We start from the raw sequence: 72,089 nt of genomic DNA on the forward strand, positions 1-72,089 counted from the left end.
TGATAGAGGACCGGGTGGTCCTTAAGTGGTTAAGGGAACAGGTTTGGTTTTTTTAGTGTAGCACCCTCTAATTACAGGTAGGTGCTAGATTAGTATTTTTTTAGCTGTAGGGCTCAGATACAGGTAAATTTGTGTTTGATTTCAGTCCTGGTTGTTTTGATCTGGGAGTGGGTGTGTCAGTGTAGAGGAGGGTGTGGCCACCTACACTTTGGCTCAAAGATGCCTTCTCTGCTTCTAGAGGACTTGTTCTGGAAGAGAGGCTGGACTTGAGACCTGAGTGGCAGGCAGCTCATGTGAGGAGCACTGACCAATGATTAACTTGCATTGGCAGGGGGCAGGCCTCTCATATAGGCTGAGGTCACATGCTTCGGGGGTCGGGGAGTTCCTGTGTACAGGAAGGACAGCATGGAGTAAGGGAGGTGTCGCCCTGGGCATCCCCATGCGGGGATGCGCCATGCAAGGAGGAGGGATGGAGGAGCCATCTGGGAGGAAACTAAAGATAAAGATCTTCAGCTCTGCTGAGTGCATCGGGCTGCTGTGACCGGGAAACACAGGGCTTGGATGTGAAGAAGATCAAGCAAAGAAAGTAGAAGTAAAGTGGCGGAAGTAGATCAGCATATCAGATTTCTGTGACCGGGGAACACAGGACTTTGATACAAAGGAGCAGGTCAGAGCAGTGTAGAATGCTGTGTGGCTGGGGAGCACAGCATGATTGAGAATGGACTGACTGAAAGTAGTAGTCCGTTTATTGCCATGTATCAGGTATTGGGGAGAGATGCCGTGTCATCTCTGGCCTGGTTAGCACATTGGTAATAACTTCCAGAGACTGAGTGATTGTCCGATTCATAGAACCTGCAGAAGGAAGCTGTGTTCACCTTTGGTTCTTTGGGTCAGAGAGACATTATCATTCTTGTCTACATGTAGGGACTATTCAGAGTGGTTCCTCTTGTTCTATTGGAAGTGAAGCTAGCAACTCAGTAACTATGCAGTAAAGGATTTGCGCAATGCAAAGAAGATAATTCAGGGAAAACTCAAGATACAAGGCCAAGGCCACAAGAAATCTTAAGAAAACTCTATATCAGGGGCATCTCATATTTTCCCTCATTTCCATCCAAGTTTATCCAGCAAATAAAAAGCCATGAAAATGGATCAAAGTGACTGTTTATTGCCTATAGAATGGTGCATGGGAGGTTGGCAGAAGGGTGATTGGCGGATCGCTATAACCAACTCAGCAGCCCCTTGGGGGTTACCACTACATTAGGTTAACAAACTCTTTAAAGAAAAATGTTTTTGTTCTTCTCTTCATTATATAGCAAATATTTTATTTTCGCTACTCTTTTCCACTCTAGGTACTGGTGGCCGATTGTAGTGGAGGATACTAAGATCAGATGCATTTCCAAATATTGTAGTAATAGAATAAACAATAATAGGTTACACTACAAACAGTGGGGTCTATTTACTAAAGGCAAATCCACTTTCCACTACAAGTGCACTTGGAAGTGCAGTCACTGTAGATCTAAGGGGAACATGCAAGGAAAATAAAAAAACAGAATGTTTGCTTGTACATGATTGGATGAGAAAATCAGCAGAGCTTACCCTCATTTCAGATTTTCTCCTCAGATTTACAGTGACTGTACTTCTGGGGAAGACATCCCCTCCAGCTGTTTGTATTAACAGACAAACGGCTGCTTAGCCACATCGGTTGTTATTACAAGAAAGCCGACTATCAGCTCTAAAAAAACGGTACCGGGGTGATGTCTGCCGCTGCAAGCATCACCCCAGTACAACATCTTGAAGCACTATATTGGTAAGTTTGTCAACGATAACGACGATTATTACAAAAAAGTGACCACCAATAATCGGTCGACCCCTAGTTTGAGGTGTGTTTGTATGAACTTAAAAATGGATGGTTGTTAAATAGCTTTTTATGTGTTTTGTAATGCCTGTGTGTAAAGTGTGGATAATGATGGTGCCTCGTGTCCTGTTTCTTTATATTGGCAGCTTGTGTACTCTACTTACGTAGAGGAGTAATGGGCCGCTGCTTCCTGACAGAAGCTGACGCTGGAGGGTCCGGGATATGGCTCAGGCTTTCTGTTAAAGATAGAATAAAAGAGACCAAGCCTATTTCTGACAGTTATTGTTTACAATTTAAAATCATTATTTTTTGCTGGAAAATTACTCAGAACCACAAACATTATATATATATATATATATGTATTTGCGCAGAGGTCTTTCAAAAGCAATTTTTGGGGAAAAATTAACTGAATTAAAAAATAAAATTTACAGTAAATTTATTTAGCCCAATTTTTTTGGATATTGTGAAAGACGATGTTACTCCAAGTAAATAGATACCGAACATGTTACAGTTTAAAATTGCAAACGCTTGTGGAATGGCGAGAAACTACGGTACTTAAGAATCACTATAGATGAGCATGGAAATTTTTTTACCGACCTCCACAAGTCAATTGCCTCATTTAAAGTCCCACATTCCCCTCTCTTTTTACGTACTCATACCCGGGATGGAGGTACATATAATGTGCCTCATTTAAAGTCCCAAACTCCCCCCTCTCGATTATTTTTTTAACGAATACCAGTTTAGAGTTACAGAGGAGATCTTTTGCTATAATTATTTCTCTTGCTGTGACGATCGCTGCGATAGCTCGCAAGTGTGATTTGAACACCGTTTACATTTGCGGGCGCCACGTATGTATTTTCTTTTGGTCAGCAAGCAATGCATGCGGGGCACTTTCAAATTTTTTTTTTTTTGTTCTTATTTATTTTTTCCAATGCCACTTTATAAAAAATCCCAATCCCCAAATCCCTCCTTTGCACGTACAAGTCAAAAAGTAAACATCTGCATATATGAATACTGTGTTTTTTTTCATATCGGCACCATTGGCAGCCAAGTAAACGAGTATGTAACTTCCGAGTTACTACATTGGAGACTCGATTGAAGCCGATTCCGGCTTTGTTTGCAACTCTTGCCGGCTGGTCGCTCTGGTCTCCCGGTGAGACTGGAGACCCGGGCGAAGCGGTGGAAGGAGGCGGGTGGGGGGGGGGGTGTCGCGTCGTGCCCGCTCCTTATGATGACAGCTGAGCAGCTTCTGAGCCACATTGGTTGTTATCATAACAAAGCCGACCACCAGATCTAAAAAGCGGTACCGGGAGGCTGCAGCTGCTTATCACCCAGGTACAACCACTTCCTCAAAGCGCTGTACAGATACGTCGTTTTGCGGGAAGTGGTATGCTACAGGACTTATTTGAGCTTTAATTAATATTTAATTAATATTTATTTTTTCCTTGCACAGTGTGCCATTTATTGAGAACAATCAGCTAATTTCTCAGCCAGAGAATGGACAGCAGGATTGTCATCCGGCTTCGGCAGCACAGCAAAAGTCAGATGTCGTAAATCTGACTTCATAACAAAAAAGGATCCTAGCAACTCCCAGGTAAGAGGACAAATCGTTGCCAAATGGTTTATGCTTTGACAGCCCCCTCTCTTTTATTTCTCAATCCCATTCTTACATCAATTTCCTCAGTCCACCTGCATATCACAATCCCCCTTCACATCACAGTTTACAGTAGTGTTCTGAACCCCTGTTCACAATGGTATCTTAATCTTCTCCCTCACCTTCACAGCACCTCCCCACAGCTTTGTCCTCTGCCCTCCTTCACATCACAGCCCCCTGCATCTCTGGGCCCCTTCACATTACACAGCACCCTGCATCTCTGCCATTTTCCTATCTTAACCCCCCAGCTCTGCCCTCGTCACAATACAGCCTCCACAGCTCTGCCCCTTGCTACCTTATTTGGGCTCACAGAGCTGGAGACACAGTGGGAGACACAGCAGCACTAAATAGTGGGCAGGAGCAGGAGGTGCTGAAGTTAACCAGCAGGTGATTGGTTGCTAGGGCTGCCTAGCAACCAATCACCTGCTGGTTAACTTGGAAAGTTATCTTCAGAAGCTCCGTTCTTGCCCAATATTCAGAGCTGCTGTGTCTCTGGCTCTGTGTGCAGAACGGTTCTGCCTCCTGCTCTCTGCTCCAATGTGATAGTGACAGGGAGACAGAACCGGCACCTAAATGGCTGGACTGTGGCTGTCCGGATGGCACAGTGTCTCGGTCTGCATTTAGCCCACAGTCCGCTATTTAGTGATGTCTGCTTTAAATGTTAAATAGATGTTTGTTATTATGTTTATTATTATGTTTGCTTTGTGTTTATGTTAGGTACTCACCACTGCCAGAATATTGGATGCCGGAACTTGGAGCTGATCCCTCCACAAATGACATTGCTTGATCTGAAAAACATGAATGTAAAGCAAAACATAAGTCTCACGTGTGTAGTTATAAAAAAAATAGTGAGCTGGAAACAACCATATAACTGCAATATATAATGATATACTTTATTTTACTCACCAGCTCTCTGATGCTCGGCTGGACCCTTGCTGCTGACTCCAGGGACATCCTCATCTGCAAGCAGGCCATCTTTCAGCTCTGCCTCCCACTGTCTGAAGACAACAGCCTTTCCTCCAGTAGACTGGGCCAGGAGATGCTTCTCTACCTTTTTATTAACTGATGCCTGACAATCATAAAATCTGCAAATGAAAAAAAGATACAGTATAGTTAATACACCTTACAACAATATTATTTTTATTTTACATGTTACTTTTCTGTATGTGTCTGTGCCAAATAAATATTTGTGTTACGTTTAACTCAGTTTATTGAGTAGACTACTATACTATGTATCTTTCACATATATGTGGTGTGTTCTAAGAGTGATATAATATTTGAATAATTAGCTGTGCCTGACACCAGTGGTGGCCCTGCGAACCTTGGAGACTGCATTCACTGAGTCCCGGACTTGTTCCCAGGCTGCTCTCTTCGCAGAGGTTGAGACATTTAGGCTGAAGAGTCTCACTTTGTCTCTGTTCACTGCAGCAACCAATGCAGAATTCTCCTCTGAGGTAAATACGGGCCCCCTTGGTCTTCTCTGTCTCTTTGTTTTCTGGTGTTGCTGCAGGTCTGCGTCAGCAATTTCTTCTGATGTAGGGGGGACACATGCCTCCTTTTTTGGCCATGCTCCCGCTCCACTCCACCTCCATGGGCACGCTCTCCTCCATGCTTTGGCTCCACTCCATGCCTCCGTTCATCTCCACTCCTCCTCTCCCCTCTACGCCTCTCCTCTACACCTCCTTTCCTCTCCATGCCTCTCCTCCCCTCCACGCCTCCTCTCCCCTCCACGCCTCTCCTCCCCTCCACGCCTCCTCTCCCCTCCACGCCTCTCCTCCCCTCCACGCTTCCTCTTCCCTCCTCTCCCTTCCACACCTCCTCTTCTCTCCTCAACCCCCCCTCCTCCTCTCCCCTCCACTCCTCTCCCCTCCATGCCTCCTCTCCCCTCCAAGCCCCTCCTCTTCTACACTCCTCCTCTCCCCTCCATGCCTCTCCTCCCCTACACTCCTCCTCTCCCCTGAGTCCCCTCCTCTGCTCCCCTCCACCCCTCCGCTCCCCTTCACTTCTCCACTCCCCTCCACTCTCACTCACACCAACAACTCTCATACCAACACCAACATTCTCACTCACAAGACTCACACCTCCATTCTCACTCCCAGACATTCTAATTTCACCAAAAGCACCAAACCACACAAAAACAACCACAAATCCAACAATACCACTCTCTGTTCTGCTCTCTGCTCCTCCCTCACCACACCACTATACTCCCTCTCAAAATGGCATACAGGGGCAGAGGCTATAGCCACATGTCAAAAATGAAAGTAAAAATTGAGATTTTGAATCGTTACGAATAACCACGATGTATTAGAAAAGTATGAATCCATTTGAAGCACGTTAGGCAGCGCCACAGCGCCATTGTGAGACATGTAAAATTACGAATCAACGAACAAAAAAAAGTTACGAATGTACAAATCCATTCTAAGCACATTAGGCAGCGCCATTGTGAGAGAGACACATACAAATACGAATCAACAAACAAACAAAAAGTTACGAATGTACGAATCCATTCGAAGCACGTTAGGCAGCGCCATTGTAAGAGAGGCACGGAAAATTACCAATCAACAAACAAAAAAAAAGTTAAGAAAGTAGGAGTTGTGTCCAGAATCAACAAAAAACAATGTACTCTACCGAAAGTACGAATTATAAATCAACTAAAAATAAGGCTTTCAGAAATACGAATCATTCTGATTCAACAGAAAATGTCGCTTGCGAAAATAAGAATTAGTCCGAACACGAAATCCCGTTTTACGAAATTAGGAATGATTACGAATCAACGGCACCGAAAAGAAACAAAACTAATCTAAATGAATTTTTTAGTTGTGCACAAGTCTAGTACAATGCCTTTAATTGCTGTAATTTTGTGTTAATTGCAACTAAAATGATTTTGGCAACAAACTCAATATACAGTGTACAGTATCTCACAAAAGTGAGTACACTCCTCACATTTTTGTAGATATTTTTTTATATATTTTCATGTGACAACAGTGAAGAAATGATACTTTGCTACAATGTAAAGTAGTGAGTGTACAGCTTGTATAACAGTGTAAATTTGTCGCCCCCTCAAAATAACTCAACACAGCCTTTAATTAAAGCAGGATTCCGGCCAGCTAATTTTTTTTTTTAAGTCAGCAGCTACAAACACTGTAGCTGCTGACTTTAAATAAGTAGACTTACCTGTCCTGGGTGCCCGCGATGTCTTTTTACGCTAAGTTACTATACTATATTGTCAAGAGTATTGAGATGCCTGCCTTCACACACACATGAAATTTAATGGTATCCCAGTCTTAGTCCGTAGAGTTCAATATTGAATTGGCCCACTCTTTGCAGCTATAATAGCTTCAACTCTTCTGGGAAGCCTGTCCACAAGGTTTAGGAGTGTGTCTATAGGGAAAGTTTGACCATTCTCCCAGAAGCACATTTGTGAGATCAAGCACTGATGTGGACGAGAAGGCTTGGCTCACAGTCTCTGCTCTAATTCATTCCAAATGTGTTCTATTGGGTTGAGAACAGGACTCTGTGCAGCCCAGTCAGGTTCCTCCACCCCAAACTCGCTCATTCAGGTCTCTATGGACCTTGCTTTGTGCACTGGTCCAAATCATTTGGTAGAGGGGGGATTATAGTGTGGGGTTGTTTTTTAGGGGTTGGGCTTGGCTCCTTAGTTCCATTGAAGGTAACACCTAAGGCATCAGCATACCAAAATATTTTTTGGACAATTTCATGCTTCCAACTTTGTGGGAACAGTTTGGGGATGGCCCCTTCCTGTTCCAACATGACTGCGCACCAGTGCACAAAGCAAGGTCCATAAAGACATGGATGAGTGATTTTGGGTTGGAGGAACTTGACTGACCTCACAAATGTGCTTCTGGAAGAATGGTCAAACATAGACACACTCCTAAACCTTGTGGACAGCCTTCCCAGAAGAGTTGAAGCAGGTATAGCTGCAAAGGGTGGGACAACTTAATATTGAACCCTACGGACTAAGACTGGGATGCCATTAAAGTTCATGTGCATGTAAAGGCAGATGTACCAATACTTTTGACAATATAGTGTATGTTCAGACTGCACCACCACTCAATCTACCTTTTTTGTTCACCAAGCATTACACAAACTACCAAGCCAAGCTATTTCTTTGACACATTTCTTTCTATCAGGGGCTTGATCATAAAGATAACACAGGGGCCATACACACGGGCCGAATATCGGGCAGCATCGGCCGGTTACATTGAAATTGTCAGACAATCTGCTCATGTGTATGGCTGCCAGTTCGACAGGAGCCGGTGGTTCAGTTGGCTTCTGTCTAAAGGGCATGACTGAAAAAAGGTCTGCTGATTAGCATCCGATCAGCGCTCTCAGCCAATGCCTAAGAGCACTGACCAGAGTGTTCTGGTAAGGGGTGTTCCCTTGTTAGAACGCAATAGCTCAGAGGGAGAGATCACTATACTGACATCGGATAGTAAGTACAGCGGCTCCTCCTGAGCTCTTCAGTTTTATTTTCATTCAGCCCGCTGGGTTGAACGAAAAATTTGTTATGCCCTGTACACACGGTCGGATTTTCCGGCGGAAAAAGTGCGATCGGATTGTGTTGTCGGAAATTCCGATCATGTGTGGGCTTCGTCTGACTTTTTCCGTCGGAATTTCCGACACACAAAGTTTGACAGCAGGCTATAACATTTTCCGACAACAAAATCCGATCGGTTAAATTCCGATCGTGTGTACACAAATCCGAAGCGCAAAGTGCCACGCATGCTCAGAATAAATTAAGAGAAGAAAGCTATTGGCTACTACCCCGTTTATAGTCCTGACGTACGTGTTTTACTTCACCGCGTTCAGAATGATCGGATTTTCCGACAACTTTGTGTGACCGTGTGTATGCAAGACAAGTTTGAGCCAACATCCGTCAGAAAAAATCCATGGATTTTGTTGTCGGAATGTCCAATCAATGTCCGACCGTGTGTACAAGGCATTAGTGTGTACCAGGCTTCATATTTTCTCTGTTCCAATCCTCCTGTGGATCCTTCTCTCCTTAGTTCTATGTTGAAAAGTAGGTGTAATCCTCATTTGTCCAGTCCTCCAAAAGGGATCCCCAAGGTGGTATAGGCTGTGCACAGTCATCCACAATGTTACACTGCTCCACAGTGGCCTCCTCTTTCATCTTACTTTGTGCTCTAAACAATGCAGTCTATGCATTCTTAGTGGTCCTGTTTTACCACTTCTTAGTCATGGATTTTTTTTTGACCAAGCAAAAGCTTCACAGCAGCAAAACCTACAAAAAGAAATCTAAAGCTAAGACAAATATCATAATGGACAGCACATGGTCTGAGGCACTTATATGTGACCCACAGTTTCATCAGTTTCCTCTCTAACACCAATTTAGATCTGCATATTTCTTAATATTTAGCACTGTGCTGCTGAAATAATTCTATGCCATATCTGCTGCCTGGACCTTTTCTTAACTTTTTCTCTGGTCATTCTCCTTAACATTCATCCATGCCCACCCTCTCTCTTCTATGATCATTCTTCTTCACTTCCACCTACGCTCACTCTCCTCTTTTGTCCTTTGTCTTTAATTTCTACCCATTTTTTTGTTTCATGATTTATCCATCCTTTAGTCAATTCCCTTTACTTCTTTAATCATTATCTTCTATTCCCATCCATGCAAGCTCCCTCTCTGGTCATTTTCCTCCTCATTTATCCATGCCTACTCAATTTCTCAAGGCTTAACCTCTTTTACTACCAGTCATGTATTTTCTGGAAATTCTATTTTAGTTTCACCTGTGTTAATTCTCTGGGCATATTCCTTCATGCCAACTTGACTTACTTTAAGATTATCATCCTCCATTTTTATCAATACCAGCACTACTCTCTGGTCATTCCTCTTCACATGCACCAATGCCAAATCTGCTGTTCTCTGAAATCGATTGTACGTCTAGCCATACCAATTCTAATCTCTGGCCATTTTCTTTTGGTTTTAGTGATGCCAACTTCCCTTACTATTGTGATTATCATCTTCAAGTACCATCCAAGTTCACTGTTTTCTCTTGACATTCTCTTCCTCTTCCATCTATACCTGCTCTCCTTTCATAATCCTTCATATTTATTGGATATAAATACATAATGAACTGACAAATATTTCACCTAAACAGGAACTTGTCAAAATGTTTCCTCCAGAAAAAAAGTTTAGTATGTATAAAAAAGAGAGGAATATGTACTGTAAATGGTAAAAGCATACATAAAATGAATTACATGCATAGCTTGTGTGTGTACTAGCAGTACTATTGTACTCTTAATTGTCTTTCAAAAATCTTTTTTGTGCTGCACGCACATGTATTCATGGAAAGCAAATTCAGTACTTCTTCCCAGCTATTGTATATCAGTTTGACAGCATGTATTGTTGTGGTGCTGTTAGATTTTCTCTAAGTTTGTACATATCTAGATTATCTCTATGGTGCTAACAAAACTAGTATCTCAGTGCAGTCATTCAGCTTAGCAGGTACACATTATCTGCAGAGAAGTTAAATTATGAAAAAGAATCAGGCAGTTTCAGAAAAGCAGCAGCTGGATGTTATAAAAATTTTGATTTATTATCAGTTGGTGATTACTTTATGGCAATATGGTTCCCCATTCTTCATCTGGAGGCATGGGTGTCACTAGTAATGACCCTGACATGCACTGCACAGTAATTTACTAAGTAAACATCCTATATGCGTAATTAAAGAGATATCATTTGTTTGGGAAAAAGAGTGTCTTGTCTTTCCCCCCTATAAAAAAAAACTTGGGGAAATTGACTAAAGTAAGTATTTAGTGATATTAAGATTTTATCCATATTGGTAAAAACTATCTATAAGGAAATGACTGTAATGATATTTAATGGCTAATTCTGTCTCTAGTAAATGAATTACTATTAGCTGTAAATCTAACTGTACAAACCTTTCTTCAAACAAAAATGTTCATTTTTTTTTTTTAAATACATGTGCTAACATAAATATACACAGATTTAAAAAAAAGTCATGCAAATATATGATGAATTGCAAAGAAAAGTAACCTATATAATTCCACTTTTCATCAATCGGAATGAAAGATGCTGACCAGTAGATTACTGCACTACATCTTTTTTTTACTCTCAAAGACTGGGAAACTGAAATGTAAAGCAAATATTGGACTTTCCTGTAAAAGTCAAGCTTGGATCTGCCCAATCCCACTTCCTAAGTCTCCCTGTTAAATCTTGATATAATGGGCATCCATAATCAGGGGTAGACTGGGACTCATGTCCACAGGAAAAAGGGAGAAGAGGGACAACTGCATGGCACGCTTTGTGAATATCGCTCATAGTTATGAAGCACTGCATCTTTTTTTAAATACATTTTTAAGCAAAAAAAACACAGCAAAATACAAGATTACTTTCAGAATCCGCATTGGTTTAATCTCTATAAAAGCTCAAAGTATCATTTAACTTTACCCATAACAACTTGATAAAAAAAAGTTCTTTAGCAGAAAACATACATTCCACATTAATAATTATGCTACCAAAATGAGTGTGTGCCAAAAATTGCCTCCAGCATTGTACCTGTTTCTTCTTGCTGGAGGCTGCCATTTTGCTGAAGCCCAGAGCTCCTGGACAGCAGCAATTCTTTAGGCTGTCAGCAGATCAGCCTCTACAAATTCAGCACAGTGCCTAAAAATTAGGAACAACTGAGTATGTGCAGACCAGTGTGAGACAGTGTACTAGTGGATTTTAAAAAGGACTACTGTAGCAGTACTGTATTACTAACGGGACTTATTTTTCTGACTGAAGTTCCACTTTAAGTATGTATACCAGTTGGGTTTTTTCTGCAGAAATTTACCAAGCTTCTTACCTTTGCTGAAAATCTCTTATCTGCATGTTGGCAGGCAGGCGTACGTGGAGGTTTCCCAAACACAGAATGCCGGTGTCTTTCTCAGATGTCAGGGAGGTGGGTGGGCCAGGCTTTGTAATTGGCAGCAGAGAGAGCTGTCAATGACAGCCAAACCATTCACTTCCCACACATTGACAGGTCCACTCTCCCGCTACATACCATTTGACTGCACACCACTGCTGTCTCCTAGTGACTAGGATGGGGCTGAGTCATTTAAATACAGTACACTTCATACAGCTCCACCTCCTAGTTGCTAGCACAAGACCCCCCCTCACCCTCAGGTTCTCTTTAATCCATTCTTGCTTAATATTGTTTGGGCCTACAGGGTGGTTTCCCTTATGGGGTGTACACACGGTCAGACTTTTCAGCTACAAAAGTCCGACGGACGCCGCCGGACCAAATCCGGAGGACAATCCGACCGTGTGTGGTCTGCATCAGACTTCCAACGGACCGTTTCGGTCGGAAATCCGACGTACTTTAGATTTAAAGCCTGCTTCAAATCTTTACGTCATTCCTGACGGAAAGCCCGTTTGTCTGTATGCTGGTCCGACGGACCAGATACGACAGAGGGGCAGGGTACTGCATCTCGCGCTCGCTGCAATAGGAAAAACAAATTTTCCTATTGCGGCGAGCGCGGGGCATCCCAGGCCCTTAGGTCTAGTATGGATTTTAAGGGGAACCCCCTACGCCGAAAAAACGGCGTAGGGTCCCCCCCAAAATCCATACCAAACCCGATCCAAGCACGCAGCCCAGCCGGTCAGGAAAGGGAGTGGGGACGAGCGAGCGCCCCACCCTCCTGAATCGTACCGGGCCGCATGCCCTCAACATGGGGGGGTGGATGCTTTGGGGGAGGGGGGCGTTCTGCGGGGCCCCCCCACCACAAAGAACCTTGTCCCCATGTTGATGAGGACAAGGGCCTCTTCCCGACAACCCTGGCCATTGGTTGTCGGGGTCTGCGGGCGGGGGGCTTATTGGGATTCTGGGAGCCCCCTTTAATAAGAGGGATCCCAGATCCCGGCCCCCCACCCTATGTGAATGAGTATGGGTTACATGGTACCCCTACCCATTTACCTAGGGAAAAAGTGTCAATAATAAAACACACTACACAGGTTTTTAAAGTAATTTATTAGACAGCTCGGGGAGGTCTTCTTCCGGCTTCGGGGGTCTTCTTCCGACTTCGGGGGTCCCTCTGGTTCCTCTTTTCCCGGCGTCCAGTTGGTTCTTCTCCACTCTGTCTGGCCTCTTCTCCCGGTGTTTGACCTCTGCTCCCGGTATTCCAGTTCTTCTGCCGGCTCCTCCGCTAACTTCATGCCGCTCTTTTGCTAGCGGAGGCCCGGACTTCTGGCTTCTGGCTTCTTGGCTTCTTCCCTCTTCTCTTCTTCCGATGTTGACACGACGGTCTCTCTGGCTGGAATGCTCTCTGAGCGCTCCAATGTGACTTATATAGGCGGAGACCCCGCCCCCTTATGCCGTCACAGTCCCTGGGCATGCTGGGACTGTGACGTTTTAGGGGGCGGGGTCTCCGCCTATATAAGTCACAGAGAGCATTCGCATACGCTCAGAGAGCATTCCAGCCGGAGAGACCGTCGTGTCAACATCGGAAGAAGAGATGTTGAGATGCTTCATGCCACCAGTTTTCATGCTCTACCACTTAAGACATCCATTCCTTATAGGCAGTATCTACGCCTGCGTCGCACCTGCTCCAGCGACACCCTTTTCCGTGAAGAAGCCGTCAAACTCCAAAGTCGATTATTACTACGGGGTTATAGTCGATCGTGTTTAAGAAGAGCATATAACACAACCATTAAAAAATCTCGACGTAACCTACTTTTTAAACAAAAATCCCACTGTAATTCTGATTCAGATCTCACCCGCATCATTACGCAGTTTTCACGTCAACATGTACTTATTAAAAACATACTGCAGGGACATTGGACAATCCTAACAGATGATCCCAAATTAAAACCTTTCATCCTCTTGTATCCAGCCATAACTTACAAACGAGCAGTGTCTATCAAAGACAAGCTCATTCAAAGCGAGTTTAAAAATGCACATAAAAGATTTAAAGTTGCTCCATTTTGGAATCCTTCCCATGTGGACATTGTTCACATTGTCCATTAATAAGAAAAATATTCTGCCTTCCAAATGGGGAGATCTTTAAACCCTCGCACTTTGTGAACTGCCAGACCCGCGGTGTGGTATATCTCATGGAGTGCGAGTGTGGTGCCTATTACATAGGCAAAACCAAACAGGAATTTTGGCGACGCATAGCCAAGCAATCATACAGCATGCAGATCGGTTATCGATATCTCCCGATTGGGAGACATGCTGTTCTTGAACATGGCTATACAGTCCCGAAGGTAACCTTTACGGCACTTTATCGAATTCAAATACCAGCCCGAGGGGGGGACTGGAACAAGATCCTGCTTCAAAAAGAACAAAAATGGATCTTTCGTTTACAAGCCACTCAGTTCCCCAGCTTGAACAAAACAATTTCTTTTGTTCCGTTCTTACGAGGTTTCTCCTCAGGAAAAACACAATAGAATTTATTGGACATTTTTTATATTTCATTTTTCAAACAAGAGATCGCAATAGACCTAGAACATATACACTTGGGCCAACACTGGTAGCTCATAGTCCAAAAAGATGTTTTGGATATAAATAATACTAATTTGATGATATCAATATCCAATACCTATTTTGATTATATCCTATTGACGGTTTTATGTGTCATATATAAAATATAATACAGTTTTTTATGTATTTTATATGTATTTCTGTACGGTTTCCTCTGTATATCTAGGTCCCCCCACTGATTCTCATGCCGCCGGCCCTCCTATGACTGTTGGGATCCCATTGCGGCCTGTCTTCCTGGCAGGGTGGGGGAGCATAGGGCCCTATGCTCCCCTTCTATTTCCACTAGGTGGCAGAATAGCTTTCTGGCCGCCTGGTGGCTAATTCTTCCTGCCAGCGGTGTTTCGAAGCTCCTTCCGGACTGTCTGCGCGTCACGCAATTGCAACGGAGGAGACGGCGGGCGCCGAGACTCCTGTTGGTCGGAAGGCTGAGGAAGCCACGCGTGGAGCGCCGCCATTGCGGCGATATCTCCACCAGAGTACAGGGCAGTGCCACCACACCTGCAGATCATTGAGGAGATAACCATAATTACTATGGGAATGCTTGGAGATTGTGAGATGATTCCCTGCCTTCCACCAGGATGGTCATATGCTTGTGAGCTACCCGCCTTTCAGGTAAATCATTACTTATTGGTGGTCATTTAGAGCGAAGTCCCGCTATCATATAGTGGGTCCCCTAAAACTAACTAGTGATTTATTGTAAATATGGTTGTATTATAGACAGATCGGGCCCCCCAGGCCAGCAGTCTCAATTTCGAATTCCTTCCATCATGTATTGAGTGATCTTATCATTAACTTATCCCCACCTGATGCAAACTAACTTGTTCTGCAGATATTTCAGGTAACTTTACATTTCACTTCATTATTCACTATATATATATCTCATTCACTTTCCTTTCACCCTATCACTCCCTTTTTTTTGTTTTCACTTTATCTTCCATTTTCACCCATATCTGTACTCGCCTTTAGCACTGTCTCACTTTCACTATGATATTACATTATTCCTTCACATTTTCACTTTCCTTCCTTTTTTCCCCCTTCCCCCTTCTACGATGATTTTATTGGTATCACTTTAGTTTTGTTGATTTACCTTCACCTTTTTTTTGCCTCAGTGTCACACATGCCTGTCCTTATCTCACTGTCCTCCGTCCATGCCCAACCTCCCCTTTTTCTCACGTTTCTGCACATTTACTTTATATTTATATTTATATACTGGTTCTATATCCTATTTCCATTTTCTGTCCATTTCAGAATATGTTCCAATTTGACAAATTTAGAATAATTTAATTTCACAATTTTTTTGTTGATTTATATTAAAAAATCCCATATGGATGTTAGACATGCTAAAATATTATCATTAATTCAATCATCCTATCTTATATTACAACCTTTACCTATACTCCACCAATGTGGTCTCACCACAAGCAACGACCTCCTCCCCTAATCTAGAATTTTTTATTTATTAGTCTTTCTAACTTCTTTAATAATTACCCAAAAATACCCTGATTGTTAAAATTGCATGCAGATTGCCCACATGGGTTCAATAGGATGTAATTTATGGTGCTGTTCCCTAATGATCAAGTGCAGGTGCTGGCTTGTTGCTGTCGTGTCTTGCCTAAGTGTGGGGATTTTCTCTGTTAATGTGACTCCTTGTAAGACATGCCTACGATGAGAGCCCTCTTCTGGAGCGTCAAGGTATTGAGTTCTTCCGTGGGATCAAGCGAAAAGATTTTTAGAGGATCTCTGGTTAAGAGTAATTCTACAATACATTGCTATTGTTAATTATAAATTAAAGATGTGTTGCTAATACTATTTAGTTTTTACAGTACAAACAATAAATGTAACAAATTTTGTCATATATACTGAAACTAATTGACATGTGATCGCTGTTTCCTAAATTGCCCCGTATTTCCACATTCGTGATCAGGTCGGTATTATTGGTAATCAGGAGGTCTAGTAACGCTTTGTTTCTAGTTGGTGCATTTACCATCTGACCCATGAAATTGTCCTGCAAGACATTTAGGAACTGGCGAGCCTTAGATGTATGTGTGGTTCCTTCCACCCAGTCTATGTCTGGATTATTAAAATCCACCATTATAATGACACTTCCCATCCTTGCTGCAAATCCAGATTGTGATAGGAGGTCCACCTCTGCCTCCTCCCTCTGGTTAGGGGGCCTATAGCATACTCCCAGTATTACTTTCCCCTTAGTTTCCTCCCTTTGTAGCTCTACCCATAAGGATTCCACCTCCTCCCTTTCTCCATTAGTAATGTCGTCTCTCACATTCACTTGTACATCATTTTTGATATACAGGCATACCCCTCCCCCTTTTTTACCCTCTCTATCCCTACGATATAGGGAATACCCTTGAATGGTTGCCAGCCAATCAAGAAAGCTGTTGAACTAAGTCTCTGAAATTCCTATAAAATCGAAATCCTCCTCGTACAACAGTAGCTCTAGTTCTCCCATCTTGTCCGCCAGAATCCTGGCATTGGTGAGCATGCCATGGAGTCCCTTCTATAGAGCTGGTAACCAATTGAGAAGTTGGCCCAGCTTTCCAGGAACCCAAACCCCTCCTTTCTACACCAGCTCCTCAGCCACTTGTTTAATTCCCTAATCTCCCTTTGCCTTTCTGATGTGGCTCGAAGTACTGTTATTTCCTTGGAGGTCCTTTTCCTCAATTTAGCTCCTAAGTCCCTAAAATCATTTTTTAGGACACGCCATCTACCTCTGACTTTGTCACTGGTGCCAACGTGCACCATGACAGCCGGGTCTTCCCCAGCCCCTCCCAGTAATCTGTCCACCAGATCCGTGATGTACCGAACCCAAGTATTTGACCCCTTCACAAAACATGACTTAGTACTTTGTGGCAAAACCCTGACAAAGGTCAGACGTTTCTCGTAGTTGGCCACCAGGTTTGCACACATTTCAGGAGGGATTTTGTCCCACTCCTCTTTGCAGATCCTCTCCATCATTAGTCATTAAAGTCATTAAAGTTTCAAAGCTGACATTTGGTAACTCGAACCTTCATCTCCCTCCACATATTTTCTATGGGATTAGGTCTGGAGACCAGCTAGGTCACTCCAGGACCCTAATGTGCTTCTTCTTGAGCCACTCCTTTGTTACCTTAGCCATATGAGTCATTGTCATGCTGGAATACCCACCCACGACCCATTTTCAATGCCCTGGCTGAGGGAAGGAAGTTCTTACCCAAGATTTGACAGTCCATCGTCCCTTGTATGCAATTAAGTTGTCCTGTTCCCTTAGCAGAAAAACACACCCAAAGCATAATGTTTCCACCTCCATGTTTGACGTTGGGGATGGTGTTCATGGGGTCATAGGCAGCATTCCTTCTCTTCCAAACACAGCGAGTTGAGTTGATGCCAAAGAGCTCAATTTTGGTCTCATCTGACCACAACACTTTCACCCAGTTCTCCTCTGAATCATACAGATGTTCATTAGCAAACTTCAGACGGGCCTGTACATGTGCTTTCTTGAGCAGAGGGATCTTGTGGGCGCTGCAGGATTTCAGTCCTTCACAGCGTAGTGTGTTACCGATTGTTTTCTTGGTGACTATTGTCCCAACTGCCTTGCGATCGTTGACAAGATTCTCGTTCTCATGATCATTGAAACTCCACGAGGTGAGATCTTGCATGGAGCCCCAGACCGATGGAGATTGACAGTTATTTTGTGTTTCTTCCATTTGCGAATAATCGCATCAACTGTTGTCACCCTCTCACCAAGCTGCTTGGCGATGGTCTTGTAGCCCATTCCAGCCTTGTTTAGGTCTACAATCGTGTCCCTGACATCCTTGGATAGCTGTTTGGTCTTGGCCATGGTGGAGAGATTGGAATCTGATTGATTGCTTCTGTGGACAGGTGTCTTTTAGCCCTGGTTCACATTGGTACGTTTTGATATGCAATTTGACATGTCAAATCGCACGTCAAATCTGCGGCAATGGCACCGCCCTAATTGGTGCAACGCTGCATTTGCAGCGCCGCACCCATTTCAAAGAGTAGTTTCCCTTTAAGAGAGTGCTTCTAATCTCAGCTTGTTACCTGTATAGAAGACACCTGGAAGCCAGAAATCTTGCTGATTGATAGGGGATCACATACTTATTTCACTCATTAAATGAAAATCAATGTATAACTTTTTTGAAATGCGTTTTTCTAGATATTTTGTTGTTATTCTGTCTCTTGCTGTTAAAATAAACCTACCATTAAAATTATATACTGATCTTTTTTTTTGTCAGTGGGCAAATGTACATAATCAGCAGGGCATCAAATACTTTTTTCCCTCACTGTACATATCAACATTGCTCCAGGGGTACATGTCCCTTCTGTCCCCACGCCCCCGCCTTAACCCCTTGTCTCAGCTCTGCTTTTGACTGTCAGGCAGTAAAATAAAAACATGCATAACATCAAGTATGTCATCTGTCATCTAAAAGCCATGTAATGAGGCAGCAGGAATAAGATACTGCCCTCAATTTTCTCTGACCAATGTTCAGAAGTGATTTTTCAGTATAATATCCATAACACACAAATGAACCAGGAAAGTCAAGGACGGGGGGAAAAATACATTGTAGCAACACACAAAATCCCATTGTTCATTCTGAGCTTGTCTATGTACCTGTGAACAAAAAGCTGGTCTTAGCTGTTGAAATGACCAAGCATTAGCAGACCACAACTTTTTTTGAAGTGATGCTTACATAGATAATCCTGGATATTTTTGCGATGAGAAAGACACCTCTGACCCTGGTCATATATGACCCAGAAACAGTTACCATTGCCTAGAAAATCCATTGACAAGTTTATCTGCTCAAATCTGAATGCACCATACACATTAGAGTTATCTTCTGATTTTTCTTCTGATGATCTAATGTCTATTGATACCTCAAAGCAAAACTGAATTTTTCCATGCTAGCTATTTCAGTGGCAGCAAAAGCAGACTGGATTTACCTTCCCCACCTATACCTGCTAGGTCCAAACCACCTCTTGACATACCAAATTCCTGTGAAAATGTTACGTTTCCTAAAGCCAAAGCTTACACAGGATTATGCAAGCTCTCCTGAACACAAGGAGGAAAGTATTAAAGGAAATCTGTACTAAAGGAATATGTTGGTTCTTATTGCTGACATTTCCCTCTAAAAATGCTATTTAGTTTCTTTGCTGGTCTGGTACTTTTACAGCTTGTTTACACTAGTAGCTGTGCTAACTGCACTACCGCTGGTGTGCGCTGGGAGGAAGCAGTGCTAAAGCACTGATCCTGGCACATAGCACTGTTTACATTTATTTTTGTTAGAACTTTATTGAAATGTGACACTCCATTAAGTTCTATTCACACATAAGTGTTGCAATTCAGTAGATTGCTCACAACCCACTGTATGCAGAACATTTTTTCAGGACACACCACTGTAGCGCAGTGGTGTGAACTGGCGCCATAGGAAACAAGCCAAATTACCTTGTACTTGCATTGGGACAGTGCTGGGCAAGGCTGCTCAGTGTATCCCAATGCAAGTGGCGTGAAAAAGCCCTGAAGCCACCTACCTGGAACAAATATGCAAATCATAGGTTCAGACTTTGCTTTGACATCACTTACTAAATGCTTAAAAAAGGTCAGTGAATCAAAGTATTGAAACCAAAGCCATATGGGTAGCTGTCATTCTTTAGAAGCAGATTAGCAATGACAGCCTACATAATCCTCTCAATAAAGGTTTACTTTAATGTGGACCTTGCACCAAAAGCAAGGTCTACGTATTACATACAGCCTGCTCCCCCCCAATGTAAAATTCCTGTATTATATCTGTAATAAAAACAGCGGGAAAAAAGCAAAAAATATACTTTTCTTACGTTTTTTTTTTCATGGTGCCTAGATTAAAATGATATCACAATCTTTCCAGCAAGGTCCTGGGAATGCTAAGTATCACAAGAGTTAGGAGAAGATGTTCAAGTACAATGGAAGAACATTATCTTGACAGATTTGGTAGACACTGAAGCACCCCTTTTTTGGTGCTCATGGGAACTTAAGCAATAGCATTCAATGTACATGGAGGAAAACAGCTTATATTAGTTTTACAATAGCTTTATCAATAAAACATAGCTTTAAACCATGAGTCACACATAGAAATTAACAGTCATTTTACATAAATGATTCATTTTGAATCGGATGCATGCACACAAGCTGCCACATAGCTTTGAAATGCTATGAAAACTGTCAGTTGGATGTATTGAATTTAACACAGTTATTAAAAGACATCAACTTTTAATACTCTTTTCTTTGATATATGAATAAAGCTCAGGGGCATCCTATTACATCATACAAACCCGATCCACAGCTTTCTGAGTAATTGCTAGCTAAATAGATACTCTATTTCTACAGTCCTAGGACTCAGATTCGCTTCTAGCAACTCATTCAGTGTTCATAAAGTTCAAGATTAACAATAACATTATATGATTACGGCATTCATTTTATTAAAGTAGAACTCAAGTCTAACTATCCATGTATGGACTATAGTGAGTGAGCTGTTGATATACAATTGGCCGATTCATTCTTTTGGAATTTCAGCTTTGGGAGAGCTGGTAAAACTGTATGTGTATTAGCAGCCCTCTAACATTATTCAATAACATAAATACAGGGGTCTAAAATAATGTACTCACTGAGTATGTTCGAAGAAGAATTAAAAAAAAAAAAAAACAGATATCAGACAAATGGACATTCCAGCAGTATGAAGAAGATCAACATTGTTAGTGATAGATCTTTTAAGTGAATGAATGCAGAGAAGGAGAGTATGGGGGTTGCAGTGACATCTGTGCAAAGTTGGTGGCCCAAAGATTTGGAACCATGAACAATGTAGGGGGAAATTGTTCAATTTTGGAACAGGTCTGGTACAGGTTCAGGTATGCGTGCTGTAGAATGGCCTGATAAGTTTTCACAGTGCTAGTTTGGGGTTCTGAGAGTGAATTTAATTCTTATATGTAGGAGAGACTAGACACTTGCATTTTAGTTTTGCAGCTAGTATATAATGTTTAAATCACTTACAACCCTACTTTTCGGTTGGATTCACATTATCACATTGTGGTAAAATTGGTTCCTTTTCACAAATGTCGCATACAGTTTCCCAACTGAAGCTGAGCAGTACAGCACAACACACTTGCTCTGTGGAGCAACACAACACAAAGATGTGACCCATCTGTATGTTGTGGTGTGCTGCCTCAAAAAATTTTGCATAAATACTGCTTGCAGTAGGTTAGGATGCATTATGGCAGCTTGTTCATTGAAAATGTGTGTTACTATTTATCATAGTGTGAATAGAGCTTAAGAAATAAGTAGGCCTAGACTTAAAGTAGTATCAAATGCTTAATTGTTTTTAAAATGAATACATTATAACATCTAAGTAAACATTACCCTGTACAAAAATAGCTTGATATGTGTGTACAAATACTGAGCTATCTGCTCACTCCTGCTGACTCCAGATCTCAGAGAGCCACTTCCCTGGACTTCCAGGTTGGGGAGCGCATGCCCTGCTTTATCCTACTTGGATCCTACTTGGATACTTAAATGTATCCTTTAAAGTATTGTCTATAGTCAAAGTGTTTCAATTCTTTCTAGTCTAATCCTATTTTACTCTATTAATACTCTGGACAATCTTGAGGTGTGTAAACTTACTTTGTTAAGAATTTGAAACATTTCAAACATGTTTACATCCTGTCCTTCAGTGACACATATTCACTTTGCCCAGTGAATAGGCACTGCTGTCACACATTTCACAGGGCCTGCCTTCTGAATGTGCAGAGGTGTTGTAAGGAGTTTCAAGAGCTGGAGTCAGTGCAGGAGTCATAGCTTGCGGGCAGAAATGTGTCATGGGATATGTAGTCCTTAAATAGCAGACAGGAAGCTACAAAGCATGCAGGGAATCCAGGAAGTTGTGAAAAGATATGACCAGCAGACAGGCAGGTGAATATGAAAGCAGATTTTTTAAGTAAGCCTATTTTGCATTGTCAAATATAACTATTGTTTGTAATGTTATTACAATGCTGATTTCATAACATGAACAAAGTACAGGGGTGTATATGAAGAAGACCTGATCCAATTTTTGCCAACCAGACGGTGACCAGAAGAGGTTGGTGCTGTTTTCAAAAGATGGGAATACAGCTTTTCACAGCACTCACCAGGGGTGGATGATAGAACGTCTATAGGTCTTGCATGGAATCTTGTGATAGTGTAGCAGAAAAAATGTTGAGTCCCAAGGGATCTCATAGTCTGAATTTTTTGGATGATCTGACAAACATCTGTCCAAAAGATTTATAGCTTACTGAAGGACCAGAAAATATGTAACATATATGCCCACCTCTTCTCCTCATCTCCAGCAAGTCTCTGCTCATTGTGGGAACATTTTATGAATCCTGTATGGAGTATAGTAACATCTGGTCAGGATTTTGATTCTTGTTATCTGGATGTTTGAATACGTGAAGAGAAAAATCCTGTCAATTTGCTTGTCAGAGAAAGAGGTGCTGAGGGCCCTTTCCTATTTAACAATATATGGTGGCTTAAAACCTACCTGGGGGGAGTTTATAAGGTAGTATGTCTGAGAGACTGTAGGATGCAAAGGCGTCTGTTCATCATACATCTGTTCAAGACCATGAGTTTAGGAGTGAAAGATGATGCTGAGGGAAGGGCAGCCAGGAAGTGAGAGAGTTGTATTTGGTGTCCAAAATGTCAGGTAGGAGAAGACCGGGTCCGTGGCTATTTGTGCCCAAGAAGGCCAGTGTCCAGAACTTAAGCAGTATCTACCTTGAAACCACCCATGCTGCCAAAGAGCCTTAAAGTTCAGTTCTGCCAATCCCATCCTAAATGATGTGTTCCCTATGATGTGGAAGAGAGGGGTCAGGTGTGAGGAAACCCCTTTACTGTGGAAAACTTTAAAATAAATGTCATACCAATAGTTGGTTGCTGATTAAGGCCTATGGGAATCCCAGTCATGTATCATGGGAGACTTGAAAGTGGAATATCAGATATATCTTGTTTACTCACCACCCGTTGCTTATAAAGAGCCATGCTGGCACCAGTGGATATGCATACTTAAATGACAGGCAGCTTGGTTTAAAGTTATATCTGGGAGGGCCATGCCCCCCTGTAGTTTTTAGAGACGCAAATTAGACTGGGCTAAGCATAGTGGTTTACTCTCCCAGAAGAACTGTCCTATTAACTGCCCTCAAATAAGAGCTTGGAATATGAACAAGTTAGGCCTGCAGAAGATACACCAGACAAGGCATTATGTCTATTTTAATAATATTGCATCTGCTAAACCAGGAGAACTTGCCTCTGTGCCAGGCGGAAAGGTCCTGTTCATCTTAAATGTATCACCAGAATTCTTGGGGAGATTTATATCCAGATAATGGATGTTGTCTTTCATCTATTTAAACTGTTCAATGTTCAATGCCTCCGACCTCTGAAAGTTAGAAAGTGTGCCATATTTATCCAGCTCAAACAAAGCAAAATAAATGTGCAAAACAATAGCGCCCCAAATAAAGTGCATAATTACAGTAAACGATATTGCTTAACATGTGAATAAACAATGTCAAAAATATAAAGTCCAATAATCAAAAAAGAAGGAATCCCAAAGTCTATATTCATTGAAGACAGATACTGTGTATAACAACACCAGTGTTCATATAGATGTTCCTCAGGAGGTGCTTCAGTAACCAGCCTCCAACATTGAGTGAATTTGGCTACCATTACAGCAGCATATGCACCCAAACCAGCATAAGGATCTCACAGGAACCACTGCGGCATGTATACTCCCATGGCATCTCCTCTTATACTCCCAACTAAGGGTAAATAAAGCTCACCAAGAGCCAGGAGAAAATAGTTTAATAAAAACCATATAACAGCAAAGGTACATCTAAGGACAGTGAATCTCGTAAAACTCACATAAGGAGTCGCTGTAGGCCCGAGATCGCGTAGAGGTGTGACGTCAGCACCAGAATCTCCTTCTAACACGTTTCTTACAATGGGACATTATCAAGGGGGGATCTGACTCTGACGTACATGCAAATATATAACTGTGCTAGTACTCAAAAGCAGCTGTATGTAATTACGAGCTAATAGTCACCGCCGGAAATGCCGGAATGGCCATCTTGCCGAGTCCCGGATGTTGTTCGATAGCCATATTTGAATAGAGCCGGAAACGGTGTAGCGGCCATATCTGAGTGGAACCGAAAGTTATATGAAGGCCATATTCTTATGGACACCAGAAACTACAAAATGGCCATATACATTCTATCCGGAGAAACAAATATAATAATAATTATATAACTGATCAAACCTGATGTTTAAAAACCATACATAACAAGGTCACCTGCAGACCTAGTCATGAATGGCAAAAGGTTAATGTTGTAAAACAAGGATAAAAAATAAGGTAAAAAAAATAGAAAAATTAAATACAGCTGTGGATGGGTAAACCAAAAAGGAAAAATCTAAAAACAAAACATACAAATAGTATTGGTTAACATATTTTGCATAGCAAATGTATGATATAATCATCAAGACCTGGTATTAAAAAAATATACAGAGATAAAATTGAGTTTTAAAAAGACTACGGGCTAAATTTGTGAGTTAATGTAATGTTATGATCATTATCATTCAGGAGATCAATAAAAGCCTGCAAAGAAGGAATGTCTCTATTCCAGATAAAAATGACATCATCAATATATCTTTTGTAAAAACAGAGCCAGCCACTCTCTACCATAAATTGCATCATGCTTCCAACTTGCCATAAAAAAATTTGCAAGGTTAGTTGCAAATTTAGCGCCCATTGCCACAACCCTAGTTTGTAAATAAAGCTGTTGGTCAAACCAAAAATCTTTGCGTGACATAGCGAAATCGATTAAATCCAAAATAAATTGTTTCTTTAATTGTGAAATATAGTCCACCTGTAGGAAAAAAAACTACCGCCAGTAAAAACAAGTGGCTGAAGAAAGAAATCTACAAACTTACCTATTCTAGATAATGAAGAATTTATTTATTAGAAATTATCGGTCTGCCAAGGGGTTTCATTAATTTTTTGTGTATCTTGGGCAGATGGTATATTACTGGGATTCTTGGGGAACTTGGAATTAGATATACCCTCTCCTTTTTATTGAGTATCCATTGTTTAAATCCCCATCTGATCTTTTCTGTGAATGCTTTTTTCTTGTACAAAGGGTTTTTTATTGGACATATAAATCAACATAATGATACATATAGACAATGAAGGACACATCATGTGTACATGTTTGCGTAGATTATAAAATTTCAAAGAATAATAGTCTGAAATAGTAAGATTTGCACTAGATCCCAAAATTACACTAGGAATCTTATAAGATCAACACATACTAGTAGTATAGCGAAATGCTAAGTTCCACTATTTTGCAGATATAGTTGCAGAACTTTATATAACAGTTGTGGTAAGAAAAGAAACAAAAAGATAAATGTAAAACATAACTCATCAATGTGGAATTAGAGAAGGGCAAGATATGTTCGTAAGTTGTTTCTCATCATGTGTCCGAGCCCAGCAGGACCTAGCCTGTGGGCTAGAGAGGCATAGAAAGGAGAAGGTAAAAGGAAGGAATAAGAGGAGAGAGGACCAGAAGAAGGGTGAAATAGGTGTGTAGGATAAAGAACAGAGGGAGTAATCAGGGAAAGGAAAAGGAGGAGAGAGGGGAGTCCACGGGGTGGGAGGGGTGGAGACATACTAGAGAGAGAGTAGTTGTGAGCTATCACAACTGGGTTAGAACGGCACATAGCTGTAGTTCTAATCCCGGAGCATCGGATGACCGAACCATCAGATGTTGCGATCTGCAATCTGATTCTATAGCAGCAGAAGAGTGTCGGGAGAGTGGAACCGAGCGAGCAAGGGGCTCATTACAGTAGTGCTGAATTAAAACTGGAAGGATAGGAATACGCCACCCATGGTTGCCAGGTCTGAAGAAATTTATCATGCGTATCTGATAACACGGCCGTCAGGTTCTCATTAACCATGATCTAGTTTACGCGGTTTTTAACTGCCTCAAAGCTGAGAGCCGGAGTTTTCCAAACCTTTGCTATGGTTACTTTAGTTGCAGTAAAAATATGAGATGCCAATTGGCGTTCTGGTCTTAGTAATTCTGTGATCGGTTTCCCCAGAAAGGCTTCAAAGGGGTCCCTCTTTATATTGGTGTTGAAGATGTTACTAAGCAGTGCATAGACTCTAACCCATAATCTGCATAACCTGGGGCACTGCCACCAAATGTGTGCCATCGTACCCTCCCGAGAACACCCACGAAAACATAGGGGGGAATATGTTGGGATAAAACTAGCTAATCTGGCCAGGGTGTAATACCATCTATAAAGCACTTTATAGGCATTTTCCAAGAAAAGAACATTCTTGGAGCATTTGGACAATGCGATAGTCATGACCTGCCAATCCTCTGGGTCCAATCGCTTCCCCAGTTCCGCCTCCCACTGCAGATGGTATGATCTCAAGGGTGGTCTTTTGGAGCTTATTATAGCTGTATATATTAAAGAAATCAAACCCGAGGATTGGGGTCGTGATCTACAAAGGCTTTCGAAGGGGGTTAACGTATATGGGGTTGGTTAAATTTTTATAAGGGTTTGGAGGAAATGTTGGATTTGTATATAGCTGTAGTGCTCCCTAAGGGGGATGTTATGGGAGGAACGTAAGACTGCAAATGGGATGATCTTGGTAGGGGTAAACATAGAGTGGACATCCATAAAGCCATTCTCGGTCCACCACGTAAATTGCAGTGGGTTATCGCATCCAGGTGGAAATAGTGGACACTGGAGAAGGCGAAGTAGGGGGAGGTGGGGAGAGATTAAGCCCGCCGATTATTTGACCGTGTCCCATAACCGGAGAGAGTGGGCCAAGCATGGACCAATAATGGTTGGGCGATGGGCTCGAGGGAGCCAAGGAAGGGAGGCTAATGGTATCGGGTGCGAGTCCATCAGATCAATAGTGGCCCATAGCGGCATTTGTTGCTTCTCATGAAGGTGAGATAGTGGGGCAATAGCTGCTGCTGTTTAGTAAGCGTGTAGGTTGGGAACCAAAAAGGCCACCATTGATCCTTCGGGCGTACAACACCTTCCGTTTGAGCCTAGGTTTTATAGAGCCCCATATAAATTGCATAATTTTGCGTTGGTGTATGCGTAGAACATAAGAAGGGACCTGGACCGGTAGGACCCGAAAATAATATAGCGACTTTGGGAGATAGGTCATACGGATGGTTGCAATCCTTCCGAACCAGGACAATGGAAGGGTGGACCAGGAGGAGAGCATAGCCGTCAGCTTTCAAAACAATAAAGGAAAGTTGGCTTGATAAAGGCCTGAGTATTTTGGGGTAAGCCGAATCCCAAGATAGGGTAATGATTCTTACCATTGGAAGGGAAATGCGGATTGCAGGGCTCCCAACTCAGAGGGAGAGAGGTTGATTGACATTGCTTTGGATTTGGCGGGGTTGACTGATAGGCCCGAAAAGGTGGCAAAAGTATCCAAAAGTGAAAGCAGATTCGGGAGGGAGATTCTAGGTTTAGTGATGGTCAACAGGATATCATCTGCGAATAATGATAACTTATGCGGAGTACCCGCTACTTCTACCCCGCTATATCCGGATGAGATCGGATGGCCTCCGCCAAGAGTTCCAATACCAGGATAAATAAAAGTGGGGAAAGTGGGCAACCTTGATGGGTACCCCTTTTAATAGGGAAGATAGGTGACTCAAATCCGCAGTATTTCACTTTGGCCTGGGGGGAATCGTAGATAACAGAAACCCAACGCGTAAAGGAGGCTCCGAATCCATAGCATTTAAGTACCTGTATCAGATAGGGCCATGACAACGTGTCAAAAGCCTTGTTGATATCTAATGACAAAAACATTGTTTCTAGGGACCTGTTATGGACTATGTGCTGTATTTGAAGGAGACGTCTGATAGCGTCACCAGCCTGTCTTCTTGTGACAAAGCCCACCTGGTCCTTTTTTATCAAGCGTGGTAGAAAGGAATTGAGGCGGTTGGCCAGGATTTTGGTTAAGATTTTTATATCAATATTAATTAATAAGATTGGCCTGAAGTTAGCCCACGAGGAATGATCCCTGTCAGGTTTAGGGATCATAACGACGTTGGCAGTCAGAAGGTTGGATGTAAAGGGGCGACCTTCCTTAACTGAATTGTACATAATTGATAGGTGAGGAGCAATAACATCTGCTAATTTCTGATAGTAAAGTGCCGTAAAGCCACCTGGGCCGGGTCGTTTGCCCACCTTCAACTCTTTAATACACTGGAGGACTTCCGAGACTTGTATGTCTCTGTCCATCAGGGATGTGTGGGATTCGGATAGGGAAGGTAGAGATAGATTTGTCAAAAAGGTGTCAAGGCCATGGGTGGAAGAGTGATCAGGTACAGAATACAGTTTAGTAAGACGATACCGGAACTCTTCCAGAACTCGCTGCGGTAAGAGTATTGTGGCGAGTACGCAGTGTAATGGGAGCAAATTTTGGGGAAAAGGTTCGCAGTCTGTTGGCTAGCATTGCGTTTGTTGGCTTTGACGTACCATTTTTGCAGCGTAGGGTGAGTTCCGCCTCATCCGTCAAACATAAATCTAGCTCTGTGCGGGCCTTATCTAGGAGTTTGCGGTTAGCAGGGGTGGGGGATTGCTTGAAGGTCATTGCTAATGCCTCCTATTTTGACTCCATATCGTGGCATGCCTGTTTCCTCTCCCTTTTGCTCTTAGATGCTAGGCGGATAACGTGGCCTCGTAGAACTACTTTGTATGCTTCCCACAATGTGACAGGAGACGAAACTGATCCTGAGTTAAAGCTAAAGTATTCCAGAGAAGCTTAATGGATGTCATTAAGAATCGCTTTGTAGGACAAAAGAGAGTCATTCATCACCCAGGGGGAGAATTGTGGTTTACTAAGCAGAGAATTACAAACCTCTAGGATGGGGTCATGGTCCGACCATGGGGCCGCCAGGATAGAAATTGATTCTATTAAGGGGAGATGTTTGTGAAGAACAAACATATGATCAATCCTGGAGTGAGAGTGGTGAGGGTGATAATAGTAGGTGTAATCCCTACCCAGGGGGTGAAATTCCTGCCAAATGTCTATTAAGTTGTGATTTTCCAGTGAATGTGAAAATGTTTTAGCTGCCGGGGAAGGGAGTTTGTGATCCGAAGGGTAGTTGTCTAGGGAGGGATTCAATGTCATGTTAGAGTCACCCGCCAAAAAGAAGAGTACCTCTCTGGTGGGACCTCAACAGGGCGCAGACATGGGTCAGGAAAGGCCCCGGATTTTTATTCGGGGCATAATAAGTCATAATCGTAACCTCGGTATCTAGAATAGTACCCTGTAGAATTAGGTACCTGCCATTTGGATCTGCTATTTGTTTACTGCAAGTAAATAGGACCGACTTGCGTAAGGCTATCAGCACACCCCTCTGTTTAGTGGGACCATTAGCCAAGAAAACACGGGGGTAATCCGCCGCAAAATATTTAGGATAGGAGGAGGAAGAGAAATGGGTTTCCTGGAGGCATGCAATGTCTATTTTTTGTTGTTTGAGGTATTTAAAAACCTTGACCCGTTTCTGGGGGGAGTTCATGCCCTGGACATTCAGGGACAACCAATTAAGAGTCATTGAAGCGGAGGGAAACTCCTATACAATATGCCAGCCAGGCCCCCCCGTGGACTGGGAGGGAGAGAAGAGAGGACATGGAGGAATAGAGACAAGAAGAAGGAGGGAGAAGAAGAGCAAGACAAAAAAGATAAGTGTGTTGAGGAGAACTCGAAGTAGAGCTAACCTTAAGAATTTGAATGCATCTTTTTGTGGGTTGTGGGGCCCACAGTAGGGTGAGACGTTGGCCAAGAGAACCGTCTTAGCCAAGTGCCAACACATGAGGGGGAGCAGTGGTCCGTCGGAACCACCGGCCTATTGCGTTTCAATAAAGTCAGATACAATATATTGAGTCTAAAAAGATTCTAATGAAACAGTTAGGTAGGACCAGCTTAAACAGTGAAAATCAAATACATATAAAAACATGTGAAGGTATATTATGGGGCCTCCAGGCGCCCGGTGACGATAGACAACTGGCCTCCGCCTCCAGGGAATTAGGGGGACCGGCCCGACCTCACCGCACCAGCAGCTCCGCCAAACCCTCAAACAGAGGCAGAGAACTGTCGTGCAGAAACAGAAGACACAACCAGGTTAATGAACCAATAAAAGTTACCCTTGCAAGGAATACATTACCCCCCCCGACATCTTAAGAGTCCCAAAAAAAAAATCAGTAGACAGACTTCAGGTTGTCCTTTGTGTGGAGAAGGGTCAAAAGGTCCTGCCAGTGTCCATGCCTCTGGGTAATTATAAGGATAATGGTCAACACTCTCCACCGCCATCTCACAAATGGGGCGGCCTACAGTAGAGTGTTCAAATAGATCTCCAGGGCAGAGGACCTAGGACAAAGCAGGGTGCAATTAAATCAGGGGGGGGCATTCCAAAAAGCTCCCAGATGATCTGGGTAGTAAACTAGCGGGTAAACTTAAATCCTCGGTTGTGGCATATAGTCAGGCGGCAAGAGAGATCGGGTATCACAAAAATGTAAACAAAGTACCTTCAACCATTATTAGACTTATGGAAATGTTGAGCCTGTAGATCCCTCAGCGCCTGGGATCCTGGTTGAGAGCGTTGAGAGGATTGTCGAGGAGGCCTGGAAGGTCCTGACCTGGAAGAGGAGGACGATGCGTCCATCGGGGACGAAGGGAGGTCCAACTGCAGATCCTGGAAATGACGTTTCAAATCAGATGGGGTGGTAGCCTGAAACTGGCAGCCCAAGTGGGAAAAAGACAGCTTAAAGGGGAATCCCCATCTATATTTGATCCCTGTCAATGCTTTTTTTAACCACTTCAGCCCCGAAAGATTTGGCTGCTCAATGACCAAGCCATTTTTTGTCTTGCTTTAACTGACTATTGCGCCATCATGAGACGCTAAACAAAATTGATGTTCTTTTTTTCCCACAAATAGAGCTTTCTTTTGGTGGTATTTGATCATCTCTGCGGTTTTTATTTTTTGCGCTATAAACAAAAAAAAAGCGAAAATTTTGATAAAAACACAATATTTTGTACTTTTTGCTATAATAAATATCCCCAATTTTTTTTAAAAAAGCACATTTTTTCCTCAGTTTAGGCCGATATGTATTCTTATACATATTTTTTGTAATAAAAATCGCAATAAGCGTATATTGATTGGTTTGCTCAAAAGTTAGTGTCTACAAAATAGGGGAAAGATTTATGGCATTTTTATTATTAGGTTTTTTTTTTACTAGTAATGGTGGCAATCTGCGATTTTTATCGGGACTGCGACATTATGGCGGACAGATCGGACACTTTTGACACATTTTTGGGACCATTGACAATTATACAGTGATCAGTGCTATAAAAATGCACTGATTGCTGTCTAAATGTCACTGGCAGGGAAAGGGTTAACACTAGGGGATGATCAAGGGGTTAATTGTGTTCCCTAGTGTGTGTTCTAACTGTAGGGGGTTGAGAGTGACTGGAGGAAATGACAGATCGTTGTTCCTAGCTAGTAGGAACTCACGATCTGTATCTCATCTCCTCACAGAACAGATTACACACACTCGTCCCTTTTCTGGCTCTCATGCCCACGATCGCGCGTGGCCGGTGGTCATCGCAACCGCCGGTCACGCGCATTAGCACCCCCCCGCAGTGCAGTGGGCGCGTGCGTGCCTGCTATCCTGCTTAAAGGGACCGACATACAACTACAACGGTTCACGGCATCGTGCTGGCCTGCCTCAGTATAATGACTGCGGCTGGTCGGCAAACGGTTCAAACATATGGTGGGTTCTTGTTCAACTGAGTATATGCGTTAGTGTCACACAGAATAAAATAAATGCGTTCTGTGACTATAGTTTTCCTTTAAAGTGGAAGTCACGACTAAAGCTAATCTTAATTCTGCTCCTTTCCACATTCTCACTCTTATTATATCTGCCCTGTAGAGAAAAGATGTATACTAAAAGATATACGTACCTATTCTCAGGGTACCTCTGGTCTGGTTATGTGATCGACTCCCAGCACCAGCTTCAGGGGAGAGGAGGGACAGTGGACAACGGGTGCATCATTGACGTTGTCTGGGGCACGATGTCAATTTATGACGAAACGTACGTCGGGCGGACAGGACGTGCTGACGTTATCACGTTGGACCTTCTGAGCGAACGGGCATTCGCAAGCCGGCCGGCTATTCATGCTGTTTTTATCCATGCTGATTGTAAGTGCAGCTTTTATCTTTCATTAAATAAACCCTTTTTAATGGTAATACACTATGGGAAGCTCCGTTTTTGTATTCTCGGCCAATACCTGGTACCCATTCGGGAGATTCCATACATCCTAGCGTGTTGATGGCACTACTGAGTCCAGGTTCAATGCTTCTGAGTTATCCATCAAGGATCCCCACAGCAAAGGCCCTGGCTGGGTGTTTAGCCGCAAGCTGTATTTTGCTTGCCTTCTGGTAAGCGTGTATTTTTTACGGTGATCAGCACTCAATGGTGGTGGAAGATTACACTTTATTGTCACATCATCTTCATAGGACATTTGGAATTTTTTTTGTATTTTCAATTATCACCTTTATCCTATTTTATTTGATATTTACCCACTTTTCCTTTCTTTTTTGGGTGGTCATTTATTATCCTGGATTTATCACAAATATTATCACAATTCATTTCTATTTTTATATTCATTTCTCACTCAATTTGTCCCACATTGGTTTATCACCAGTGGGTATATCAATTTTTAGCGCAGCTATTGTTTTTCCATTTTAGATAGTATAGGAATTAGAAGGGGGTGGAGACAGGTTTAAATTTAGATAGTTTAAGCCTGGACTTTCACCCTAATATCATTTTAATGCAGAATTACACTGCATACCTGACAGGAGGCAGGTATTTTGTTTTGAGCACTAGCACCACATTTTCAAGAAAACATGCATATGTTTAAAATGTAGAGAACAGTGAAAATGCTGAAACAGAAGGCAGAAAGAGTTTATCCTCTTCACAAAAGTAGAGCTTAAGCTTTTTTGAATCTGAGGGGGTTCATTAAATTTTTTGGCAAAGGCAAGGAGGGGAAGGAGGAGAGGAGCAGCAAGGCAGCAACAGCAAAAAGTGTTTAGTTTTTTCTTAGCTAAATATACCGTATATAAAATATATTTATTGGTTTTATCATTAACATCAGTGAGTGTTTGGTAGCACTGTGTGATCCAGGTCTGAAGTGTTTTATTAGTCAGAATTTCAAGTCCCCTTGTAACTCACATATATATTGCACTGAAGGCCCTCTCTAACTTGATGGCACATACAATACAACAGGGCAGGCTAGCACATCAAGCACTTGTTGGGACAACTCAAAGCAGTGGTACAACATTGACAATCAGTAGTGCATGGCATGACTGCTTGCAAGAGTTTTTATTACAATCTTGCCATCCCTGTTTGCTTGACCAGGGCAGGGATGACCTTACAGATGAAAAAAAATTAAAATAATATATTTTTTTTAATATTTGTTTTTTAAGTGTAAATAGTAGATAGTAGTGATGACCAGTAGGAAATGGTAATGGGTGACTGCTCTAGCAATAAACAAGAGAGAGGTGCTGTTTTTTCAAGTTGGTATAAAAGCAGTTGAAGTGCCCACCTGGCATATAGGCGCTGGGAGCGTGGGAGCGTGGGGGGGGGATGTTTGAGGACATTTTTTTCTTCCACTCCAGCAAAAACCTGGCATGGGAAGGTTTAGGCAGGCAGTGGGGTGGGTGTTGGTGAGCACTACTTTGAGTTTCAAGGCTTCATTCAGGGGAAGGGCAGGTAGCCTGTGGCCTTAGGACTGTATGCTTAACTATTTTGTGCTGCGTGCACTTTCCCACTTGTCTCTGGAGAAAGATATACAGGAAAAAGGCCAACAGGGAGTTAACAGGGATTGAAATGAGTCTACAAACACATTACTGTGGGGCTGCCCAAGCTATAAACTAGAGGAATGGGGCTGTTTGTACTAGTTCTTTAACATGTATGATTCCGGGGGACTTTTTTGCATTGTCGCATGTATAGAGGAGGAGGTGTAGAAGGGAAGGGAGGAGGAGGCAGAGATGGAGGAGGGGGAGGAGAAGAAAAAGGTGAAGGAAAAAGGGGAGGAGGTGTAGAGGGAGGAGGGAGAAGTGATAGAGGAAGGGGAGGAGGACTAAAGGAAGAAGGTGGAGGAAGGGGGAGGAGGAAAAGGCGAAGGAGAAAGGGGAGGAGGCATAGAGGAAAGAAAAGGTGGAGGAGGCAGGAAGGAGGAAGAGGTCACATTAGCAATGCTCAGCAAAAACTAACTCTATGTGGCAATAGTTCTTCCTCTCGACTTTGTAGGCGTAACAGAGACCTGGTTTGACAGCACACATTGACTTGAGACTGTTCAGGAGCACTCCCTGTATGGAAGGGACAGGGTAGGTAGAAGAGGGGGAGAGGTGTGCATGTACATCAAGAGTGATTTGCTGGTGACCATGAGTGATGACATTACTAACAGGGCAATGGAAGGGGTGGAATCCTTGTGGGTGGAACTTTAAAGGGAAGAAACAAATGGGAAATTCATAGAGAGGGTATGCTACAGGTCTCCTACCCTGAAGGATGAGTAGGAGACTCATTTCCTTTCACAGTTAGAAATGGCAGCAAGGCAGGGCAATGTTATCATCATGGGGATCTCTAATTATCCAGATATTGACTAGGCAAATGGAACCACTCACACTTCTAAGGCTCTGCAGTTATAAAAATGTCTTGCGGGACAATTTTATGTGTTAGTTGATGGATGCCCAAACTAGAAACAAGGCACTGCTAGACCTACTAATCACAGAGAACCCAGAGCAGATAGCGGATGTGGAAGTAAGGGGTAACTTAGGAAACAGCAATCACAGGGCAATTACGTTCACTGTAAAGCACAAGAAAAGCAGACACAAGGGTAGGATAAGTACATTCAATTTCAAGAGAGCAAACTTTACCAAACTGCTCTCCATATTTCATGACATTAAATAGGAAGATATTCTAGAAACAAAAAACACAGAGGAAAAGTGGGAATGCTTTAACAACATTTTAGGTAAAGGCATTAGCCAGCATACTCCAATTGGCAACAAATATAAAAGAATTAAGACTAAACCTGGGTGGCTAAATTCAAATTTAAAAAGGCACATTAAAGAGAAAAAACTGTCTTTAAAAAATATAATGCCAGGGGGACACCTTGAACATTCCAGCACTACAAAAAAGACACATACAGTAAAGCCACGTACACATGAGCAGAATGTCCTACAGAAAAAGTCCGACAGAAGCTTTTCATCGTCTATTCCGATCATGTGTGTGCCTCATCAGACTTTTTTTTTCGAAAATTCTGACGGACCTAGAAATAGAACATGTTCTAAATATTTCCGACGGAACCAATTCCTATCGGGAAAACCGCTCGTTTGTATGCTGTTCCGACAGACCAAAAACGAAGCATGCTCTGAAGCAAGTACGAGACGGAAGCTATTGGCTATTGAACTTCCTTTTTCTAGTCCCGTCGTACGTGCTGTACGTCACCGTATTCTGGACGATCGGACTTTGGGTTGGCCTTGTGTAGGCAAGACCACTTGAATAGAATTCCATTGGAGTTCCGTCGGAGAAACCTTTGGAGTTTATTCCGACGGCAAAACCGGTCGTGTGTACGCGGCATAAGAAGATTCCCCAAAAAATGTTTAAATATATTAATAGGAAAAGCAGAAAGTCAGAGCATATTGGCCCCATTGAGGATGATCAAGGGATGTTGCTTAAAGGTGGAAAGGAGAAGGCAACTGTATTAAATACATTCTTCTCCTTGGTTTTTACCATGGAAAGGAGAGGTATAATAAACAAGATGGCATTGTAAGCAACACAGCAAGGAGTGTTCCCTTGTAGCTACCAGAAGCCAGTGTTCTAAAAAAGACCAGAAAAACTTAATGTGAACAAATCACCAGGACCACTTGCACCTGAGAGTCCTCAAAGAATTTAGCCAGGTCATTGCTAAACCGTTATTTCTAATCTTTAAGGAAAGCTAACTGACTGGAATTGTACTAGTGGATTTGGGTAAAGCTAACGTGGTACCAATCTTGAAAAATAGGCCAAAATGCATACTTGGAAAATATAGACCAGTCAGCCTAACATCAACAGTTTGAAAACTATTTGGAGGGGATGATAAGGGACCATATCCAGGAGTTTGCAGGTAAAAATAGTATCATTAGTAGTAACCAGCACGGATTTATGAAAGATTGTTCTTGCCAGACAACCTATTAACATTTTATAAGGAAGTGACCTGTAATCTGGATAAAAGAAGGCTGGTGGATGTAGTGACTTCACCAAAGCATTTGACACAGTACCCCATAAACACTTAATCCACAAATTGAGGTCTGTTGGCGTTGATGATAGTATATGTACCTGGTTAGAAAAATTGGTTATAGTGGCGCGTTCAGAGGGAGATGATAAATAGCGTATCTTCTGAATGGTCTGCAGCTATAAGTGGGGTACCCCAGGGCTCTGTCCTGGGACCAATCCTGTTTAACTTTATAAATATCATAAATTATGTAAAGGTTGGGATAAATAGTTCAATCTCAGTGTTTGCTGATGATACAAAGCTAAGCAGACCAATTACTTCACAACAGGTTATAGCAACTTTACAGGAAGACCTATATAAACTTCCACTGTTGCCCCCCTCCCCTCCCTGTGACATCTAACCTCTTGGGACATGTCACAGGTCCCCAGAGGCAATGGGACCATTCACAGAGCAGCGTGACTATGTGCATTGAAAAGACAGCTGTGAAGCCGCAAGGTGTCACAGCCTGCTTCCTACAGTAGACATACTGGCGCCGGGAACTCGAAGAGCGGCAAAGAATCTGCTTTGAGGACAGAGCTGCATCCCTGGACAGGTAAGTGTTCTTATACTAAAACTCAGTATTTGTAGTTTATTCTTGAGACTGAAGAAGCTCTTTAACTTTATCTGAGCACCACAAACTGAAACTGCAATTTAATACATTTTTAATATACAAAGCAAATTGCTTATTTTTGTTTAGAAATCAGTTTGAAAAACACCCCCTACCATTTCTAGACACTAGCATCTTGAGTAATGGCAGGTGATTAATGTAGCATTTTCTTCCTGGAATCCACCTGCCCTTAGTTTAGGCATGCAGGCAGTGCCTAGCTTAGCTGATAAAGTCCCTCCTTCTCTCCTCCAAATGAAAGGGAAAAAAATGACCATGAAGATTCATGTTATATATGACATAATTTTGGCCTAGGCCAGAAACAAGAAAGCAACTGAAGAAATGTACAAAAAAGTTTAAAATAAGTAAATATAATATACCTTCCTACCTATTTACTAAGCCTAGCAGCAGAAGAATTAAACAGTTAAAAGTTAATTGAGAGAGTGAAGCTCTGCTTTAAAGCAAATGCATCTGCAGCTAACATCTGATTGAGTTTGAGGATTCAAGCATTTCAGCAATAATTATTATTATTATTGCTATAATTTCTCTACTATTATTATTAACATCAAATTTTTTATGTAAATGAATTGATTTCAGGGATCTTGGTGCTCGAAAGACTAGCAGTTCTTAGAGCCAGAGGAGAGTTAAGCCTCGTACACACGATCGGACTTTCCGACGGGAAATGTTCGATGACAGGCTGTTGGCTGTAAATCCGACCGTGTGTATGCTCCATCAGACAAAAGTCCAAAGTACAAACACACATGCTCGGAATCAAGGACGAGCCAGAAGCGGTCGGTCTTGTAAACTAACATTCGTAATGGAGAATTAACATTCATGACGTGGTAAATTATTAAATCCCAAAATGCAGCGCATATTCTCTTCTTCTTTAATGGGATAATAATGAAGCTGCTTTGTTGGTGATATTGGTGGAGTTATTGCAAACACATTTTCAAAGGATTTTTTTTTCTAGTGATATCAAGAATAATATTATTATGCTTTTTTTTTTTTTTATTTGGGCAAGTTACCACAACACCATTATCCCGTAGTTTTTAAGATCAAAGATAACTATGTTGGTGTCCCTTGTCAATTTTACATTGTATTTTTTAAAATGTAACTGCCTACTCCCAAACTGTCATTTGACGTAAAACACATAGCCAAGTATTTTTCTACACAATTTTTATTTATTGTGCATTAAAAAAAGAAAACAAATAAAATTAGACATGCTATCTGCCAATAGAACTTAACCAAAAAGTGCATTCTATGCATCCAAAAATATAGAAAATATACCAAATCAAATCATTATTCAACCAAAAAAATAATGTCAAAGCAATAACTCCAAGGCCAATAATAAATAACACGTTATCTCCTCTGATTCTGCAACATGGCTGGTTGACGAACGGCCGTTCAGAAACTAACTGAAAAGCGCAAACTGAAAAGTGCGAAATAAAAAGTGCGAAATGAAAAGCACGAATCAACACTCACCAAACTTCTACTAACACGAAATTAGCAGAAGGAGCCCAAAGGGTGGCGCTAAAGAGGGCTGAAAAACAACGTAGTACGTCACTACTTTCATATTTGTTGGCCAACAATTGTGCGGCCGTGTGTATGCAAGACAAGTTTGGGCCAACACCCTTCGGACAAAAGTCCACGGTTTTGTTGGCCAACAATCCAATCGTGTGTACGAGGCTTTAAGGCTAGTTTACACTTGCTTCAAAACATGGCTTCGGACACACTTTGTTAACTGCTTGCCGACCAGCCCCCCGTAGTTTTACTGAGGCAGAATGGCACGGCTGGGCGAAACTATGTTACCTTACTCCGCTTCGCCTATTGGCCACTAGGGGCGCATGCCTGCAGCGTGTGCCCGGAGCCGTTGTGAGTGCCCGGCGGGCACCTGCGTTCGCTCTTGACAGAGCGAGAACCGGGATCTGTGTGTGTAAACACACAAATCCCTGTTCTTTCAGGGGAGAGGAGGCAGATCGTGTGTTCATACAAAGTATGAACAGCAATCTCTCTCATCCCCTAGTCAGTCCCACCCCCCCCAACAGTTATAACACACCTAGGGAACACAGTTAACCCCTTGGTCGCCCCCTAGTTTTAACCCCTTCCCTGCCAGTGATATTTATGCAGTAATCATTGCATTTTTATAGCACTGATCGCTGTATAATTGTCAATGGTCCCAAAAATGTGTCAAAAGTGTCCAATTTGTCTGCCGCAATATTGCAGACCCGATAAAAATCGCAGATCGCCGCCATTACAAAAAAAAATAATAATAATAAAAATGCCATAAATCTATCCCCTATTTTGTAGACGCTATAACTTTTGCGCAAACCAATCAATATACGCTTATTGCAATTTTTTTTACCAAAAATATGTAGAAGAATACATATCAGCCTAAACTAAGGAAAAAATTTGTTTTTTTGAAAAAAAATGAAGGATATTTATTATAGCAAAAAGTAAAAGATATTGGGGGTTATTTACTAAAGGCAAATCCACTTTGCACTGAAAGTGCACTTGGAAGTAAAGTCGCTGTAGATCCAAGGGGACATGCAAGGAAAATAATGCACATGATTGGATGATAAAATCAGCAGAGCTTCCACTCATTTCAGATCTACCCCTTAGATTTAGAGCGACTGCACTTCCAAGTGCACTTGTAGTGCAAAATGGATTTGCCTTTCTTAAATAACCCCCATTATGTTTTTTTCAAAATTGTCGCTCTTCTTTTGTTTTTAGCTTAAAAAAATAAAAACCGCATGGGGTGATCAAATACCACCAAAAGAAAGCTCTATTTGTGGGAAAAAAAGGACGTCAATTTTGTTTTGATACAGCTTCGCACGACCGCGCAATTGTCAGTTAAAGCGGCGCAGTGCCGTATCGTGAAAAATGGCCCGGTCATTGAGCAGCCAAATCTTCTGGGGCTGAACTGGTTAAAGCTCTCTGAACGCCAGTCAAAGTTCCTGTCACTGAATAAAATGGTTAGCTTACAGTCCTGTTTACACCTTGCTTTTGCTTGGTGCTTTAGTAAGGCTTCGTTGAGGCTTCATAGGGGTTTGATGAGGCTTCAGTGGGGCTTCAAGAGAGCTTTGCCATAGACTTCTAAGGAGGCTTTGAAGACGCTTTGAAGCAACACTAAAGCTACACGGGATATAATTTTTGAAGCAAAGCAAAAGCAAGGTGTAAACAGGACTGTAAGCTAACCATTTTATTTAGTGACAGGAGCTTTGACTGTTCAGAGAGCTTTAACAAAGCCTGCCCGAAGCCTTGGTTTGAACCAAGTGTAAACTAGACATTAATGTGTGTTGAAGCTGAAGCAAGTGTAAAGGAGCCCTTAGGGGATTTTTCAGCTGCAAAATAAAAGAAGTGAATGTACACCCTCCTGCCACATGGAACTTTCTGGGAAGATGTCAGTCTGCAGACTGCAAGTGTGAAGGGTTAAAGTCTGTCAACCTCACACACTGCTGAGGACTTTCTGCTGGATGCAACATTTATTTTCGTCATCAATGTGGTGCTTTACAGAAGCCAAGAGTTTACCAACACATCATGGAAATCCGAAATGGTAGTTCTTTTATATTGTCTGATAGAGTTTATAAATCAGAATTCCTTTTTAGTTAATAAAAAAAAAAAGTTGCTGTATAATTATGCTAAGATGTAAGATAAATGAGGCGTAAACAGTGGTATTATTTAAAGGCACTTTCGAAAAAAATATGTGTAAGACTTGTTAAACAGGCATAACTTAACATTAAATTCAGTCATTCACTGTACAGAATGAGCCTGTAATAGAGAGGGAAGAAATGTATTTGATTGAATGGGACATTGTCAGTCAATATTGTTTGGGAGAGTGCTGACAAACAAGGCTGCACCTGTATGCTGGCGGAGTCACACAGATTTTGTCCAGATAGTCCCTTGAGTGCTTTGTTCACCCAGCTGTCACGGTGCTTTGGATACAGGTGGAAGAATGGACTTTGCCATCTATAAAAGAAAAGTGTAATAGCAGAAACCAGCTTCCTCTTTAACTCCCTGGGGAAGAGTGTTATTGTATTGCTATATAATAGAGTGCATGAGTGGCAGATTAATGAATACTATATATGAGCCTCCACTATCAGTATACATGTGATTAGGTAGCACGCTATTTAATGGCATTTATGCCTTTTTCATTGGGAAGTGTAAAGCCAACATTTTCAGTTAATTTGCATGAAAACAGGAATTCAATTTAGGCCTGATTCACACCTATGCAGGTTGCAGTTTGCATACTTCAGGTGCCACCAGACACCAGAAAAAAAGTCCCTGGCCCTTTCCATAAAATGCACAGAACTACATCCATAGGAAACCATGGAAAATGGATTGTAGTTTGTTTCTGCAAAACGGAAAACGCACTAAAAAATACATAAGTGTGAACCAGGCCTTAACCTCCCTGGCGGTATGATTCTTTCGGATTTTAGGTGCTGAAAGCGGTACAATTATTTTGCATGGAAATTTGGCGTTTTATATTGTAGGTCTGTAAATCTTAACAATAACACACTTAAATCTGTCCAAACCAGAGTCTAGTAGATATCCCGGGTATGATAAAGTTTGAAACACAAAAACATAAATTATAATATAATAAATAAAAATAAATAATTAAAAAAAATTAAAAAAAATAGTAATAAAATAAATTTCCCCACAATTCACTATCGCTCAATTCTGCAAGTGTTCTAATTTACTATCGCTGTTTTCTAGCTGGTCTAAAGCCACTTTTGACGTAAAGGGACACTTTTTGGTTGCTATGGACAATCTCCAGTTTCCAGGCAGAAAGAACAGTGTATATCATGTAAAACTGCATGCAGGGCATGGGCCAGAGCACTGGGGACAAAAGGGATGTGAAATCATTTCATACAGTACTGTAATCTGTAAGATTACAGTACTGTATGTGTTATGATTTTTTACTTTTTTTGAATTTGCCGCCAGGCTCCGCCCCCGTGCGTCGCGACGCTCGCAGGGAACGGAGCCTGGCACGGAGAGGCTTCGGAGGAGGACGGAGCCCTCGGACACTGCGGGGGACATCACAGGATCCCGGGGACAAGGTAAGTAACACTGCACCAGGATCCTGCAATGCGATCCCGAGTGTGGCTCGGGGTTACCGCTAATGGTACTGAATTTTAACCCCGAGCCACACTCGGGAATACCGCCAGGGAGGTTAAAGATGTTTTAAAATCAGATGCAGTATGTGTAGTATTTTTTTTAATACATTCATAATCCTATACAGAATTTGAATATAGGGAGTAGTGCGGGAAAAGGCCAAAAATATACAGTATAGACTATATACGTACCAATGTATCAACAATAGTAGTAAATTAATCAGGCCTCCTATGCAGTGCCATATAACTTACAAAGGAACTTGTGCGATATACAGAAATAAATATTCAATAAAACAAATCACCAATTCATGATTTGTTTTATTGAACATTTACCTGCGTATATTGCACATGTTTTTTTGTAAGTTAGATGGAGCTGCATAGTAGGCACGATTCATTTACTACTATTGTTAAATATATATTTGAGGGGGGTATTTTGCAGCAGAAGTTTAATTTTTGTTTATAATATTATGTATGCTCATTGTAGCATTTTCGTACCACATATAAACACAGAGTAGGGGATACATTTTTTTATACATACTACTTTTTGAATAACTTTGAATCAGGTTGAATTTTGCACATTGAAGCTGTCAAGTACAGTATCTCCCAAAAGTGAGTACACCCCTCACATTTTTGTAAATATTTTATTATATCTTTTCATGTGACAACACTGAAGAAATTACACTTTGCTACAATGTAAAGTAGTGAGTGTACAGCTTGTATAACAGTGTAAATTTGCTGTCTCCTCAAAATAACTCAACACACAGCCATTAATGTCTAAACTTCTGGCAACAAAAGTGAGTACACTTTTGTACTCACAAGAAATTGTCTTTGGAAAATAGATGTATGAGTGCTGCCAGCATTGCTGCAGAGGTTGAAGGGGTGGGGGGTCAGCCTGTTAGTGCTCAGACCATACGCTGCACGCTGCATCAAATTGGTCTGCTTGGCTGTCATCCCAGAAGGAAGCCTCTTCTAAAGATGATGCACAAAAAAGCCTGAAAACAGTTTGCTGAAGACAAGCAGACTAAGGACATGGATTACTGGAACCATGTCCTGTGGTCTGATGAGACCAAGATAAACTTATCTGGTTCAGATGGTGTCAAGCGTGTGTGGCGACAGCCAGGTGAGGAGTACAAAGACAAGTGTGTCTTGCCTACAGTCAAACATGGTAGTGGGAGTGTCATGGTCTGGGGCTGCATGAGTGCTGGGGAGCTACAGTTCATTGAGGGAACCATGAATGCCAACATGTACTGTGACATACTGAAGCAGAGCATGATCCCCTCCCTTCAGAGACTTGGCCGCAGGGCAGTATTCCAACATGATGATGACCCCAAACACACCTCCAGGACAACCACTGCCTTGCTATAGAAGCTGACGGTAATGGTAATGGACTGGCCAAGCATGTCTCCAGACCTAAACCCTATTGAGCATCTGTGGGGCATCCTCAAACGGAAGGTGGAGGAACGCAAGGTATCTAACATCCACCAGCTCCGTGATGTCATCATTGAGGAGTGGAAGAGGACTCCAGTGGCAACCTGTGAAGCTCTGGTGAACTCCATGCCCAAGAGGGTTAGGGCAGTGCTGGAAAATAATGGTGGCCACACAAAATATTGACACGTTGGGCCCAATTTGGGCATTTTCACTTAGGGGTGTACTCACTTTTGTTGCCAGAAGTTTAGACATTAATTGCTGTGTGTTGAGTTATTTTGAGGAGACAGCAAATGTACACTGTTATATAAACTGTACACTCACTACTTTAAATTGTAGCAAAGTGCCATTTCTTCAGTGTTGTCACATGAAAAGATATAATAAAATATTTACAAAAATGTGAGGGGTGTACTCACTTTTGTGAGATACTGTAAGTTTCATTGAAAGAAACAATAAACGTGTCTCTTGTACACATGGCGAGCCTTCAATTCATCTTTAAATACAGTAAAAGTAATGTTCAGCTTCAATCGGAAATTCTGTGTACAGGATATGTACACTGGACAAGATGGGTACAGTGTGCCATTGAGAGAGAAATAATGATTCAAACCATAATGTCTATTGTAGTATGTCTTTTTATAATTCATTTTAATTATACCATAATTATAATTAATTATTTTCAAATGGGTAGCTCTTTGTCGCACTTTCTTGGTTTTAGAACCTTAATTTTGACATACTAATTTGGTATAGAAAAGATAAGCTTTGGTTATAAACATTTAATATATGTATGTGTATATATTTAAATAAAAAAATTATATATATATATATATATATATATATATATATATATATATAATTTTCAAAAGTATTTACACACACATGAAATTTAATGGAATCCATAGGGTTCAATATTGAGTTGGCCTACCCTTTGCAATTATAACAGCTTCAACTCTCCTGGGAAGGCCGTCCACAGGGTTTAGGAGTGTGTCTATGGGAATGTTTGACTATTTTCCAGAAGCACATTTGTGAGGTCAGGCACTGATGTTGGATGAGAAGGCCTTCCACCGCTCTAATTAATCCTAAAGATGTACTATCGGGTTGAGGTTCAGGCCAGTCATGTTCCCCCACCCCAAACTCATTCATGTCTTTATGGACCTTTCTCTGTGCACTGGTGCGCAGTCATATTGGAATAGGAAGGGGCCATCCCCAAACTGTTCCCACAAAGTTGGGAGCATGAAATTGTCCAAAATATCTTGATATGCTGACGCCTTAAGAGTTCCCTTCACTAGAACTAAGGAGCTAAGCCCAACCTCTGAAAAACAACCCCACATCAAAATCCCCCCTTCACCAAATGATTTGGACAAAGCAAGGTTCATAAAGACATGGAAGAGCGAGTCCTGACCTCAACCTGACAGAACACCTTTGGGATGATTTAGAGCGGAGACTGTGAGCCAGACCTTCTGTAAGAATTGTCAAACATTTCCATAGACACACTCCTAAACCTTGTGGACAGCCTTCCCAGAAGAGTTGAAGCTGTTATAACGACAAAGAGTATGATTGACGATGGATGGACATCGCAGGACACTTTTGTTTTCTTTTTAATAAAGGAATTGTTGTGGTTTTACTTTTTGACACTTTTTTTGGTGAATGGGTAGGGGTACAATGTACCCGATACCCATTCACATAGGGGGGCGGGATCTGGGGGCTCCCTTGTTAAAGGGGGCTTCCAGATTCCGATAAGGCCCCTGTCGGCACACCCCGACAACGAATGGCCAGGGTTGTCGGGAAGAGACTCTTGTCCCCATCAACATTTTTTTTAAATTTTGGTGTGGAGTTCCCCTTAAAATCTATACCAGACTTAAAGGGCCTGGTATGGATTTTGGGAGGAACCCCATGCTGTGTTTTTCCCTTAATTCTGTCATAGGGTTACCCTTAACCTCTTCAATACACTGTATTACAGTTGTGCTCATAAGTTTACATACCCTGCCAGAATTTATCATTTCTTGGCCATTTTTCAGAGAATATGAATGATAACACAAAAACGTTTCTTTCACTCATGGTTAGTGTTGGCTGAAGCCATTTATTATCAATCAACTGTGTTTACTCTTTTTAAATCATAATGTCAACAGAAACTAGCCAAATGACCCTGATCAAAAGTTTAAATACCCTGGTGATTTTGGCCTGATAACATGCACACAAGTTGACACAAAGAGGTTTGAATGGCTATTAAAGGTACCCATCCTCACCTGTGAAAAGGTCAATGAGTTTCTGGACTCCTGACAGACCCTTGCATCTTTCATCCAGTGCTGCACTGACATTTCTGGATTCTGAGTCATGGGGAAAGCAAAAGAATTGTCAAAGGATCTGCAGGAAAAGGTAGTTGAACTGTATAAAACAGGGAAGGGATATAAAAAGATATCCAAGGAATTGAGAATGCCCATCAGCAGTGTTCAAACTCTCATCAAGAAGTGGAAAATGAGAGGTTCTGTTGAAACCAAACCACGGTCAGGTAGACCAACTAAAATTTCACCCACAACTGCCAGGAAAATTGTCCGGGATGCAAAGAATAACCCACAAATAACTTCAAGTGAAATACAGGACTCTCTGAAAACATGTGGTGTGGCTGTTTAAAGATGCACAATAAGGAGGCACTTGAAGAAAGATGGGCTGCATGGTCAAGCCGCCAGAAGAAAGCCATTACTACGCAAATGCCACAAAGTATCCCACTTACAATACGCCAAACAGCACAGAGACAAGCCTCAAACCTTCTTCCACAAAGTCATTTGGAGTGATGAGATCAAAACTGAGCTTTTTGGCCACAACCATAAACGCTACATTTGGAGAGGAGTCAACAAGGCCTATGATGAAAGGTATACCATTCCTACTGTGAAACCCATAGGTGGATTGCTGATGTTTTTGGGATGTGTGAGCTACAAAGGCATAGGAAATTTGGTCAAATCTGATGGCAAGATGAATGCAGTATGTTATCAAAAAATACTGGAGGAACATTTGTATTCATCAGCCAGGAAGCTGCACATGGGATGTACTTGGACATTCCAACATGACAATGATCCAAAACACAAGGCCAAGTCGACCTGTCATTGGCTACAGCAGAATAAAGTGAAGGTTTTGAAGTGGCTATCTCAGTCTCCTGACCTCAATATCATTGAGCCACTCTGGGGAGATTTCAAACGTGCAGTTCATGCAAGACAGTCCAAGAATTTACAAGAATTGGAGGCTTTTTGCCAAGAGGAATGGGCAGCTTTACCATCTGAGAAGATAAAGAGCCTCATTCACAAATGCCACAAAAGACTTCAAGCTGTCATTGATGTTAAAGGGGGCAATACACAGTATTAAGAACTGGGGTATGTAAACTTTTGATCAGGGTAATTTGGGAAGTTTCTGTTGTCATTATGATTTAAAAAGAGTAAACACAGTTGATTGATAATAAATGGCTTCAGCCAAACACTAACCATGAGTGAAAGAAAAGTTTTTATCAAAAAAGTTGTTATCATTCATATTTCCTGAAAAATGGCCAAGAAATTATAAATTCTGCAATGGTATGTAAAGTTATGAGCACAACTGTATATACTGTACACTGACTGCACTATATATATATATATATATATATATATATATATATATATATATATATATATATATATATATAGTGGGGCAAAAATGTATTTAGTCAGCCATCAATTGTGCAAGTTCTCCCACTTAAAAAGATGAGAGAGGCCTGTAATTGTCATCATAGGTATACCTCAACTATGAGAGACAAAATGTGGAAACAAATCCAGACAATCACATTGTCTGATTTTTGAAAGAATTTATTTGCAAATTATGGTCGAAAATAAGTATTTTGTCAATATCAAAAGTTCATTCAATACTCTGTTATATATCCTTTGTTGGCAATGACAGAGGTCAAACGTTTTCTGTAAGTCTTCACAAGGTTGTCACACACTGTTGCTGGTATGTTGGCCCATTCCTCCATGCAGAGCTCCTCTAGAGCAGTGATGTTTTGGGGCTGTCGCTGGGCAACATGGACTTTCAACTCCCTCCAAAGGTTTTCTATGGGGTTGAGATCTGGAGACTGGCTAGGCCACTCCAGGACCTTGAAATGCTTCTTATGAAGCCACTCTTTTGTTGCCCGAGCGATGTGTTTGGGATCATTGTCATGCTGAAAGACCCAGCCACGTTTCATCTTCCATGCCCTTGCTGATGGGAGAAGGTTTGCACTCAAAATCTCACGATACATGGCTCCATTCATTCTTTCATGTACACGGATCAGTCGTCCTGTTCCCTTTGCAGAGAAACAGCCCCAAAGCATGATGTTGCCACCCCCATGCTTCACAGTAGGTATAGTGTTCTTTGGTTGTAACTCAGCATTCTCTCTCCTCCAAACACGACGAGTTGTGTTTCTACCAAACAGTTCTACTTTGCTTTCATCTGACCATATGACATTCTCCCAATCCTCTTCTGGATCATCCAAATGCTCTCTAGCAAACCTCAGACGGGCCCAGACATGTACTGGCTTAAGCAGGGGGACACGTCTGGCACTGCAGGATCTGAGTTCCTGGCGGCATAGTGTGTTACTGATGGTAACCTTTGTTACGTTGGTCCCAGCTCTCTGCAGGTCATTCACTAGGTCCCCCCGTGTGGTTCTGGGATTTTTGCTCACCGTTCTTGTGATCATTTTGACCCCACGGGGTGAGATCTTGCGTGGAGCCTCAGATCGAGGGAGATTATCAGTGGTCTTGTATGTCTTCCATTTTCTAATTATTGCTCCCACAGTTGATTTCTTCACACCAACTTCTTCTTGCCCCACTGAATATATACAGTATCTAACAAAAGTAAGTACACCCCTCACATTTTTGTAAATATTTTATCTTTTCATGTGACTGAAGAAATTACACTTTGCTACAATGTAAAGTAGTGAGTTTACAGCTTGTATAACAGTGTACATTTGCTGTCCCCTCAAAATAACTTAACACACAGCCATTAATGTCTAAACCGCTGGCAACAAAAGTGAGTATACCTAAAGGAAAATGTCCAAATTGGGCCCAACGTGTCAATATTTTGTGTGGCCACCATTATTTTCCAGCACTGCCTTAACCCACCTGGGCATGGAGTTCATCAGAGCTTCACAGGTTTCCACTGGAGTCCTCTTCCACTCCTCTATGATGACATCACAGAGCTGGTGGATGTTAGAGACCTTGTGCTCCCCCACCTTCCATTTGAGGATGCCCCACAGATGCTCAATAGGGTTTAGGTCTGGAGACATGCTTGGCCAGTCCATCACCTTTACTCTCAGCTTCTTTAGCAAGGCAGTGGTCAATTTGGAGGTGTGTTTTGGGGTCGTTATCATGTTGGAATACTGCCCAGTCTCAGAAGGGAGGGGGATCATGCTCTGCTTCAGTATAAACCCTCAATGAACTGCAGCTCCCCAGTGCCGGCAGCACTCATGCAGCCCCAGACCATGACTCTTCCACCACCATGCTTGACTGCAGGCAAGACACACTTGTCTTTGTACTCCTCACCTGGTTGTTGCCACACACGCTTGACACCATCTGAACCAAATACGTTTATCTTGGTCTTATCATACCACAGGACAGACAACAGTCTGCTTGTCTTCAGCAAACTGTTTGCAGGCTTTCTTGTGCATTATCTTTAGAAGAGGCTTCCTTTTGGGATGACCAATTGCAGACCAATTTGATGCAGTCTGAGCGTATGGTCTGAGCACTGACAGGCTGACCCCCCACCCCTTCAAACTCTGCAGCAATGCTGGCAGCACACATATGTCTATTTTCCAAAGACAACCTCTGGATATGACGCTGAACATGTGCACTCAACTTCTTTGGTCAAACATGGCGTGGCCTGTTCTGAGTGAAACCTGTCCTGTTAAAACGCTGTATGGTCTTGGCTACTGTGCTGCAGCTCAGTTTCAGGGTCTTAGCAATCTTCTTATAGCCTAAGCCATCTTTCTGTAGAGCAACAATTCTTTTTTCAGATCCTCAGAGAGTTCTTTGCCATGAGGTGCCATGTTGAACTTCCTGTGACCAGTATGAGAGAGTGAGAGCGATAACAACAAATTAAGTAAAAAGTGTACTAAAGCGCTGATATGAACTAGTAAATAAATAAACAAGTGACAAATACTAGAAGATGACCAAATAATATAGCTGCAATTATTGTGTATGTGACTGATATCACACAAAAAGTGTTGTATATATTCAAAATGTATAATGCGCTAATATTAACTTCCCAATATAACACAGTGTGATCTTTTAATGATTAATCAGTGAATCATGTGCAAAATAATCAAATGGAGCCTATTATAAATAACATAACATCCTTTACCATAACAAAATCCTATAACTAAATATCCATGTGATAATAAATTATTGAACACAATTAAAAAGAGAAAAATAAAGATGAGATATATTAATGTGATGAACCACAGTACACAGGTATCTCAATAGGACAGCATACTGCTGTGAAAAAATATAACGTCTTTGGTGATTTGATGAATATAGACAGGTTTCAATGAGTAATCTCCAGTGATAGCTGGCTTGCTCATATATTGAGCTGCTCATTAGCATGGACTGGTTTCTGGCTTTCAAAGAATTTCCGCAGTATGAAACAACAAAAAAAGAAAGACCATTGCGCAGGCAGTGTGATATGTAATCCCTAAAAACTAAGGGTAAAAATGCACTCACACTTTTCAGCAGAATAAATCACATATGGTAAGGTCAGTTGCATACAGCTAACAGCTGGGATCTCCTCACACGCCAACAGTGTACACACAGCACTGCTTGTCACTTGGGTCGTCACTTGCTCATCACTTGTAGTATATATACTACACTGTAGTATTGGCCAATCATGGCTCTCACAGCAGATCGCACTGTGATTGGCCAAAGCATGCAGGTCAGGTGCATGCTTTTGCCAGCCAGCAGCTGTCAATGCACTGCGATCTTGCAGTGCATTATGGGGTTCATTATTCGGTTCTTCTGCGAAAAAACACCCGATGTTTGAGTCGAACTTACGTTCGACTCGAACATCGGGACTCTCCCTATTGGATACAGAAATGTAGAGGTGTAACTTGAACCTTCAGGGCCCTGGTGCAAAAAAGCATGACGGGCCCCCCTGCTAGGGCCCTTCTTTCTGGGCCCGGGGCCCTTTCTGCTAATCTCGGGGTCCTTTACTCCTGTTACGGGACCCATTTTTACGCTCCTTCAGCGGGACCCTTTCACGTGTTCTGCTGTGGGCCCCCTTCCTGCCATCTTGGGGCCCCCCCACAGTGACAGAACGATGGGGCCCCATTGCAAGTGTGACCTTTGCGACCCTGGTAGTCCCACCACTGTCGTCAGTATTTTTGTATTTTTTTTGTTAATTTATTTATTTATTTATTTTTACCATTTGATTTCATTTTTTTTTTTTTTTTTTACAATTTTATTTTTTATAATTTTTTTTACAATTTTTTAGGAGCCCTGTCGGGGTGCTTTGGTGAAATGAAGGATCTAAAAGACCTCTGATGTATATCCTTTCAGACAGAGAAAGGGATTGAGGACACAGCCCTCAATCTCCATCTCTGCAGCCTCAGCTGCACAGAATGAATGGACGGAATTGCTCTGTACAGAGCTTCCCGTTCATTCACAAACTGAAGCATAGTAAACAGTTTAAAAATAAAAAAAATGCTTGGAATCAAACCTTCTAAATGCACGCTTCCTCTGTGCTTTTTTATTTTTACTTTTTCATTTTAAAATCTACATCACAGGCACCAGGGGTTCCATGACTGTCTCATTTATAGGAAAGTTGTTAGTCCATAAAACAGATGTGGACCCTGGGTGATACCTGAACAAAGATGGTGCTGGTCTTTTGGGGAGAAAGGAAGAATGCAATGTGAGGGGCTAGTGTAGCAAATACCTGTACACATACACAATACTTAGCATGCATGAAACATGAAAATAATTATATTATGCTAGGTTAACACAGTAAAATATGTAAAAGGACCATTATGTAGCATGGCCTCCAAGCAGCAAATGAAATCCTAGGCTCTTGTACCAAGAGCCTTAAAGCAGCAAGTCACTGTATAAGAAAAAATGGTAATGGGCATGTCTAATGTATACAGTAGTCGTTACATTTTATCAATAGTTATCTTAATTGCTCATGGTTTACAGTGTCTGTTTAGTTATGAAAGAGTCAATGCAGAATGTCTGGCAGTCATCTTGTTACAGATCAGGATTTTATGCTTGTTCCAATTAATGTAATGTATTCAGATCATGTAGTAAACAACTTGCACTTGGTAAATTGCTGCAAGGACCGACATGAAAGGGAGCTGTGCTCATTTCCAAACAACTAAACAGTCAATACAGTGTAAGGATTTAATTGCTGAACTTATGCATATTGTCCTGCCCAGAACAACTGCCAGATCTCTATTATTCCAATTTATTTAATTTGACATGGGATATTAGCTTCTTTAAATAACCCTGGACAATCCTGCCCTGCTACAGGCAGACAACAGTTAATTACTTGTGTTACTTGTAATTTTCTGACATTCTGTAAATGCATACAGTTAGTTATATAAGAGCGAGGATATTTATTGAATGTAGTTAGCACTTCTGCCTGGAAGCAGTAGGGTCATTGGTCTGAATCCCAACTATGACACTACCTGCATGGAGTGTGTATGCTCCCCCTGTGCCTATGTGAGTTTACATAGTTAGTTACATAGTTATATAGTTAGTCAGGTTGAAAAAAAGGACGCAAGTCCATCTAGTTCAACCATAAAAAAAAATTAAAAAAAATACAATCCCATATACCCAATCCTATACCCATAGTTGATCCAGAGGAGGGCGAAAAAACCCCCAGAAAAGCATGATCCAATTTGCTAAAGCTGGGGAAAAAATTCCTTCCTGATCCTAGAGAGGCATTTTCCCTGGATCAACTTTACCTATAAATGTTAGTACCCAGTTTACATTTACATTTAGGAATGAATCCAGGCCTTTCTTAAAGCAATCTACTGAGCTGGCCAGAACCACCTCTAGAGGGAGTCTATTCCACATTTTCACAGCTCTTACTGTGAAGAAACCTTTCCGTATTTGGAGATTAAATCTCTTTTCCTCTAGACGTAAAGAGTGCCCCCATGTCATCAGTGTTGACCATAAAGTGAATAACTCAACATCAAGTTCACTATATGGACCCCTTATATTATTATTATTATTATTATACAGTATTTATATAGCGCCAACAGTTTACGTAGCGATTTACAACTTGAGGGTAAACAGTACAAATACAATACAATTTGATACAGTAGGAATCAGAGGGCCCTGCTCCTTAGAGCTTACAATCTAATGCCCTGTACTCACGGTCGGACTTTGTTCGGACATTCCGACAACAAAATCCTAGGATTTTTTCCGACGAATGTTGGCTCAAACTTGTCTTGCATACACACGGTCACACAAAGTTGTCGGAAAATCCGATCGTTCTAAACGCGGTGACGTAAAACACGTACGTCGGGACTATAAACGGGGCAGTGGCCAATAGCTTTCATCTCTGTATTTATTCTGAGCATGCGTGGCACTTTGTCCGTCGGATTTGTGTACACACGATCGGAATTTCCAACAACGGATTTTGTTGTCAGAAAATTTTATATCCTGCTCTCAAACTTTGTGTGTTGGAAAATCCGATGGAAAATGTGTGATGGAGCCTACACATGGTCAGAATTTCCGACAACAAGGTCCTATCACACATTTTCCGTCGGAAAATCCGACCGTGTGTACGGGGCATAAGAGGGAAGGTCAAGAGATACAAGAGGTAATAACTATGGGTGATGTGCTGATTGAGAAGATAAATGTACAGTTGTTAGGTGGGGGCCAGATAGGCTTCTCTGAAGAGATGAGTTTTCAGGGATCGTCTGAAAGTGGATAAAGTAGGAGAAAATCGGACGGATTGGGGTAGAGCATTCCAGAGGATGGGGGAGGCTCTGGAGAAGTCCTGAAGGCGAGCATGGGATGAGGTGACAAGGGAGTTTGAGAGCAGGAGGTCTTGGGAGGAGCGAAGAGAACGATTAGGTTGGTATTTTGTGACTAGGTTAGAGATGTAGCTGGGGGCCAGGTTGTGGATGGCTTTGTAAGTTATAGTTAGTATCTTGAATTTAATTCGGTGACTGAGTGGCAGCCAATGGAGAGATTGGCAGAGGGGTGTGGCAGACGCTGAGCGGTTTGTGTGGTGGATGAGCCTGGCAGCAGCGTTCATGATGGACTGAAGTGGGGATAGCCTATTTAGAGGTAAACCAATGAGGAGGGAGTTGCAGTAATCGAGGCGGGAGATGACCAGGGAGTGGATTAGAAGCTTTGTGGTGTCATTGGTTAGGAAGGGGCATATCTTGGAGATGTTGCGAAGACTGAGGCGGCAAGCTTTGGATAGTGATAGAATGTGGGTTCGAAAGGTTAGTTCAGAGTCCAGGATTACACCTAGGACCTTGGCGTGGGGAGATGGGTTGATAGTTGAGCCGTTGATCTTGACATGGAAATCAGGGGAAGTGGCACCTGAGGGAGGAAATATCATGAGCTCAGTTTTGGATAGGTTGAGTTTGAGAAAGTGATGTGACATCCAGGCTGATATGTCTGCTAGTAAGTTGGTAATGCGTGAGGAGACAGATGGAGAGAGCTGGGGGGTGGAGAGATAGATTTGGGTGTCATCAGCGTAGAGGTGATATTTAAAGCCGTGGGAGGCAATCAACTGACCCAAGGAGGTGGTGTAGATTGAGAAAAGGAGAGGTCCAAGAACAGAACGGAAAAAGGAAGAGGAGAGGAGGAAGTAGAGTTGTAAGTGACACTGAAGGAGCGGTGGGATAGGTAGGATGAGAACCAGCGAAGAGTACAGTCACGGAGACCGAAGGAGTGGAGTTTTTTGAGGAGGAGGGGGTGGTCCACTGTGTCAAAGGCAGCAGAGAGATCCAGGAGAAGTAGTACAGAATAGTGTCCATTGGCTTTAGCCATTAGTAGATCATTTGAGAGTTTAAGGAGAGCAGTTTCCGTGGAGTGTTGAGGGCGAAAACCGGACTGAAGGGGATCAAGAAGTTTATTCATGGTCAGATGGTCGCTTAGTCGGTTGTAGACCAGTCTTTCAAGAAGTTTGGAGGAGAAGGAGAGTAAGGAGATGGGACGTAAGTTGTTGAAATTGGTGGGATCCAGTGAGGGCTTTTTTAGTATGGGGGTGACTAGCGCATGTTTTAGAGAGTTTGGGAAGATGCCACAAGAGAGGGAGAGGTTGAAAATGTGAGTTAGAGAGCGTAGAATCGAGTCAGAGGGTGAGCGTAGCATTTGCGAGGGAACAGGATCCAGGGGGCAAGTGGTTAGATGAGTGCTAGATAAAAGTTTGGCAACCTCAGTAATAGTAGCAGGGTTGAATGAGGGAAGTAATGATTGTGTCTGTGGACATGGGGTGTTGCATGGGGGAGGTTTTTGCGCATTGGTGATCTCCTCATGAATTGTATCAATCTTAGTTTTGAAGTGATTGGCAATCTCCTGGGCAGTGAGTGAGTTGGTGGGTGGAGGCAGTGGAGGACAGAGTAGAGTGTTGAAGGTAAAGAAGAGTTGACGTGGACTGGATGAGAAGGTGTTAATGAGTGTGATAAAGTAGGTCTGTTTGGCAGTGTGAAGGCAGGAGTAGTATTTTAGGAGGGCAGATTTATATTGTGTGAAGTCTTCCTGGGTCTTAGTCTTATGCCACAGGCGCTCAAGAGCGCGGCTACGTTTTCTGAGACTTCTGGTGTCATCTGTTTGCCAGGGTTGTAGCAGTCGGGGCCTAATTCTGCTTGTAGTGAGGGGGGCAAGCTTGTCTAGGGAGGAAGACAGTGAGCTGTTGTAGATGAAAGTAGCTAGGTTGGGGCAGGACAGAGGTGAGATTTTGTCATAGAGGTGATCAGTAGCAGAGTAGAGAAGAGAAGGGTTGAGGTGGCGAAGGTTTCTACGTGTAATTGTTATGCCCCGTACACACGGTCGGATTTTCCGATGGAAAATGTCCGATTGGAGCGTGTTGTTGGAAATTCCGACCGTGTGTGGGCTCCATCGGACATTTTCCATCGGATTTTCCGACACACAAAGTTTGAGAGCAGGCTATAAAATTTTCCGACAACAAAATCCGTTGTCGGAAATTCCGATCGTGTGTACACAAATCCGACGGACAAAGTGCCACGCATGCTCAGAATAAATAAAGAGATGAAAGCTATTGGCCACTGCCCCGTTTATAGTCCCGACGTACGTGTTTTACGTCACCGCATTTAGAACGATCGGATTTTCCGACAACTTTGTGTGACCGTGTGTATGCAAGACAAGTTTGAGCCAACATCCGTTGGAAAAAATCCTACGATTTTGTTGTCGGAATGTCTGAACAAAGTCCGACCGTGTGTACGGGGCATTAGGCGGTTGGAGGGAGAAGAGGTGAAAGACAAGGAGAGAGCAAAACTAATAAGGTGGTGATCAGAGAGTGGGAGTGGATTGTTGGAAAGGTTGCACTGAGTGCACAGATAGGAGAAAGCAAGGTCAAGGGTGTTGCCGTTGGAGTGGGTAGGAGCCTGTATCCATTGCTTCAGGTCAAGCGATGAGGTTAGACTGAGAAGTTTAGAAGTAATAGTAGTGTTAGTGTTGAAAGGGATGTTGAAGTCCCCTAGAATAATTGTGGGGATTTCAGAAGAGAGAAAGTAGGGTAGCCAGGCAGAGAAGTAATCAAGAAAGGCTGATACTGGTCCAGGGGGCCGGTAGATGACAGCAATTCTTAGAGAAATGGGAGAAAAAAGACGAATGCAATGTGCCTCAAAAGAGGAGAGTGTCAGAGAGGGAGGTGGGTGAAGAACCTGATAGGTTCTGCATGGGGCTAGAAGGATTCCCACTCCACCTCCCTTCCGTCCACTTGGTCTGGGGGAGTGAGTCCAGAGAAGGCCCCCATGGGAGAGGGAAGCAGGAGAAATAGTATCCGATTCATGAAGCCAGGTTTCAGTAATGGCAAGTAGGTTAAAGGAATTTGTGATAAAGAGGTCGTGAAGGGCGGTGAGTTTGTTGCAGACAGAACGTGCATTCCACAGGGCACAGGAAAAGGGGGGGCTGGTTTTGGAAAGAGGAATAGAGACCAAGTTCTGTGGGTTACGGCTCCTGCCAGAGGGTGTAGGGGGATGGGAGCAATGGGCAAAGACAGATGATGATGGCCCAGGGTTTGGGGATATGTCACCAGAGATTAGGAGAAGCAGGAGGGTGAGGGAGGTAATGTGGGACTGTGATTTATGTGAAGGGGCATGTCTCAGAGTACTGGAGGTTTTATCAGTGTATGGATGTAGAATGAGCGAGAGTTGGTAGGAGCAGTAGTAGGGAGAAGACAGCAGGCAGGGTGATATGTATAAGCAGGCGGGTGGAGAGGCGGGGGTGAAGGTAAGAGAGTTTGAGGAGAGAGGAGAGGAGTGTCAGAAGCAGTGGTAGAGAGTGCATGTTACAGAGCGGAAGGAGAGCCTATTAGAGAGACAGGGTCACCTGCAGTCTGTTAGCTGCTTTCCAGTGCAGATTGCTGTATTTGTTTGCTTCGTGCAATCGCTGAAGTGCAGCGATTGAAGTGCATATCACTTGTAGAAAGAATCACTTAGAGAAAGAAGCCTTAACAATAGAAGCCCCTGCAATGTGCTCATTCCTTAAGGATGCTCAAATATATACTGTTATAAGGGTGGGGTTGAAGTTCGTTAATTAATCATGAGTGACTATAAGAATGCCTAACAATCAAAGTGGACTTTTTGCTTCAAAAGTCAGAATAGCAAGAGGCCAAGATAAGATCAACACATAAAACTTAGGTAAGACAGTCCAGAGCAACAAATAATGTCATGGTTGTGCGCACAGGACAACAGATAGAGAAGGCCACATACCAGAGACACACACATACAGACAGCAGGCAGATCCCAATTTCAGTTAACAGTGGAAGATGTGAGTGAGCTGACACATACCAGAGACACACACATACAGACAGCAGGCAGATCCCAATTTCAGTTAACGGTGGAAGATGTGGGTGAGCTGACACATACCAGAGACACACACATACGGACAGCAGGCAGATCCCAATTTCAGTTAACGGTGGAAGATATGGGTGAGCTGACACATACCTGTAAGAGACAGAGAAGGAATGATCAGGTGATCAGGTTACCTTAATCTCCTCTTCTCAAGAGTGAATAAATTCATTTCCTCTAATCTTTCCTCATAGCTGAGCTCCTCCATGCCTCTTATCAGTTTGGTTGCCCTTCTCTGCAGGGCAGGTTGCTCCAGGTACTCCGGATTCCTCCCCCACTTCATGTCGGTAGGTTAATTAGTTGCTGCCTAAATTGGCCCTAATATGAGTATGTATGAACATGAGTAAGGTACCTTAGATTGAAAGCTTCTTGAGAGCAGGGACTGATGTGAATGTGCAATATATAGTGCCTTGATAAAGTATTCATACCCCTTGAAATTTTCCACATTTTGTCATGTTACAACCAAAAACGTAAATGTATTTTATTGGGATTTTATTTGATAGACCAACAGAAAGTGGCAAATAAATGTGAAGTGGAAGGAAAATGATAAATGGTTTTCCTAAATTTTTTACAAATAAATATGTGAAAAATGTGGCGTGCATTTGTATTCACCCCCTTTTACTCTGATACACCTAACTAAAATCTAGTGGGACCAATTGCCTTCAGAAGTCACCTATTTAGTAAATAGAGTCCACCTGTGTGTAATGTAATCTCAGTGGCTGCATTTCTCCTTTCTCACTTTATTGCATTGATCTGTAAGGCGATGATCACGAATAAAAGATCTTATGTTAAGTTTATGTCCCTTACAATAATAGAAAAGTTGAAGCCTTACATTTCAAATTCTTAGCCAAATGATATAAAACACTGGCCAAACTTTGTTGAAAGCTGGGTGGTCAGATTCTTTGGAATATTGGTTTAAAAATGATCATCATTAAGTGCATTCTTCAGGAAGAATTCTTAGTTCATTCTTGGCTTTGTCTTTTACATTGTACGGTTCAATCAGCAAGCTGTTACCCCTCCTGATCTACATGTAATAAATTTAGCTAAAGCCTAGTACACACCATGAGATTATTGGATGAATGATCCATTTTTTTTTTGCATGCTAGTCTCCACATGGAAAAGGAATAGGTTACTAAAGAACGAAAATTCTCATACAACAGAATTAAAATTCAGAAGTGATGTAATGTGTTATATTGTATCAGTATTGTATTTTCCGACTAAAACTGTACTGATTAAACCAAATCTGGTCTTTCAGACCAAAGCTGTGTACTAATGATCAGATTATCATATGATTGTTTCGAAAGCGATATTTTTTGTATGGTATTCTGATCGTGTGAAGACTCTGGAAACAACAATTAGCTCCTCTGTCTAGTCAGTCTAGTCCCCAATCTAGCCAATTAGCTAGATTGGGGTAACATTTTGTACATGACTAAATCATTGTTTCTCTTAAAGCGGATCTTCATTGCATCTGAGCACCACAAACCAAAAACACTATTTAATTTATTTTTAATATTTAAACCCCTCCATCCATCCATATCTCCATGCTTTATTTTGTTAAGAAAACACTTTGAAAAACAACAGCCGTGGCCATTTTGAATAAGGGCAAATGATTCATGTAGCATTTACTTCCTCCTGGGATGCATGACATCATTTGCCTAGGCGAGAAACCAGGAAGTAACTGAATGAATATAAAAAAAAAGTTTAAAACAAGTAAATATAATATACAGGCATACCCCACTTTTAAGTACACAATGGGGTTTATTTACTAAAGCTGGAAAGTGCAAAATCAGGCTCCCTTCTGCATAGAAACCAATGAACTTCTAACCCCAAATTGTTCAATTAAGCTTTGGTAATAAAACCTGGAAGCTCATTGGTTTTTATGCAGAAGTGAGACTGATTTTGCATTTTCCAGCTGTAGTAAATAAACCCCATTGTGTACTTAAAAGTGGGGTATGCCTGTACTTTCCTGTCTATTTACTAATGCTAGCAGCATAAAGATTAAAAATAATCAATATTGATTGGGAGAGTGAAGTTATTTTTAATGCCTCTACATGGTTTCACTTTCATGGACCAACTGTAAATTTTCTGATAATCTTAGCATTATGGTAACTGACTGAGCTCATACCTATGTTATATATTTAACCTCTTTAAGACCAGCCACCATTGTTTGACGGCAGCACAATGGCTCTCCTGCGCAAATCGCAGTAGCTGTACAGCGGCTCGCGCAGGCTCAGTTGCGAGCAGGCGTGCACCAGCGGCAGCGTGCGCTTGCTCCTGCTACACGCTGCGAAAGCATGCCCGCGGGTCGGGAGGTTTCAATGTAAAAAGTGAAAAATATTGTTTTTTTTTTTTAAATTGTCGCCCTTTTTTGTTTATAGCACAAAAAATCAAAACCGCAGAGGTGATCATATACCACCAAAATAAAGCTCTATTTGTGGGAAAAAAAGGACGTCATTTTTGTTTGGGTACAACGTTGCACGACAGTGCAATTGTCAGTTAAAGTGACACAGTGCCGAATTGCAAAAAAATGCTCTGGCCATTAAGGGGGTAAAACCTTCTGGGGTTGAAGTGGTTAAACAGACGCAATACCTGCTTGTTCAGTGTACTACTTGGCTTTATTTTGTCTTACTGATCGATGCACTCCCCAGGGCTGTCAGCTAGTTCCTGCCTTCACTACTTAGTGAGTCAGAGCCCAGGGACAAGCATGCAGTCAGTGAAATGTGACCATCCATCCTGTATGCTTGTTCCAGCTCAGTGAATATTCTGCAGCTAGAATCAGGAAGCCACAGCAGCTTCCATAACTGTATGGCATTATTATTATACATGATATTGTAATACTTCAAAGCTCACAATAGATTGACAAAAGAAAACCCTTATATTCAGTGGCAGCTGGTCCATAAGGGGCGCAGGGGCGCCACCCCCAAAGTTCCCAAAGTTAGTTTGCAAAATAAGAAAGCTAATCATAGAATTATTTCTTTTTAAATAAATGATAATATGACTAGCATTTTTTAACATCTTAAAGTTAAAAAATGTATAGCATATTATCATTTATTTTTAAATAAATAATTCTTTGGGGTGCCGGACTAATGGGTGTCTATTAGGTCCGTCAGTTTTTGACAAGCATGTGATTTGAGCCTGAAGCTCTAATTGGCTTGTCTTAGGTTGTCTATGAGGTGCATAGCACTGCGCCCCAAACCCTCCCACTTTTGATTTTAGGGAATCAATATTTGCCATTGCGTCACTTGCGGTTTCAGGCTTCTCATCCCGGCCAAACAGGAGGCTGAAGATCTGGAACTCGGAAAGAAGACTGGGTTAACAAGGAAGCCACCGGGTATCAGGGGAGCCGTGACAGCCCAGCCCTGGAGGGCTCCGTTTGTAGGTAAGTCTCACTGCGTGCTCTGATGAGTGTGGACCTGGAGGGGTTTGTTTGCGTCCCCTTCCCCCCCAAATTTTTTAAGCACCAGCTGCCACTGCTTATACTACTTTTTAAAAATAGCACATCTCAGTGCATATATAATTTGAAAGTTATAAATGTCACAAGATGCCAGTCAGAAGAAATCTTTCACTGTTTCTCACACCTTATTATAGTGTATAATGGGATAATGAGGCGTGAAAAAAATCAATGCACCACATCAGATGTACAGATAAAAAATGCTGCTTTATCACAAATAAATCTTGCTAAGATTGGAGTACTCAGTAATGAATAAATAGCAGGTTCCAGCATATAGATCTATTGATAAGCAACATAGTATATAACTATAGCTATTTGGACATCCATCATATGATCCAATGCAACTTAGATAGATGTTTGCACACAGAACACTTCATCCAACACGTCTCCCAGCACAAGGTCCGCTTTTTCAAGGATGCATGTGCAGATAGTAAGATATACTGTATCTCATCAAAAGGCTTTTTGTAACATAAGATGATCATTGATCCCACAATGTTTCTTAAAAACATTCGAAATAACTTGATCAAATGTTCCAGAGGTCAACGCTGTAGAGCAGATTCATATCCAAATCTCTGAATATTTGGTGAAGCAAGGATGGATGGTGCCACCCCAAGTAGGAGTAACCAACAGCCCCTCTAGCGCTGTGTCAGGGAGAGGGACAGAGGGACAGTAAACTGCAGGTCAAATGCACTTTTCAGTGACTTCTGAGTAATCTAATGCCGTGTACACATGACCGGACTTTTCGTCGGACTCAACCCCGAAGGACTTTTCGACGGAGTTCCAATGGAATTCCAAAGAAACGGACTTGCCTACACACGATCACACCAAAGTCTGATTGTTTCAAACTTGATGGCGTACGACCAGATGAGAATAAGGAAGTTCATAGCCAGTAGCCAATAGGTGCCCTTGCATCAATTTTGGTCCGTCGGACTAGCATACAGACGAACGTTTTTTTCAATAAGAATCAAGTCCGTCGGAAAGATTTGAAACATGTTCTATTACTAGTCGATTTTCGACAGAAAAGGTCCAATGAAGGTCCGATGAAGCCCACACATGATCAAATTGTCCTACGGATTCGTTCCGTCGGACCTTTGATGCCGAAAAGTCCAGTCGTGTATACGCAGCATAAGAAGCATCTCAAACTGATGTAGTTGACACAGACCAATGTAGCCTATTTCCTTTCTTGCAGCCAAATTGGGATAACGCTTACTTTATATTTATGTCCCCATTTACAGACCATGACTTAAAAAATATACAGCTTACCTTTTTTTTTTAGATGCTTTTGGGTGCAAGAGAAAATCCTACTAGTCCTCTTTGTTCATGAGGGGGCTGTGCAGCTGTGTTTGCCATAATTATTCCTGTCTGTACTGTGCAAACAGATCTTCAGTAAGAGGGTTGACACAAGTTAAAGGGTTGAGACAAACCTTTTTAAATTTTAAGATTGACGGAGATTTTAAATAATGGTGAGTTTTTATTCATTTAGAATCTTTATCCCAAAAGAAAAAAAAAACATTCATGTAATTGCTTAAATCCTCATGTACATGGACATTTATTTGTTCCCATGTACTCAAGCATACAATTACATGAAAGTGGTGGGTTTGGTGAAATTTACCACATGTGCAGGTAAACTCTGATGCAGAAGCAACTGCCATTTATACGAGTATGGTCACATACAGCCATTACTTGTACTGTCACTGTGCGCAACACCTACAGCTCCGTGGGCGCAGAAAAACATCTGAAAAGTGTTAGCTGGAGATAGGCTTTAATGTGTTAGTCATTTATATAAATCTACAGTCAATCTAACACTATCCTCTTGCTGCTGCTGCTGTCCAGTGGTAGCTCCATTGTTCAGGAAGTGTGTTACTGGTCAGGTGACCAGATGAAATGAGAAACAATCTAAAAAAGAAAGCAAATGTAGCCACCACATCTATGGGTTGGCAAGTTGCAATATATATTTCGTTTTTGGGTTTGGATATGCTTTAATGAAACATCTTAAGTACATTTGTATATCTTAAATTGGTTCACAAGGCTCAAGGTTTTTTTACCTTACTACATTCGTTGCAGTAAGGTAAAATACCTTCTGGATACAGCTCCCCCTGCCAGCCTCTTTTACACTTACCTGAGCCCCATCTAGATCCAGCAATGTGCATGAGAGCAGCGGCTCTCCCGGGTCTCACTCTCCTTATTGGTGCACACAGCAGTGGGAGCCATTGGCTCCTGCTGCTGTCAATCACAGCCCGTGAGCCAATAAAGAGAGAGCAGGGGCAGGGCCGAGACACGCTCAGTGTTTGAATGGATATGGTAGTCTGCACTTTAAAGCGGTGTTCCGCCGCAAAAAATAAATTAAAAGCCAGCAGCTACACATAATGCAGCTGCTGGCTTTTAACAATAGGACACTTACCTGTCCTGGAGTCCCACGATGTCGGCACCGCAGCTGATGTTTCCATCAGCTGTCGGGTGCTACCGCCGCCATTGTGGGTAAGGGAACCCAGCAGTGTAGCCTTACGGCTTCTCGCCGGGAAACCTACTGCGCATGCGCGAGGCCCCGCTCCTCTCTCCTACTGGACCGGCAACAGGGAGAGGAGGAGGGAGCCCCAGGGTCATGTCACGGGCCGCGGCTGGACTCCCAGAAGTGGGAACAGGATACCTGTCAAAGAAAGGTGTGGCACCGGAGGGGGAGAGAAGACAAATGAGCGGAAGTTCCACTTTTGGAAATTAGAAAATCATTGCATTACACAAGTCCACTTACCATTCGTATCTATATTTAAATAACATTACAATTGACTTTGTAATAATTATCTTGTGTCTGGTGACTGAGATAGTTTGACAGTTTTTGTTTTTTTTTTTCTTTTTTTTTTTTTTTTACTACTAGTACAAGTTGATGACTAGTGTTTCTACACAACTTTATCATAACTGTCTGTCGCAAGCAAATTGGGTGTTTCAGTTTGTCAGACCTGTCATAATAAATTAATTACAGGATGTTGCTGAAATGGCAGCAGCATCTTGCACAGTTTAATATAGCTCAGTTTCCCCACTTCTATATATTTGTGGTTAGATAAATCCTCAGAAAATTTACAGCTGCTAGCTACTAGTTCATATACACACTGTCTGTGACACTGCCATAATCTACATAGATGTTACTGATACTCTTTATTCGGGAGGAAATGTCTACACTGATAGGGATGTGCTACTTTTAATTGTTGGTCAAGAAATAACACACACTTTGTTAGTATATACAAATATATAACAGATAAAAGTCAAGTTTTATAGATAAAAATGATTGTCTGCTGTATACTGCTGCCATATGCAGGGATAACACATATTATACTTAAGGATTCACTGTGTACTGCCAATCTTTGGGGTGACCTACTAAAGTCTGACCAGAACCTTAAGTTCTGAGAACTTTATCAGGACATCTTTCAGGATATGTGTTACTGGTCACAGGTAAGGCTTCTTCTCAATATTGGAGGGGACTAATTACTGTCCATTGGAAATGGTAAATCTGTCACTAGATTTTTTTAAAGACTGAAACATTAGGGTCAATTAAAAAAAAAAGTCAATGAAGAGTCAAGAGTAGGGATTAATTGTTATGGTATGTTTGCATCATGGGCACCCAGAAATGTTTGGATGTCTACAACATAAGTACTGTACCTTTCTAGCTGATCATGCCCTGATGTTGAGTGCATACAGTGCAGTCCTACTTTGCTGTTCACCTTGAACGTCCAAATAAAACCCTGTAATGCTGTCATAATAATAAAACACAGCATATTTTCGGGTATTTATCAATGAAATCTCTTCAATCTCTTATTGGCATGTGCAGTGCAGTGCCGTTCTTCCCATGTACAGATTTTTAACAACCTCCTTTAATGATAGCAGTGCACACAAACCCAAAATAATTTTTATTACAATATAATTTTAGACATGCTGTGGCTAAGCTGAGTACATTTGATCACGGAAATGGGCAGTCAATTGCAAACCATACTTGTAAGTTCATTCAAAGAATATTTACTCACGAGCCTGAGCATATGCATCCTTGGGCAATAGCAGTGTTTAATAAATACCAAAAAGATACAGGTTATTTGTGCACAATCGATGTGCCAGGGTATGAATAAACTGTAATAAATCAGGCCTATTCAAATCTCGTTTAATTTACTGTGTGCAAGTAAGCAGTAAAATTTTGGTACCATTTAATTCAATTATACAGTTTTGAAGAACAGGCTTTTCAATCCGTTCTCAATGTCAGGCTTTCAGATGAACATTATTGGAAGTTCCATGGAAGTCTATGGGCAGGTGGATGTAAGCAGGCATGTGCCCACTTACATCTCTTTACCTCGATGTCCATTCAGGTCTCCATACTTCCTGTCAAATTAAAATTTGCTAGGAGGTAGCCTGATGTAAACAGACACAATTTTATTTTCCTCTGGCCACCCATAGATTGCACCCACTGGTCTGGAAAAGTGTGCAAGAAAAAAACTGAATGGTCTTGTTCTGCTCAAATGTAGCAGGGGGTCTGTTCACAGACTGGGCACAGCACATGTAAAAGGACCCTACCAAATTCAGCAAAACGGTTACTTTATCTAATTTGGGATATTTCCAAGGACACTTCCACATGATAAATTTAATTTTAAAAGGAAACTTGTACCAGGTGGACTATGAAGATGACCACTATCACTAGGCTGCCATGCTGATCTAATGGCTTTAGAACTTCTAGAGTAAATATAAGTACAATACAATACAATGTCCCTGATGGGTATGGAACTCAATCATTACCAGGTCACTGTCTTCTCCTTCAGGTTCATTTAGTAAACATAACTATATAATATGTATAAACCAAATATACAGTTTAATAATAAATAATGCATCTCATATAACACATATTTGAATTATATTACATTTATCTAATTATGTATAGACATAAGTGATTGCTTGGAAAATGTTATATAAATTTAGGTAGTACTGGAAAATATATGTAGACTCTTTTAAGATGCTTGAAATAAGGGGGTTACTAGGTGCACAATGATGGTGAGAAAAGGAGCTTTGTAGTTTTTTAAACTTGAGGATTACAAATATACATTATGTACCTATAGACACAAGACTGTGTTTTGAATATCCAACTGCCACATGAAAATTGTGAAGCTATCTTTTAGGATCGCACCAAGAGAACATACTGTATGTACTTTATTCCCTATTAAGGCACACCAACAACATTTTTATCATGGGGGGGATATTGAGATGGTTCACCAATATCAGTTATTTCCCTGGGATCAGTGAGATTGGAAGTAGCCCATAAACATTCAGCTTTTCCCTGAACAGAGTAATATTGCTCAGAGTAGGTGATGATCATTTTATGTATGTGGGTAATAAGCACTGCTTTGCTTTAACAAGGAAAGAGAAAATGCCTTTGATTTAAGTAAGACTTCCTCATGCTTGTTTGTGGACTTTTACTAGGTAACCATGAAACAAAATAGCTTTCAAGCTAAACCTGTGAGTTTCCAGAAGGGTCAAATGTACTAATTAAACCATGTCACAGAGGCTTCAATTCTTCTTCCTGAAATCCTCTCATATTCTGTAATGTAGCTGACAACTAACATATACAATTCTAGAATTTCACAATATCTCTGGTTTTGTTTGCACACAACATGATTAATCTGATTATGTTGTTCTTATTGGTTTCTAAAACCTCCTCCTACTTGGAGGTAAAAAAAATTCTACCCAATGTTAAAGAAAACGCTAAAGAAAAAAGTAAAACATAGGACATGAGCTAGTTTTGGTTACTGCTTATTGCTATTCAGCACATGTTCACATTCAGAAATACCTTTTTATTAAAGCTTAAGGTAAAAAAAAACAGCACAAAGGACAGTACTTACATTTAATAAGAAGTATCCCTTGTGCAAGTGGCTGCTGTCCTAGCTGAAGTTGTCCTCCTTCCCATCTTTCTCCACACCCCTCACAGCGTTAAACATTGCGTGCCGCGAGGGTTTTTATAGTCATTGTACCTGCCATAGACACTTGTTATGAGTTATTCCCACCCCCTTTGCACCCACTTCCATTTATTGAGGCTTTTCTATAGCTTCCATCAAATTTCCATAAAAAGCAATATATGATTGGAAGATGGATGGAAGACTGATAGCTCCCCCTCCTCCATTTCTAGAGCACTCCATTCCTCCTTTCATACAGTGTTTTTTGTAAGAGAAGCTATGCTACAGCTTCTATGAATTGAGGAGGAGGGCAGAAAAAACAGGCATAGTGAGCATGCTTGATGAGTGTCTACCACAGGTCCAGTGGATGTATTAACTCCTGCAGCACTGGAAGGTTACAGCTCCAGAGGTGTGGGGTGGAGGTTTCCAAGAAGACTGAGATGTGCTGGCAACATATTTTTTCTACATTACTGTGGTGCCATTACCTGGTTGTTTCAGCAGCCCTATATGGATGGATTCTGGTCTTTAAGGTGGAAAGCTTTATGATTTGTGGCATGCAACACCGCAAGTGTGTTGCCTTAGTACATTTGAATACCAAAAAGCAATAGGAGTCAAGACCGACCACTCAATTACTAGTTGTAGATAAGGACTAACTGCGGTGTAACTGATTAGAATTTTTTTTTTAAAAGTACAAAAAGTGGCAGAAAAAAAGGGTCAGTGGCCATAAACCAGACATGGGGGTAAGTCACACATGTGCAAGTCACAAGCAAGTCTCAAGTCTTAACCTTCAAGTCATAAGCAAGTCCCAAGTTACTGTGGCGAAAAGCAAGCAAGTCAAGTCGAGTCCCTGCTAGAAGTCAAGCAAGTCAAGTCAAGTCATTTATTTTGGTCAAGTCACAAATTAAGTCAAAATACTGATCTACCCCATTTCCATCCTTAAAATTAGTTAAAAGTCAGTTTTCAGGAAAGGTTTTGTTTCATTTTCAACATTAACAAAACTGCTTAGTGCTTTTTTCTTGGCATATTTTGCCTAGGCCAAGACACAGCACTGGTGGTGCCAAGTCATTGCAAGTCATTGCAAGTCAAATAGCCCAAGTCAAAGTCAAGTCGCAAGTCATTAGTGGCAAGTCAAAGTCAAGTCGAGTCATTTATTTAATTTTGTCAAGCAAGTCACAAGTCCTCAAACAGGTGACTCGAGTCCGACTCGAGTCAAGTCATGTGACTCGAGTCCCCCACCTCTGCCATAAACCCTCCAAACATAAATTAAAATCAGGATAGACAACATTGTCACCCTACAAAAGACACACAAGGGGACCCAGACAAGCACACATACAAACCAACAATGGCCCACACAGCAGTGCTGAAACAAATGGATTGATAAAGCTAGATCATCCCGGCAGGTGGATCGATGCCTTCATGCCCAGAGAGGGCTTAAGAGGCATCTTCTGACACTAAGTGGTGGTCAACAGGATGCTATAAATCCACCTGACCGTGAGTGTGTAGGCAGGGGTAAAGCGAGCATTTGCCAAGCTGTGTCCAATAAAAGAGATTGACTTAGGTTATGGTTAAATAGCATGGCACCCCTCCATAGAGATGGTGGGATTTGCAGTCATCCCCCTCACTGAATGGTAGACAGAGACTGGACCTGTCACTTGGCATTGAAAGTGGCCATGAGCAGTTTAAGCATGAACTGGGGTATGATGTAAGGCAATGTTTCTCAACTCCAGTTCTTAATTAAGTACCCCCAACAGGTCATGTTTTCAGGCCTTCCATTATTTTGCACAGGTGATTTCATCAGTTTCATTGCCTTAGTAATTACCACAGCTATTTCATCTGAGGGAAATCCTGAAAACATAACCTGTTTCGGATACTTGAGGACTGGGGTTGAGAAACATTGATGTAAGGCACTCTTTATCCCACTTGCACTGCAGCAATAAATCACTGCCATACAGGTAACTGGGTGCTGTTCATCTAAGTTCGCAAATGCCCAGTGGTGCATAATTCTGATGAGTGACTAGGGATATTATATGGCCATATGCTGAAATCAACAGTCCAGATATTTTACACACCATGAGCAAAATCCAGTGGCCTCGTGCTGTTATAAACATGTAGAGAGAGAAGGGATGCAGTGGCAGCATTGGTCAAGCAGCAGTGAAGCAAAGAAGCATAGCAGAGCACAGCAAATACAACTTGGGCAGCAGGCTGTCCATACAATCCCACACAATAGACTCCAACAATGCCACTGACACTCAGCATCATAGGAAACTTTAGGTCTGCCCGAGGGCTCACACCGCTCATGCTCGCTGCATCGTGTCCACTCTTAAGTCCCGTGCCCCCCGGCTACAATGTGGTGTCGCTGTCCTCCCAGGCTCGAATAGCCATGAGTCGCTAGGCAGAAATCAATCCATGTTGATGGACTCTGTCAGAGCCTTTCCATCATGCTGAGTGAGTGTGTTGGGGCAGCGCCTGTCTCACTGCCAGCATGGGCAGATGCCGGGCCCGTTGCCTACGTGACCATGAGCTTCGTCCATTTGAATACCACTAATACTGAATGGCACTGCAACACAGTAATGGATGTTATGTGCAGTACCCTGGCATGAATGTGTCCTAAGGCCTGGTTCACACCTATGCATGTTGCAGTTGATGCATATTGCAGGTGCATTTTGCATTCTTCAATACATGTTTTTGATCTATTGAAGTCTATGGAACCAAAAACACAACCTGCTGGTGCCTGGCCCTTTTCAAAAAATGCACAGATGTGAACCAATAGGGAACCATGTTAAATGAACTGTAGTGTGTTTCTGCAAAACTGAAAACGCAAGTAAAAATGCATAGGTGTGTGAACCAGGCCTTAAGGGAAACTTTCCTGAGAGAAACATGAACTTTCCTTATGCTGTGGGTGAGTCATTTCAGAAGGAGGTCAACACTGGCAATCCCCAAATATCTATGGCTTTGTAGTACCTCTAAAAATCTTCCTCCATATTTTATGCAGCCAATGTATTTGCTTAAAGTTATAATAGAGTTGATGTTACAGCTATAGCTGTAACATTCTCTTATAAACAGATTATGGGGCTGCTTATAACCCTGGCCACAACATTCATGATCACTGCCCACAGAGTAAATTGACACATCATAAGGCTCATTGACTAAAGTAGTTGAGTATGTACATAAAATAAATTCTGTGAATTTTCACTTCAAATATCCAATCATGTGAAAAGCAAATTCTAGTTTACTTATTTCCTTTCCTTTTCAATAAGTTTTATTAGGTTTTACAATGTTATAATAATACACTTCAAGGTTAGTTTGCACATACAGGTCTGTTCAGAAATGTTGTAGGACGGGAACAAGCATATTTCGTGTATAAGCAAAGTGACAGTCATCTTAGCATGTGATTATGCATAGGGTGCTGAAAATAGGTAGTGAAAAAATCAATGTACCATAATATAGACCTTGTTGTACTTAGAGTGTAACTAAACGCAAAACGTTTTTTATTTTTTTATTTTTTGAAAGGGTGGATAGGAAGTAGAACATCTCTCAGTTTTTATTGCTGTCTGTGCCCCTGTTAGGGAGATTTACCTTCTATATTTTGTCCTGTTTACCATTTTCATTGAAAGTGAAGGTAAAGGAAAATCCCAAATTTTCACACCAGAACAGGAATAGAAGGGAAATCTTCCAATGGGGGCACTAGTTCTGGCGACCCTGATGTCATGCCATGATTCCCTCAATTTGGAAGGATTTCTTCTCATTTCCTGTTTTGGCTATGGGACGGGAAGTGAATGGAAATTTCCCCTATGGTGCACAGATGGCAAAAAAAACCTGAAAGGGGTTATAACCCTCCTTTACCCTATCCAAAATGAAAAAAATAAAAGTTTTGCCTACCTATCTCTGGAGAAAATAACCATTCTTCCTTGCAGTGGGGTTGCTCCCACACTGCAAGGGTTAAATACTTGTTTAGATCCAGGATACTGCAGAAAGCAGTTTTACTAACTCAATAATCTGCTCCCCTGACAGCTGGCGCTCTCCTCTTCTTCCTTAAACCCTGGAAGTAGATTGTCCCTCTGTGTCCTTATGCCTAGTTCAAGGTTATGAATCCTGCATTGTACTTGATGATGTCAAGGAACCTGCGATCACTGGAGCGTAGGGGATAAGAGGCTGTGGGACTAGAGATTACCTGTGGGAGTGGAGGATCAGTAAAACTGCTTTTTTTGTATCCTAGACCTGAAGAAGCATAAAACCCATGCAGTATGGAAGTAGAGGTAATTTTTGTTTTCCCTGGAGTTCAGCTGCACCTGTTTACCTTTTTTTTCATGTGCACATGATAAGATGAGTAAAGTGAATCTTCTCACCTTTTATTGTGTGAACATTTCAACTCATTTAGTAAATCAGCCTTATCTGCAAGTTCAGAGGGTCCAGATGACAGTCAGTTGTAATAGTGGGCATGAAAACTACCCTGTGACACCACAAAATAAATATAGTGGACTGGAAAATTTTAGCTTGTGCCATATGGATCTTATGGTGCAGAGATAGGGGATGTGGTTTAGATGAGATGCACTCTCACAAATATAGTTATGTATAAGGCTGGGTTCACACTATGTGCGGTGCGGGGCATAGCAAGGGGTCCGGTGCGTCCCCATTCACTGTTTCAGGTCCGAATTAGGTCCCAACTTTTTCCTGAATTTGGACCTGAAACTGAGCCAAAGACGCACAGGACCCTTCTACGATGCGCTTTGCGGCTGCCCCAGAGCTGTGTGAACCAGCTCCATTGAGAGCCAGTCACACTCTCCTGTCATGCGAATTGGATGAGGGCAAACCCACATACAATTCACATAAGTGTGAACCCAGCCTAAGTGATTCATGAGATACCAAATGTATTTAAAAAAACTGGATTTTCGCCTGACATTTGACTGTAACCTAATGCATATGGATCATCAGCTTCAAAAAGCGATCTGATTACACCTCCTCATAATGCTAAAGCTTGCCCACCCTTTTCTGCCTCATGCACATTACTATTGGTTAGTAAGTTAGCCTATCAGAGTGATGAACCAATAGAAATGAAAGGAGGACCTAGGGACAACCATTGACTCTA

Source organism: Aquarana catesbeiana, linkage group LG04 (assembly GCF_042186555.1).
Source record: "Aquarana catesbeiana isolate 2022-GZ linkage group LG04, ASM4218655v1, whole genome shotgun sequence".
In the NCBI taxonomy this organism is placed as follows: Eukaryota; Metazoa; Chordata; class Amphibia; order Anura; family Ranidae; genus Aquarana; species Aquarana catesbeiana.